At 37.9% G+C, this 72,089-nt stretch overlaps 1 long non-coding RNA gene across 2 annotated transcripts; it reads left to right on the top strand.

The window, feature by feature from the left end:
- The first annotated feature begins 33,157 nt into the window (after positions 1-33,157).
- Positions 33,158-53,922, top strand: LOC147915329 (uncharacterized). Of its 2 annotated transcripts, XR_015554230.1 has the most exons (4): positions 33,158-33,840; positions 39,344-39,459; positions 53,509-53,597; positions 53,720-53,922. It is a non-coding gene; the product is annotated as an uncharacterized LOC147915329 (long non-coding RNA). The 2 variants fall into 2 exon arrangements; XR_015554231.1 differs by lacking the exon at positions 53,509-53,597.
- Positions 53,923-72,089: the final 18,167 nt, after the last annotated feature.

Below are 72,089 nucleotides of genomic sequence, written 5' to 3'. Positions count from 1 at the left end.
TATCCAATTTGAACAACAGAGAGAAAATACACTGAGGTAAAAAAATGAACAGAGCTTCAGAGACCTGTGGGACTATAAGAAAATACCTAACGTTTATGTCATTGGAAATGCAGAAAGAAGGGAGAAAGAGGATAGGGCTGAAAAAATGTTCAAAGAAATAACATCTGAAAACTCCCTCGGTTAGAATTCCATAAACTCTTTTCTTTTCCCTTATATGACAAATAACTGATTTGAGTAGATGATTCCAATTTCATTTGTTTCCTTTGAAGTTAACCTCAGCTTGTCTCAGTCAGAACATTCTCATGTGTTCTTTCTCATGTCTAACACTCCTTGATTCAAGATGAGCGATATTTGTGGAAGACATGCAGATAAGACAGTATAAGTCTATGGATAGACAATAATATATTAACAGAAATTTAAATGGATTTGGAAGCACAAGAAAAAAAAACTAAAATGAACAGAAAAGCCAAGCAGAGGTAACGATCTAGAAATTGTATACTCTGATGGCTAAGAAAAACACAAGTTGAAAAATTAGAATTGCAATAAAACAAATATGAGATTGTTATTTCTACAATATCAAATAAGTGTCTTTATGTATTTTTCAGTCTTTTGATGAGCTGGTTGGATGTTATATACAGTAACTCAGTGAAAGAGCCTGTTAAGAAAATAAGAACAAATCAATAACAACATCAATAATAATAGAAAGCATTTATTGAGCCTTTTCTATGACCGGGTACTGCTTTAAATACTTTACCCACATTAGTTCATTCAGTGTTTGCAACAACCCTGTGACATACTCTTATTATCCTATTTTATGGATGAATACAGTGAGGTAGAGGAAGGTTAGGAAACCTGCCCATGATCACAAAGCTAGTAAGTGCCAGGGCTGGTAACCTAGGCAGTCTGGCTCCAAAGACTGCAAATGTAACCAATAAGATATACGTGTCTTAAAAGAATCAAGGAACAAGGAACAACAAAGAGCATTTTTAAGAAGAACTCTTCTCACTAGTAACACACAAAAAAGGTTTTTAAAAACTACATCAGCTTTAAAGAATAACTAAAATATTAAGTTATTATGTGTTCATGCCCAAATAATTGAGAAACACATTACTGGATCTAACAGCCTAGAAATAACAGGTACAAAACTCTTAAGTATCAAGGAGGCGAACAAAGGCTTTTTTACTTTTGCCCCTCAGACCCTTGCTTATGAGAGCAGATACATTTCTATCCATCATTTTAGGTCAAACATGCTAGGAACATAGATGATAATAAAAAAAGTAACACTGAACGTAACAGCTCTCAGAATAATTGACAGTCATTTCCAAAGTAACTAGGGAAATTGAAAGAGGAAGTTTTTTCATAAAAGGCATTATTAATAATTATAGGGTTCATCTTACATGGTAGCTGCAACATTTTTTTACATGAAGAAAAATTACATGAAAATTTACACCAAGATTTTAGTATTCAGGGACACTGTATGTTGAAGAGATAGAAAACCACTATAATTTATTACTCTACAGAGATGCTCTTGACAGGATATGGCAGAGTATGATTATCTTCAAGAAAATAGTCTTTATCCAACCCCAGAGGAGTCTAGGATTTTCGTGTGTTCAAACCCTCCATGTGGAAGTTTTTTTTTCTATCTATTTCATACTAAAGTGTGCATGACTACTAGAAGTTGAATGTGTTACTTCTCTCAGATATAGCTTCTTTTTACTAGGATCAATTCTGAAAAAAAAAGCAACACACCTCTAGTTGAAATGATGACTATGCTAATAAGAAATGTAAGACACCAACCAGCAGGTAAAAGAAAAATTAGGGGATAGCCCCAGGAGCCCTCAAATCACAATGTCAGAGAGTTCGTGATTTTCTGTGTAAGGTTGATATTATGTATACCAGATACATTGAGCTAAAGGCATATTTTCCAAGAAAGATGAGGCAAGAATAAGAGTAAATCCTCAGAAAAAATGAACTATAATAAAGTTTACTGAATTAGAAAAGAATACCCAGAATAATTTTTGAGTTCTTTGTTGTGATTTGGTGAGTGATATATCTTGTGATTATGCAAATCATTGTTTTCTCCATGCATAATCTGAGAAATAAAATAATGATGGTAATGCTGACTTAGCAACAATGGATAATCTGGATGTCATCCACTTGTTCAGTAAAGATTTATTGTACACTTTCCTATGTGTTAATAAGCTCATGACCAAGAAGAAAAAAGCTAAGCAATTTTTTTTTTAATTTTATTTATTTATTTTTTCCCCCAAAGCCCCAGTAGATAGTTGTATGTCATAGCTGCACATCCTTCTAGTTGCTGTACATGGGACGCGGTCTCAGCATGGCCAGAGAATCCGTGCGTTAGTGCGCGCCCCGGATCCGAACCCGGGCCACCAGTAGCGGAGCGCGCGCACTTAACCACTAAGCCACGGGGCCGGCCCTTTTTTTTTTTTTAATTTTATTTATTTAAGCAATTTTTTTAAAATAGAAACTTTAATAATGTGATAATCTCTGCAGAAAAAAATGTATGTACGAAGTACCATGGGAATGCAAATAAAAAAGAAGTGAATTCTGCTGAGCTGTGGATTTAGACAAAACAATAATGACGATATGATATATGATGTGTGTCTTCTGGAAGTCCCCTAATTAGACAAACTATGGAAGAGAAGAGTTTTTCTGATGGATAGAAAACCTGTGGAATAGCACAAAGGTATTCAAGTCCTTGAAGTATTTTTATAATCACAAATGACAAACCAGCGTGACAAAAACACAGGGAGCATGAGAGTCAGGGGAAAAGGTTAGAGATGAGGATAGAATTATACGTTGTAGACACTTAGGCAATGAAGAGGCTAGCGTGCTCTGCTGAGCAATTCGAACTTGGTTCTTTCTGCAGTTGTTGGAAAGGTCATTCATGACAGCATAAAACAAGAGACAGAAAACCAGTCTGTGAGTCAAATCTGGCCCACCACCTGTCTTTCTGCAATGAGCTAAGAATAGTTTATATGCTTTTAAAGGGGTTTTAAAAAGAAGAATATTTCATGTCACATAATTAAAGTTTTATTGGAACACAGTCACGCCCATTTGTTTACATACTGTCTATATCTGCTTTCTTATTACAATGACACAGTTGAGTAGTTGTGACTGAGACTGGCCACAAAACCTGAGTTATGTGCCATCTGGCCCTGTAGAAAGATGATGTGAGACAGAGAAGAGACTGAAATCATGGAGGCAGTTGTAAGAAAGCTATTGTGATGGTCCTGGGAGTTAGAGCCTGTTCCAGGGCTGATGGCATGGTGGGTTGGAGGAAACGCATATCTGAGAGACTTCCAAGTAGCACAATCAACAGGACTTCTTGGCAGACTGGTCAAAAGAGATGAGGGAAAGGGATGAATCGAGGATGACAACAAGATGTATAGGTAAATATCATATAGACAGCAAATGGAGAGATAACAATGACACTATCCAAACTAAGGATAGCAGGAAGAAGTGTCGGTTAAGGAAAAGAAAAGGAAGAAAATGAATTTAATTTTGTACATGTTAAATACGGAGTATTTGTGGAGGCATCTTTCTTTACCTTTTATTCTTTGCATGTAAAGTGAATCAGGAATTGTTGCCCAAATTTGTCTATTCTCGCTCGTCCCTCCCTCAATTATAAGATTTTGTCACCTGCAGGATGGGCTTGGCCAGGCTCAAATGAGAGACCTAGGTCCATTCATTTATATAGGCTTCTTTCCTCCCTGGACTCTGTATACCCACTAAATCGAGGTGCCCATGTGCACAGAAAGCCACAGCTCCCATCCTGAGCGCTCTCTGCTATAGGCTGGCTTCAAGTAATTGGTTTTCTGTCCCCTCTCTATGAAGCTGGAGGAAGTCTAGAGATGAATGAACATTATGGGTGTGAATTCTGACCATATCCAACTTTGCACCCTATTTCATGCAAGGCCCTTCTTCTGGGTTGCACCACACCTGGGGCCTGCATTTCCCTGGAACAGCAATTCTTCTGCCAAATAACATAAAACACCAAGAATGCTCTATATAATCACTATCTCCTCAACTGCCAACTTTAAGTCTACATTGAAAGATGACTTTTTACTCAATTTCACCACTTGTTTCCTGTTTTGTTCAATTATTCATACTGAATAAGTATTTTTCCACTGATTATTATAGCTAACTAATTACATTTCAGCTTCAATTTGATTATAGAGCTCTGGAATCACTATTCCAAGAAACCTCTCTGACCCCGGCCTCATCTCCCCAGGCTGGGTTAAAAGCCCCACCCCTGTGCTCCCACAGTTCAGTCTACACCAGCAGAAGCGCCCCTCACCTCAGTGTATTTCTCTTTACTTGTCTGTCTCTCCCACTAGAGCGTGCACTCCTTTAAGATAAAGATTAGTTCTGGTCTGTCCTCAATACCCAAGAGGTTCTGACAATAGGCATTTTCTATTTTTTTCTTGAATTAATGACAACAACAATAGTAGCTAACATTTATAGACTGAGTGCTTACTATGGCCCTAACATCATGATAAGCACTTTGCATGTATACATTCACGCAATTCTAACAGCCTTATGATATGGGTACATTTATTATTTTCATTTTATATTTTGCATTTTATATACGGGGAAACTGAGGCACCAGAGCTTGCATCCTTAGGTAATATGCCTGAATGCCTCTCATGTTATACCACTCTGAATAAGAAATGGATGGATGGATGGACGGATGGATGGATGGATGGATGGATGGATGGGTGGATGGATGGATGGATGGGTGGATGGATGGATGGATGGGTGGATGGATGGATGGATGGATGGGTGGATGGATGGATGGATGGATGGATGGATGGATGGATGGATGGGTGGGTGGATGGGTGGGTGGATGGATGGATGGATGGGTGGATGGATGGATGGATGGGTGGATGGATGGATGGATGGATGGGTGGATGGATGGATGGATGGGTGGATGGATGGATGGATGGATGGGTGGATGGATGGATGGATGGATGGATGGATGGATGGATGGATGGATGGGTGGATGGATGGGTGGATGGATGGATGGATGGATGGGTGGATGGATGGATGGATGGGTGGATGGATGGATGGAAGGAAGGATGAACAAACAAGTAAACAGGTCTACCTGGGTACTTAACCACTGAAACATATATTATAGAATATGTGGAAAGTTATGGAATATGGATGAAATAGACAATGATGACAATACATTTTTACTCTTCTCAATGCACTTACATTATACTGGGGAACATGAAATGGACACAATCGTAATACAAGTTAAAAACTGATAAAACACATTAGAAAGGTAAATTTAAAATGCTATGGTCAAAGTAAAGCTACTTCCAACAAGAGCAGTTTGGAAAGGCTTGAAGATCACCATTTATTGCTTATTCATTCAGTTATTCATCAACAAACATGAATCTAGTGCATATGCTAGAGATAAAATGTAGCGAGTTATTCTGAACTTCTGATTATTAAAGAACAAGACAAAATTACTATTTTTTAAATGGCCAGAAAGCAATACATTTCTTGTGATTTCTAAGGTCAGAAAAACCTATTTCCCATTTGTTCTCAAGAGACCAGTCTAGTGAGCACTTCCAGTTTTGCAGCTAGTAGTCCCCTTTTTCTGCAGTTTTAAGGGAACCCTAAACACTGGTAAAAGAATCCAAATCTTCAGATAGATATGCTAATTCTTCTGAATAGTAATGTTTCTCTTCCCCATGTAAATTACTGGGGGTAGAGATGGCAGCAGATTTCTGAGAGATTATGTCAGCTGATTTTTTTTTTCTTCTTGTTTATTTGTTTCATCAATGGCCAGAAGAAGGAATAAGAGGTACTGGGGCTTGGGCTTTGAGAACCAAGGGCAGGATCGAGGGGGATTCCCATATGGAAAAGAAGAATAGGTCTCAGAGACACGAAGCCAATGGAAGATGGATGTGAGGAGACTGTGGCGAACACCCTGAGACAGGCACAGCTGATGGCCTCTGGGAGCGTGTGATCTGACACCCCACTTTGAATATTCCTCTTCTGTAGTGTTATGGTCATTAACGTGTGCTCATTCTCCACAGCCTCTTGTTGGGTAACTTGAGGCACTGGGCTAGAGGAAACCTACAGAGCAATCTAGAGTAGCAGACCAGAGGACAAGCCACAACCCAGACCACAGAGGCTCCCCCAGAACCCTCCGAGTTGAGACGAGGCCGGCCCCCTCAGTCCTGATGCTGGGGCTCTTGCTATTACATTTGCACATTAAAGGAAAGGATGGCCCCTATGCGCTGGAAAACCTGGAACTCTGCAGTTCTCACAAACAAATATGATGTGGTCTCTGCTCTCAAGGGACTCACACTCTTGGGCCTTGATGAATGAGTAGAATTCAAACTGTTCTGGGCAAGTGGGACAGAATGAGCAAAGGTAACAAAGTGGAAAATCCCAGAGCATACAGGCTTTTTTTTTCTTTTAATTGGGAGAAAAAAAGGGTTTTCTCTGTTCCAAAAAACTCACTTAAAATGTACTTTTGGAACCATATCCATTTATAAGCTTGGGACTTCCTGCACAAATTAGAAGAACAAAATGTACTAAGTCTTCACAGATGCATGGCCAGAAAGAGGTATTTCTACTTGAGAAACAAAAACATGAACAATTATTTTTGGTTCCTAATTTGCAATCAGGAATGAGGTAGCATATTTTAATTCCATAAAAATCCATCATCAAGCACCATTTATAGTCTTAATCCAGAAGTATATTTTAAAATGTTTGACTACAAATATCTTGTTTAAATGACTCATATGATTGCAGCAAGTCTTGCCTTTTCATTAATCTACAAATTTTCCAAGACTGTTTTAATGCTAACATTTGCCTAAAAGCAATGGAAACATAATAAGTATGATAATAACAACAAATATGTTGTATTTGCACAAATACAGCTTTTAACAATTTTTAAAACATTTGCATAGATAGAGTTCTTATAATGTTCACAGGTCTTTCTCATTATATTCTCTCAAAATCCTTTTAAGATAGATTAGACAAGAGACATCTCCATTTTTCAAAAGAGGAAACTAAGACACAGGGGTTAAAAGATTGGCTCAAGACTACAAAACCACTTACTGTTTTTTTTCTCCCAACTCCTAATCCAGAGCTCTTGGCAATATCTCAAAATGCCTCCCTTGTGTCTCTAATAGTTCCCAGGTTTAAAGGGTCCCCTGCATAAAAGTTAATGCCTAATAACGAATCAGATCACTTAAATTATGAATTTGAATTAACTATATTTTTTAAGAAATCAAACCTGTCTTTGATAGTGTTCACCTATCAATTCAAGCAGTGTAATAATTCTGGGAAACAAGCAGAGATTGGGGACAGACACACCCATAGTCTGGGAGAAATAATCTGTTGATATCTAACAAATATTTATTTATATTCCAAATTTAGTAGTGTTTGACATGCTTTGTTAGTTACATAAGGAAGTAACCACACATTTTAAAACATTGCCTTTAGCCAAAGCAAGAACGTCAGCCACAATTTTTTCAGTTACACTGGAACACAGGTGAAATCAATATCTCCTGAGGCTGATAATAAGAAATAAGGAAAAATGTAGGCTTCAATTGATTTAACAAATGAAAGGAATGTAATTATGATGATATGATAAATCCAAAATTGGGAAGAAACTTGTCAGATAAATTTTCTCATCATCATGCCAGTTTCATGCTCTAAGCAACACGACCTATACTCATTGGGGCCACTATTCAACAGCAGAGAAATACTGCTACATTTTTCTAAATGAGGAAATGATGTCAGATATAGCGAGTGAGTGGATCTACAAGATGAAAAACCGCAGTTGTAGAGGCCACATGTAAATATGCAGAATATGTGTATTTAGAAATAGTCATTTTTAGATTGAGAATATTCTCTATATGGAAGTGGTGATCTTGAGACAGAGAATTAACTGTAACACGTGCGTTTCCTAAGTGCAAGAGTCTGCTTGACAGGCACACAAGAGTACCATTCTCCAAGATAGAGGATGCGATAAGAAGTAAAAGATAGCAGACTTGCTTCTTCACAGACTGCTCACCCCCCACAGGCAGGAACAATGTCCACCCACCTCTGCACCACAAATGCCTGGCCTAAGAGTTGGGGATTTGGTAGGCACTTGGTAAACAAATTTGAATGCATGAAAGAAGTGTTCTGGTTAACTGAATTTCCTGACTCACGAAGATTTATATTACAAATCCTAGTGGATTGCAAATTTTCAAGGAATTAGGATACGTAAAACTGCATTTAGTCGCAAAGCATTTCTGCTCATTTTCTTTTATCATTTGAAATATTCATAAAAATATTCAGAGTCAGTGCATCAGGGCTGCTTTTAGGGACATCATTATTGTACAGTACTGATTTTTTTGTGTGTGGGGGGGGAGATGAGCCTGAGCTAACATCCATTGCCAATCCTCCTCTTTTTTGCTGAGGAAGATTGGCCCTGGACAACATCTGAGCCCATCTTCCTCTACTTTATGTGGGATGCCGCCACAGCATGGCTTGACAATTGGTGGGCTGGTCTGTGCCTGGATCTGAACCTGTGAACCCCAGGGTCACCCAAGCGGAGTGTGCAAACTTACCCACTACGCCATTGGGCCAGCCCCCTGAAAATTTTTTTTAACATTTGCGCTATCTACAAATTAAAAGTTCTTAGGCTAGATTTTTAAGTTATCTACAAGTTATAGGTTATCTATAAGTCAACTTGTATTTGAATAAATTGTTGGCTAGAGCATCATTTCTGAGCAAGGAGTGATTTATATTTGATATCTGACTTTAATCACTTTTCTCTCTTCTCAGGAACTTGACTCTTTTGATTTCATTTTCTTACATACAAAGAAACTACCTGAAGTGATTTATTCACTTAATAGATATATTTTTGTTGAGCCTGCCTTATGAGCTAGAGGTACAGCAGTGAACAAAAAACAGACACCCCCTGCCTTCATTGAGCTTACTTTCTGCTTAAAAGAAGATAAACAGTAAATAAATAAATCATCAAAATATGTAGTTTGCCAGAAAGGAAGCTACTTGATCTGACTTATGTTAGAAGAATTGCTCATGCTGCTGTTGAGGCAAGAAGGGAAGCAGCAATAATCCAGGCAAAAGATGAGTAACCAATTGTGAGACTAGAGAGTCAGGAACATGGAGATCAAAATATCCACATTATTGCTGGTTGAAACTCAGTTGGAGACAGTGAGGGCAACAGTGAGTTTCCTGATACTGAATCTGATATTTACCCATCCAGTCACAGGGAACACTGGTCCACCACAGGTCTAAGCTAAGCTTGCAGCGTAGGCAAGGGCAGAACAAAACACATGCTCTCCTCCAGCAGACACATCATAATGGGGAGGCAGAAATGGGCTGAGCCAGATTCCTTATCCCAATGATATAATTTACTCCTTTTCCTCTGGAGAAGTATAAGTGATGGTTAGAGAAAAGCCAGAAAGGTGTTGTAGTGGTGACCCCTCCACCTGGAATCAAGAGAAGGGATGAATATATCCCTCCCCACCCCATCTTGTTTTTGGTTCACTTAATGCATTGGGTTTAACCATTAAGCCTCTGATTAAGCAACAATATGGGTCATCTTGTTGGGTGAGAACGTTGGCAGCTTTCAGGGCAGTCATATTCCCACCTTCATGAGGCCACGCTCCCAATACCAACCACTGCTCCATTGTGGATCCATCAGAGACCACTGGTGAGCAGGGTAGATTTCACTCCCACAATGCTCTGCAGTTTCTATCAATTCAATCAGTTTAGGAGGTTCTTTCCCAACTCTGGACAGTCTGTTCTATTTATTCTCCCAAATTATATTTCTAGCCACATTGTCCAATAATCATCAGAATTTCTCAGTGAGATAAAATATTAATACAAAGATACCTCATATAGTAAATGACAACAAACTAAAGATGCCCCAAATTTGAGTATGAATCCCATTCTATCAAATTGCCATGGAAAAAATGAATCTAAAGATTAAATCTGTTTGCAAATTAAAGTTCAAAGATACGTAAATCCAAAAGATATAAAGTCTGAAATTAAATTATCTTGTTCTATGAGTTAAAAGTATAAGGAAATAAATACCTTTCTTAATGTCTTACCCAGTTCAATCTCAACAGAGGGGATTTTTGCAGCCCAAATGTACTGGGGCTTCTTTGAGCAGCTATGCCCTGAACTGTGTCTCCATGAAATGGGTTTCCTCAGGTCTTAGTGGTATTAGCTCAATATTAAGTCTCTCATAAACCTCACTTTTAATGAGTTCAAAGTATCAATAGTTCACTTAAGACTACCACAGGTTGTCCCCATCCCCTTAAAATCCCAGGTAAATCCATTTCCTGGAACTCTGTACTTAATGTTGACAAAAGCCACAATAGACATTCAGTGGAATCAGAGGGAAGGTGAAAAAACAGAGTAAATCTTCGTGATTCCCACCTTTCCAGGATGCCATTCAGTTTATGTTAATTGTCAAGGGCCCATGACAGAAGTAAAAATAGACAAATGGGACTACGTCAAACTAACAAGCTCTGCACAGCAAAGGAAACAATCAACAGAATGAAAAGGCCACCTACAGAATGGGAGAAAATATTTGCAAAACAATTATCTGATAAGGGGTTAGTATCCAAAATATATAAGGAACTCCTACAACTGAATAACAAAATAAACAAATAACCCCATTAAATAATGGACAAAAGACTTGAATAGATATTTCTCCAAAGACCATACAAATGGCCAACAGGTAAACAGAAAGATGCTCAACATCACTAATCATTAAGAAGATGCAAATCAAAATCACAATGATGTATTATCTCATACCTGTTAGAATGGCCATTATCAAAAAAACAAGGGATAACAAGCATTGCCAGGCTGTGGAGAAACTGGAAGCCTTGCACAGTGTTGCTGGGAATGTAAAATGGCACAGCTACTATGGAAAACAGTATGAAGGTTCCTCAAAAATTTCAAAATAGAACTACCATATGATCCAGCAATCCCACTTCTGGGTGTTTATCCAAGGAATTGAAACCTGGATCTCAAAGAGCTACCTACACTCCCATGCTCTTTGCAACATTATTCAGAATAGCCAAGATATGGAAACAACCTACCATCTGTCAAAGAAAATATGGTACATGTATACAATGGAATATTATCCAGCCTTCGAAAAGAAAGAAATCCTGCCCTCTGTGACAACATGGATCAACCTGGAGGGCATTATGCTAAGTGAAATAAGCCAGTCACAGAAAGACAAATACTGCATGGTTCCACTTATAAGAAATTCCTAAAATAATCAAACTTGTAGAAGCAGAGAGTAGAATGGTGGCTGTCAGAGACTGCGGGGAGGGAGATATGGGGAGTTGTTCAATGAGTATAAAGTTTTAGTTATGCAAGATGAATAAGTTCTAGAGATCTGCTGTTCAACATAGTGCCTATAGGTAAGAATACTGCATTGTGCACTTAAAAAATTTAAGAGAGTAGATCTCATGTTAAGTGTTATTATCACACAAACACAAAAAAAGGCACAAAGAAACTTTTGGAGGTGATAGATATATTTATTACCTTGATTGTGGGGATAGTTTCATGGATGTACGGATATGTCCAAACTCATCAAACTGTGAACATAAACACGTGAAGCTTTTTGTATATCAATTATACCTCAATAAAGCTGTTAAAAAAAATAGTCAGTGGTCCATGACTTGCATACTTAAACTCTTATAATGTAGTAGGAGGGAAGAAGAGGGTGAACGCAGGTGTAGGTAGGTACATATATTTGATATGGAGAATAAAATAGTTTCTGTCTGATGCCTTCTATTTTCTCTGAAAAGTAGAGTTAAGTAAAACTGCTAAGAATAAGGAGTAGGATGAATCATGGGACTTGCAATGTTCCAGAGAGGAAAGAAAGTTTGAAATAGTCCTTTTGGAAATTGGAGAATACGTTGAATAGTAATTTAATTGGGCTGTCAAGCAGTATGAAGAGCCCATTGGAAATCAGTAGAACCTTAATATATTGGAACCAATATTCTCTTTTATGTGACTTTCTCCAGAAGCATTCAGAAAATGACAACTGTGCTCAGGTACAAAAAAAATGAATAGATAAGTTTACCCATGATTAGAGCTTTGTCAAATGAGTGGGAAAAAAGACAGAAGGACTAGGCATTTAGGGTATCAACAGGAGTAATGTTGCAATTGTAGGTCATGGTTTCTAATTAGGTTAGGAAAGAAATGAAGAGGCAGCAGAGGAATTGGGAGGAATTAGGTCAATAGCATGATGGCTCAAAGAGACTAGAGGATGATTATAATGGGATTGTTTGGGCAAGAAAGTTGTAGAGACAGAGGCTGTGGTCAGGAGGCTGTGATCAGGAAGCAAAAGCCGATTGAATTAGTGACTTTGGAAGTGGAGCAATTACTGGTGATGACAAAATCCAAAGGTGTGACTATGGAACCGATGGTTCAAGTGAAGGATAAGGTGATTGCAGAAAAGATGAGAGATCCAGGCAACAAAGAAAAAGTAAACTTTCTCCTATCTTCTTGCTTTTACGACTAGAAGTAGGAAGATTACATTTCAAAATAACGATTTCCAGGTCCCTGAGAAAAACATTCCATGGCAAGAGGGTTTTAAGATTTATTCATCTGAAAGGGAGCAGAGAAAGAATTTATGTTTCCTAAATAAATGCTTTCAGAAAAGAGAAGGCAGGGGCCTACAGTCAAGAACAAATCTGTCTAAAACTTAGTCAAATGAAGGTACCATTAAGGCCGTCTTGGTCAGCTGATATCGAAGGACAATTTTAAAAGTACATCTTAGCCAAAGCGCACGAATTTATTTAAAAAGTAAAACTTTAGTGTTTGTTAAAATTTCTCCATGATCCTTATTGAAAAAAAATTAATCCTAAAATAATATTTACATAGATCGTTTTTTAAAGCAATTTTATATCTAACCATAGATCTTAGAAAGAAAGAAAATGTAAGAGCAACCAAAGAGAAGTCACATTTAGTTTTTGTTCTAAAGTTTTATAAATGATGCCTAGTGTGATAAGTAAAAATGACTCAGACTAGAAACATTTATCTAAGGGTCCACATAAATCAACAAAAAGAATTATGCTTTTTGGAGAAAGCACAGGCTTTTATAAGTAATATATTTCTGAAACTCAGTTACAGTTGAATATATGAAAGTTACAACAGATAAACAAGCTAAAAAAAGAGTTCCATTTCAAGATAGTTAAAACAAGACTGCAGTCAGTCTAACTCCTCACCCAGGTCTCTGGTTCACTGTAAAAGCACGCAAGCTTATGGTTCTTAGGCCTGGTTCAAGTACTTATCAACATTCCAAAGAGGGAAAAGGGGGAAGGAGGCAGGAAGAAAAAGTGGAGGACTGACAGAGACCGCAGGTTACAATTAAACCTTCCCATGGACTAACATCTTTCCCAATATTCCCCAAAAAAGAAGCTAACTACTAAATTGCTAGTGGCTGTCATCCCCTACAACACCTACTCTACTGTCTCACAAAGAAAGCCCTGCTAAAGAACATTCAAATGAAGACTCACATAGCCAGAAATTATTACTCATATACAAAGAGGAAGGACTTTAATGATAAACTTGTTATTAATCATTCCCAGTTGAAAATTTTCTAATTCAATTCCATCTCAAGAAGAGATATTTAACAAAACATTTTCCCATTCAGATCATCTTAAATAAATTTTGCTTGGGCATATTCATCATATTTCTTCAGTTAAGTTGGATGAAACTGATTCTGGCTCACCAATGGGCAAAGGGATGTTCGTGGAAAGATACTAATGGTGCTGACAGAGTAGTTAAACAATTAACTTTTGCAAGGATACACATCAGAGATGCTCGGGGCTCTCAGAAGGAGAACATGATGGACCTTCTCTCCCAAGCTGTCTTATGAAACAAGTCACCTCCAACCTCCAACTGCTTGTTCTTTCAGTGTAACTCTGAGAAAGTTTTCAAATTCCTGGAATGGAATCTGCTCAGCTCACCATGGGTTATAACAAGTGTCTCTATCATTAGATACATCATCCATGGCTAGATTAGTTTGCTAGGTAGTTTGCCATAACAAAATACCACAGATTGAGGGGCTTAAACAACAAAAATTTGTTTCTCACAGTTCTGGAGGCTAGAAGTCCAAGATCAAGGTGTCAGCAACCCAATTTTTTCTAGCTACAGTAATGTAATATCTTTAACATTGGTAAACTTCCAACAACCTCAACCATCCAGAAAATAGTTCTAACACAATAACTGAAAAGGAATGTGGACATTTAGAAAAAAATAGCTTCATCACAAAGCCCACACACATTATCCTCTAGGAAAATCATAAGTCAAGTTTCAGACAGACCTAGATTTATATCTTAAACCTCCCACTTGGGGGCTATGTGATCTTGAGTAAATTATTTAATGTTTTTGAGTTTGTTTCGGCAGTAAAAATTCTTGATAAAGATATTTACTCCCAAGAGTTGTCTTAAAGATACACATATTTATTGAAATTTACCTAAGTACTTGTTACATTTTATGAAGAAATGCACATTTTCCTTTGCTTTTATTTGAATTGTGTATAAAATTAAGACTAATGACATAAAACTTATTCTTATCCTAGCTCCAAGGCATTTTAAAGAGAAGGAATAAGGTCAGAGGCTTGCTCCTATCATGAAAAAAGAATATTATAAAGCTAAGATGATGTCATATTATACATGAACAAATAGACCAATAGTACAGAAGAGAGAGCCTAGAAACAGACCCACATCTCTATGGAAACTTGATGTGTAATGGAGATTGCGTCAAAGACTACTGATGAAAAAGTGGATTATTCAATAAATGATACTGGAATAACTGGGTAGCCTTATGAAAAAAATTAAAGTTGAATCCCTTCCTCACACTATACACAAAAATCTATTCCCATTGGATTAAAGATCTAAATACAAAAAGCAACTTTTTTACTCTTAAAAGTAAACACATCTTCCAGATAACTGAGAATAAAGGTTTTAAAAATTGTAATTGCAATTATATTTAGTAATTAATGACTTAAGCAAAATACAGGCTGTCATTCAGTACATCTCGTGTGCACAAGGAGCAGGTGGAGTGTGTGGGGCTCCTGCCATGGAGAGACTGGGTGCTTGGGGAGGTCGGGGCACTCACACGGGGCAGGACTGTGTTGACTGTGTGTGTGGACCTGTGGGCGGCAGGGCTTCTCAGCCGCAGAAGACTTGTACTTCTCAAAGACCCACATAGGAGGTTTGCTTCACCTTCCAAAACCTGAAACAATTGGGTGCTCCTGTGCCTGAGGGCAGCCCCACCCAGCTGCAATCCTCAGAGAGCTGACAAGAGACCTAATAGGCTAGAGGTTTACAGCAATTGTAAGGCCCTGAGCCTAACAACCTGCCATGCTGGGGGCCTACTCACTTAAAAGAAATACTGCAACACAAATGTGGTATTAGAACTTGCAGCCAACTGTGCTGGGGCTCCCCACACCTGATAAAGAGACTGAAGGGCCCACAACAACTACAAGCAGCTGAGCATTACAACAGCTGGCCAGGAGCATAACTCAGCCTCCCTGGGCGCCTATAGGGAGAGCTAACAGGCCACAATAGAAGGACACATGTAGCCCACATAGGGGCCACCCCTGGAACATTGAGAACTGAGGGAAGCACACTGGAAGCCTCCTAAGGCATCACTTACATAAGGTCACCTATCCAAGAGCAGGAGACGTAGCTGACCTACCTAATACGTAGACACAAGCACAGGAAAAGAGGCAAAATGAGGAGGCAAAAGAATACATTCCAAGTAAGGGAACAGGACAAAACCCCAGAAAAGGAACTAAGTGAAACAGAAATGAGCAACCTACCCGACAGAGAGTTCAAACTAAGAGTGTTAAGGATGCTCACTGATCTGGGGAGAAGGATAGATGAACTCAGTGAGAATGTCAACAAAGAAATGGAAGATATAAAAAAGAACCAATCAGAAATGAAGAATACGATACTGGAAATGAAAAATTCATTAGAGGGACTCAAAAGCAGAGTAGAGGATACAGAAGAACGGATCTGTGAGCTGGAAGAAAGACTAGAAGAAATTACCCAAGGTGAACAGGTAAAAGAGAAAAGAATTAAAAAGAGTGAGGACAGTCTAAGGGACCTCTGGGACAACATCAAGCACACTAACATCCGTGTTATAAGTGTCCCGGAAGGAGAAGAGCGAGACAAGGGGGCAGAGAATCTATTTCAAGAAATAATAGATGAAAACTTCCCTAACCTAAGGAAGGAAACAGACATCCAGGTACAGGAGGCACAGAGAGCCCCAAACAAGATAAACCCAAAGAGGCTCACACCAAGACACATCATAATCAAAATGTACAGAATTAAAGATAAAGAGAGAATCCTAAAAGCCGCAAGAGAATGTCAAGTTACATACAAAGGAAACCCCATAAGGCTATCAGCTGACTTCTCAGCAGAAACCTTACAGGCTAGAAGAGAATGGCACGATATATTTAAAGTGCTAAAAGGAAAAAACTTACAGCCAAGAATACTCTACCCAGCAAGGTTATCGTTCAAAATGGAAGGAGAGATCAAAATTTTCTCAGATAAGCAAAAATTAAAGGAGTTTGTCACCAAGAAACCAGTGTTACAAGAAATGTTAAAGGGACTGATTTAAGGGGAAAAGAGAAGACCACAAATAGGAAAAATTACCTATTTCCACAATTAGAACGTAATGGATACAAATGCACAAAAAAGAGGTTAGATATGATATCAAAAACATAAAAGGAGGGAGGAGGGGAGTTAAAGAGCACAGCTTTCAGACAGAGGTCAAACTAAAGTGACCATCAATTCTGTATAGAAGAAGTAAGGAACAGAGAAGGACTACTAAAACACTGAGGAAAAAAAAAAAAAGTTAAAAAATGGCAGTAAGTACATACTTATCAATAGCTACTTTAAACGTAAATGGACTAAATGCTCCAATTAAAAGGCATAGGGTGGCTGACTGGATAAAAAAAAAGACCCATATATATGCTGCATACAAGAGACACACTTCAGACCTAAAGACACTCACAAACTGAAAGTGAAGGGATGGAAAAAGATACTCCACGCAAATGGCAATGAAAAGAAAGCTGGGGTAGCAGTACTCATATCAGACAAAATAGACTTTAAAACAAAAACTGTAAAAAGAGACAAAGAAGGGCATTACATAATGATCAAGGGAACAATCCAACAAGAGGATATAACACTTGTAAATATCTACGCACCCAATGTAGGTGCACCTAAATATATAAAGCAATTATTAACAGATATAAAAACAGAAATAGACAGTAACACAATAATAGTAGGGGACTTTAACACTCCACTTACACCAACGGATACATCATCCAAACAGAAGATCAATAAGGAAACATTGGCCTTAAACGACACACTAGAACAGATGAACCTAGTAGATATATACAGAGCATTCCATCCAAAAACCGAAGAATACACGTTCTTTTCAAATGCACATGGAACATTCTCCAGGATTGATCACATATTAGGCCACAAAACAAGTCTCCATAAATTTTAGAAGATTGAAATAATACCAAGCATCTTTTCTGACCACAACGGTATGAAACTAGAAATCAACTATAGGAAGAAAATCAGAAAAGCCACAAATACATGGAGATTAAACAAAATGCTACTGAACAACGACTGGGTTAACGAAGAAATCAAAGAAGAAATCAAAAAATACCTGGAGACAAATGAAAATGAAAATACGACATGCCAGAATTTATGGGATACAGTAAAAGCGGTTCTAAGAGGGAAGTTTATAGCGATACAGGCCTATCTCAACAAACAAGAAAAATCTCAAATAAACAATCTAACAATGCACCTAAAGGAACTGGAAAAAGAAGAACAAACAAAGCCCAAAATCAGTAGAAGAAGGGAAATAATAAAAATCAGAGCAGAAATTAATGAAATAGAGACCAAAAAAAGCAATAGAAAAAATTAATAAAACCAAGAGCTGGTTCTTTGAAAAGATCAACAAAATAGACAAACCTTTAGCTAGACTCACCAAGAAAAAAAGAGAGAAGGCACAAATAAGTAAAATCAGAAATGGAAGGGGAGAGGTTACAACAGACACCTCAGAAATACAAAACATTATAAGAGAATACTATGAAAAGCTATATGCCAACCAATTCGACAATCTGGAAGAAATGGATAAATTCTTAGAATCATACAACCTTCCAAAACTGGATCAAGAAGAAGTAGAGAATTTGAATAGACCAATCACCAGTAAGGAGATCGAAACAGTAATCAAAAACCTCCCCAAAAATAAAAGTCCAGGACCAGACAGCTTCCCTGGTGAATTCTACCAAACATTCAAAGATTACCTAATACCTATCCTTCTCAAACTCTTCCAAAAAATTGAGGAGGGGGGGAAGCTCCCTAACTCATTCTATGAAGCTGACATTACCCTGATACCAAAACCAGACAAGGACAACACAAAAAAAGAAAATTACAGGCCAATAACACTGATGAACATCGATGCGAAAATCCTCAACAAAATACTAGCAAATCGCATACAACAATATGTTAAAAAGATTATACACCATGATCAAGTGGGATTTATTCCAGGGATGCAGGGATGGTTTAACATTCGCAAATCAATCAACGTAATACACCACATTAATAAAATGAAGAACAAAAATCACATGATCATCTCAATAGATGCAGAGAAAGCATTTGACAAGATCCAGCATCCATTTATGATAAAAACTCTGAATAAAATGGGTATAGAAGGAAAGTACCTCAACATAATAAAGACCATATATGAGAAACCCACAGCTAATATCATCCTCAATGGTGAAAAACTGAAAGCTATCCCTCTAAGAACAGGAACCAGACAAGGATGCCCACTGTCACCACTCCTATTTAACATAGTATTGGAAGTCCTAGCCAGAGCAATCAGGCAAGAGAAAGAAATAAAAGGGATCCAAATTGGAAAGGAAGAAGTGAAACTGTCACTATTTGCAGATGACATGATTTTATATATAGAAAACCCTAAAGAATCCACCAGAAAACTTTTAGAAGTAATAAACGAATATGGTAAAGTTGCTGGATACAAAATCAACATACAAAAATCAGTTGCATTTCTGTACACTAACAACGAAGTAGCAGAAAGAGAAATTAAGAATACCATCCCATTTACAATTGCAACAAAAAGAATAAAATACCTAGGAATAAACTTAACCAAAGAGGTGAAAGATCTGTACACCGAAAACTATAAAACATTTCTGAAAGAAATTGAAGAAGACTCAAAGAAATGGAAAGATATTCTGTGTTCTTGGATTGGAAGAATTAACATAGTTAAGATGTCCATACTTCCTAAAGCCATCTATAGATTCAACGCAATCCCTATCAAAGTTCCAACAACATTTTTCACAGAAATAGAACAAAGAATCCTAAAATTTATATGGAACAACAAAAGTCCCCGAATAGCTAAAGGAATCCTGAGAAAAAAGAACAAAGCTGGAGGTATCACACTCCCTGATTTCAAAATATACTACAAAGCTATAGTAACCAAAACAGCACGGTACTGGCACAAAAACAGACACACAGATCAATGGAATAGAATCGAAAGCCCAGAAATAAACCCACACATCTATGGACAGCTAATCTTTGACAAAGGAGCCAAGAACATACAATGGGGAAAAGAAAGTCTCTTCAACAAATGGTGTTGGGAAAACTGGATAGCCATATGCAAAAAAATGAAAGTAGACCCTTACCTTACACCATACACAAAAATTAACTCCAAATGGATTAAAGACTTGAATGTAAGACCTGAAACTGTGAAAGTTCTAGAAGAAAACATAGGCAGTACGCTCTTCGACATCAGTGTTAGCAACATCTTTTCAAACAGCACGTCTGACCGGGCAAGAGAAACAATAGAAAAAATAAACAAATGGGACTACATCAAACTAAAAAGCTTCTGCACAGCAAAGGAAACCATCAACAAAACGAAAAGACATCCTAACAATTGGGAGAAGATATTTGTAAACCATACTTCTGATAAGGGCTTAATCTCCAAAATATATAAAGAACTCATGCATCTCAACAACAAAAAAACTACCAACCCAATTAAAAAATGGGCAAAAGACCTGAACAGACATTTCTCCAAAGAAGATATACAGATGGCCAACAGACACATGAAAAGATGTTCAAAATCACTAACTATTAGGGAAATGCAAATCAAAACTACAATGAGATATCACCTCACACCCGTCAGAATGGCTATAATTAACAAGACAGGAAACAACATGTGTTGGAGAGGATGTGGAGAGAAGGGAACTCTCATACACTGCTGGTGGGAGTGCAAACTGGTGCAGCCGCTATGGAAAACAGTATGGAGATTCCTCAAAAAATCAACGATAGAACTACCATATGATCCAGCTATTCCACTGTTGGGTGTTTATCCAAAGAACTTGAAAACACCAATTTGCAAAGGTACATGCACCCCTGTGTTCATTGCAGCCTTATTCACGATAGCCAAGACTTGGAAGCAACCTAAGTGCCCATCAAGGGACGAATGGATAAAGAAGCTGTGGTATATATACACAATGGAATACTACTCAGCCACAAGAAACGACGAAATCCAGCCATTTGTGACAACATGGGTGGACATTGAGGGTATAATGCAAAGGGAAATAAGTCAGAGGGAGAAGGTCAAATACCATATGATTTCCTTCATTAAGTAGTAGATAATAACAACAATAAACAAACATAGGGACAGAGATTGGATTGGTGGTTACCAGAGGGGAAGGGGGGAGGGAGGAGGGTGAAAGGGATAATTCGGTACATGTGTGTGGTGATGGGTTGTAGTTGGTATTTTGGTGGTGAACATGATGTAGTCCATGCAGAAATAGAAGTACAGTGATGTACACCTGAAATTTTTACAATGTTATAAACCAATGTTACTGCAATAAACAAAAACAAACAAACAAAAAAATAAATTATATCTCAATAAAGCTGTTTAAAAATAAAAAAAAAAAAGTAAACACATCTTCCAGATAACTGAGAATAAAGGTTTTAAAAATTGTAATTGCAATTATATTTAGTAATTAATGACTTAAGCAAAATACAGGCTGTCATTCAGTACATCTCAAATGTACTTAGATTGTTAATTCATCTCAAGAAGTGTGGATCAGAATAACAAATTAAATTTAAATAAAGAAAACAATTCATATCCATAAAAAAAGTAAACACAAAAATATATACTTTATATCAGGTAGTAAATTTTTTCACACATAAGATACAAAAAGCACAATTCGTAAAAAATTTTGATAAATTTAACCATATACAAATTCAACCTCCTGTGCCTAAGAGAATAAAAAGTATAATCAACAACAATTATAGGTATATAGATAGATATAGATATAAATCCGGAATATATAATGGACTCCTACAAATCAATAAGAAAAAGAGAAAAAAAAATAGAAGAATATTTTAGTCGGAGTTCTCCAGAGAATCAAAACCAATAGATAATGTAAGAGGACGTCAACAGCTATATGTAAGAGGAGGTTTATTATAGGAATTGGCTCACGTGGTTATGGAGGCCGAGAAGTCTATATGCCCTCTGCAAGCTAGGGAACCAGGAAAGCCAGTGGTGTAATTCAGTCCAAGTCCAAATGCCTGAGAATCAGGACCTGATGGCGTTAAGTCCCAATCTGAGTCCTGAAGCCCAAGACTCAGGAGCACTGATGTCTGAGGGCAGGAAATGATGGATGTCTCAGCTCAAGCACAGAGGGAATCCGCCCTTCTTCCACGTTTTTGTTCTATCCGGGCTCTCAACAGATTGGATGATGCCCACTCACATTGGGGAGGGCCATCTGCTTTACTCAGCTCACCAAATCAAATGTTAATTTCTTTCACAGATACACCCAAAAATAATGTTTACCTGCAACCTGGGCATCCCTTAGCCTAGTCAAGTTGACACATAAAATTAGCCATTGCAAAGAGCAATTTAAAAAAATAGCCATTCACAGAAGAGAGATTGCAAATGACTGATAAAAGCAAGTAAAAATGTTTTTAATTCATCAGCAATCTGAGAAATGCAAATTAAACCACTAGTTGATCCTACTGAACACACACAAGTCATATAAAATCATGAATTGAAGAGGCTGTGGAGCAAAGGGTATTCTTATATATTGCTGGCCACTGTAAATTGATAGTCATATTGGTGAGCAGTTACGCAGTGTCTCGAGAAGTTGAAGATATAAATACTCCACGACCCAGAAATTCCACTCATGTGTATATAGACTAACAAAACTCATACATGAGTACAAAGAGATAAGCAAAGTATGTCCATAGCTGCAATTTTGTAATTAAAAAAAGTCTGAAAATAACCTAATCGGCTATCAACTGAATAATGGTAAACTTATAATAGCAGTGAAAATAAATGAACTGGAGATACGTGTATCAACACAGATGAATCTCACTAAACTAACATTGAGCAGGAAAAAAAGTAGCATAAGGTACAACAAAATATATTATTTACTTAATGTTTAAAAACATGCAAATCTAAACTGCGTGTATTACTTAGGAATGCAAACATGAGTAGTAAAAGTATAATATTTAATCAAGAATACATGACATGATAAATTTCAGATAGTGGAAAGGGACAGGAGCATGAAAGAGAAAGAAAATGCATGGAGCTTCAACTAATTGGTAATATTTTATTTCCTGAGCTGTAGAGTATAACAACGATATTCACTGTATCCTAGTTTAAACCTTTCTCGTATGTATTGAACTTATCATAGTATTTTTTAAAAGATTCTTACCTTCACTCATAACTACAGAAATGCAAATATTACAGAGGATTAATTACCTAGAAAATATATTTATGTAGAAATTTTCATTCTCTGAAACATTTCTTTCCCCAGCCTGATGAAGTAAATCAATGTCTGTACTTCATAAAGCTTTTGACACACAGAATTCTAATTTGTAAAGATTAATTTGGCATAAATGAAAAAAGAACAATTAATTCTCTTCTTGGAGGTAATTATTCAAATGCAATGAGCTTTGCTAACCTGTGATAAGCACACAGCATGGATTTGTACAACTTTTTCAGTAAATTTACATATGTAATTTAATGTGACAATGATACATTCAATTGATTCACTAAAACAACATTTCTAATATGTATTATGCTAAAATGTAGTAAAATTTCCACAGATCAATATTTCAGTGCCTATATTGTATAGCCTAGATATTTGAGTTCAAACTAACCAGATATTATTGATATGTATTTTTTTAAAAATAGTTCTAATGAGATATTAAAAAAAAAACCTTAGGTTAAACTGAGAGAACAAAATAGGTTTATTCATATGAGTAAATCACTTGTTTTCTAACATTTAATGGATGGCAAAAAGAAGGTAAACCAACATCACTGGGAACAGAATAGGCATAAGAAATAGGTATTATTCCTCCTACCTTATAAATAAAACTGAGGATTGGAGAGGTCAGATAATTTATGTAATACCAAACAGCCCAGAAAGTAGCCAAACTAGGGTATAAATTTCATTCTTCTTCATTCTAAATCCCATGCCATCCTGCCTGGGAAACAGCTAGCAAATAAGTAGAAAATGATAAAAATATTACAGTTTCTCTTGTCCATATTTATGGCATTTTTCAGACTCGATATTAGAGAAATGTGTTTTTGTGTGTGTATTTAGAACTATACAATTATAAAATTGATTTTTTGTGTGTGTGTGAGGAAGACTGGCCCTGAGCTAACATCTGTGCCCATCTTCCTCTACTTTATATGGGACGCCGCCACAGCATGGCTTGACAAGCAGTGCGTCGGTGCGCGCCCGGGATCTGAACTGGCGAACCTCGGGTCTCCGCAGAGGAGCGCGTGCACTTAACCACCTGCGTCACCAGGCTGGCCCCTAAAATTGATTTTTTAAAAACAGAGATAATATTCTTCTTCTTAAAAGATTATTGGTGGACCAGTAAATATACACAGGACTTTTAAAAATGGGCAACTTCCCAGCACACGTTTGGAAAAGCACCGGCTTATGTTGCAGAAGACCCATCCATTCTGGACTCTGCCACCACTCGGAGGAGAAGGAGAAGAAGAACAAGAAGAAAAAGGAGAAGAGGAAGAGGAGGAAGAGGAAAAAGAAGAAGAGAAGGTGGAGGAGGAAGAGGAGGAGAACATCTATTCAGACTCTTTATGAAAACATGAAAAAAATAGACCATTTATGTTGAATTACTCTGTAGGTGCAATCAATGTCTATACATAAAATTATGTCCTTTCATACAGTATTTTAGAGGTTACCAAGAATTCTGTTATAGATGGAATAGGCTACTTTCTTTTGAAACTCCAGCATCAGATATTTTGGGGGTTTGTTTGTTTTAGGATTACACTCGCTGAACTCAAAAATGCTTGTATTCATAGGAAATGTGTTATTTCTGAATTTCAGTTCTACTTTGTCTTTGGTACTGATATGTTTCCCTATTAGTTTGCAATGAGGTTTAAGTGAGGTCTGTGTACAAGAGATATTAAAGTAGAACATTTAGGATCTTATGTACTGAACAGAGGAAAGAAACAGGAATGAAAAGGGATATACCTAGCATTACTTCTAGAGTTGTGGCTTGGCTGACCGAATGAATGGTGCTGCTGTTAACCAGGATATGAAGTGGAGGGATGGAATCAGATTTTATGGAAAGATGACAAATTAAGTGTTGGATATGTTGAATTGGAAGTGCCTATGGACAAACTGATGTCCCTTGGATGTCCATTTCCCTAGACCTCAGTAGGAAGTAGGAGGCTGGGCACCAAAGTACCTCCATTATTCATTAACAAACATCTACTTTATCTGTCAAGCACAGAGCTAGATTCTGGTGACGCCAAGATGAATAAAATAGAGCCTCTACCGTCATAGGCTACCATATGAGAGAAGTTGTAGAAATAAATGATAATATATTGTGATATGTGCCATGATATGGGCCCATTAAAAGCATGAGGAAGCTGGGGCTGGCCTGGCGGCATAGCGGTTAAGTTTGCACGCTCCACTTCGGTGGCCCAGGTTTCGCTGGTTCGAATCCGGGTGCAGACGGACGCACCACTTCTCAGCCCATGCTGTGGCGGTGTCCCATATAAAGTAGAGGAAGATAGGCACAGATGTTAGCCCAGGGCGGATCTTCCTCAGCAAAAAGAGACAGATTGGCAACAGATGTTAGGTCAGGGCTAGTCTTCCTCACACACACACATACACACACACAAAAGAAAAAAGCATGAGGAAGCTAAAGAGAAGCCTGAATCTTCCTGAAGGCATCGAGGGTATTTCACAAAGTAATGACTGATCTCTATCTTGAAATGGGTGTTACACTTTCAAACCACAGATTTCAAAGGCTGGTTTTTGGATTAGTAGCATTATTTACAGGATTGCCAGATTTAGCAAATAAAAATGCTGGATTTGCGAATGTTGAACTATCCCTGCATACCTGGAAAAAATCCCACTTGATCATGGTGTATAATCTTTTTAACGTATTGTTGTATGCGATTTGCTAGTATTTTGTTGAGGATTTTTGCATCGATGTTCATCAGTGTTATTGGCCTGTAATTTTCTTTTTTTTGTGTTGTCCTTGTCTGGTTTTGGTATCAGAGTAATGTCAGCTTCGTAGAATGAGTTAGGGAGCTTCTCCCCCTCCTCAATTTTTTGGAAGAGTTTGAGAAGGATAGGTATTAAGTAATCTTTGAATGTTTGGTAGAATTCACCAGGGAAGCCATCTGGTCCTGGACTTTTATTTTTGGGGAGGTTTTTGATTACCATTTCGATCTCCTTACTGGTGATTGGTCTATTCAAATTCTCTACTTCTTCTTGATCCAGTTTTGGAAGGTTGTATGATTCTAAGAATTTATCCATTTCTTCCAGATTGTCGAATTGGTTGGCATATAGCTTTTCATAGTATTCTCTTATAATGTTTTGTATTTCTGAGGTGTCTGTTGTAACCTCTCCCCTTCCATTTCTGATTTTACTTATTTGTGCCTTCTCTCTTTTTTTCTTGGTGAGTCTAGCTAAAGGTTTGTCAATCTTTTCAAAGAACCAGTTCTTGGTTTTATTAATTTTTTCTATTTTTTTTTGGTCTCTATGTCATTTATGTCTGCTCTGATTTTTATTATTTCCCTTCTTCTACTGATTTTGGGCTTTGTTTGTTCTTCTTTTTCCAGTTCCTTTAGGTGCATTGTTAGATTGTTTATTTGAGATTTTTCTTGTTTGTTGAGATAGGCCTGTATTGCTATAAACTTCCCTCTTAGAACCGCTTTTGCTGTATCCCATAAATTCTGGCATGTCGTATTTTCATTTGCATTTGTCTCCAGGTATTTTTTGATTTCTTCTTTGATTTCTTCATTGACCCAGTCGTTGTTCAGTAGCATTTTGTTTAATCTCCATGTATTTGTGGCATTTCTGATTTTCTTCCTATAGTTGATTTCTAGTTTCATACCGTTGTGGTCAGAAAAGATGCTTGGTATTATTTCAATCTTCTAAAATTTATGGAGACTTGTTTTGTGGCCTAATATGTGATCAGTCCTGGAGAATGTCCCATGTGCATTTGAAAAGAACGTGTATTCTTCGGTTTTTGGATGGAATGCTCAGTATATACCTACTAGGTTCATCTGTTCTAGTGTGTCATTTAAGGCCAATGTTTCCTTATTGATCTTCTGTTTGGATGATGTATCCGTTGGTGTAAGTGGAGTGTTAAAGTCCCCTACTATTATTGTGTTACTGTCTATATCTGTTTTTATGTCTGTTAATAATTGCTTTATATATTTAGGTGCACCTACATTGGATGGGTAGATATTTACAAGTGTTATATCCTCTTGTTGGATTGTTCCCTTGATCATTATATAATGCCCTTCTTTGTCTCTTTTCACAGTTTTTGTTTTAAAGTCTATTTTGTCTGATATGAGTATTGCTACCCCAGCCTTCTTTTCATTGCCATTTGCGTGGAGTATCTTTTTCCATCCCTTCACTTTCAGTTTGTGAGTGTCTTTAGGTCTGAAGTGTGTCTCTTGTATGCAACATATATATGGGTCTTGTTTTTTAATCCAATCAGCCACCCTATGCCTTTTAATTGGAGAATTTAGTCCATTGATGTTTAAAGTAGCTATTGATAAGTATGTACTTACTGCCATTTTTTAACTTTTTTTTTCCTCAGTGTTTTAGTAGTCCTTCTCTGTTCCTTTCTTCTTCTATACAGAATTGATGGTCTCTTTAGTTTGACCTCTGTCTGAAAGTTCTACTCTTTAACTCCCCTCCTCCCTCTTTTTATGATTTTGATATCATATCTAACCTCTTTTTTGTGCATTTGTATCCATTACCCTCTTACCATGGAAATAGATAATTTTTCCTATTTGTGGTCTTCTCTTTTCCCCTTAAATCAGTCCCTTTAACATTTCTTGTAGCACTGGTTTCTTGGTGACAAACTCCTTTAATTTTTGCTTGTCTGGGAAATTTTTGATCTCTCCTTCCATTTTGAATGATAACCTTGCTGGGTAGAGTATTCTTGGCTGTAAGTTTTTTCCTTTTAGCACTTTAAATATATCGTGCCATTCTCTTCTAGCCTGTAAGGTTTCTGCTGAGAAGTCAGCTGATAGCCTTATGGGGTTTCCTTTGTATGTAAATTGAATTTCTCTTGCAGCTTTTAGGATTCTCTCTTTGTCTTTAATTCTGGACATTTTGATTATGATGTGTCCTTGTATGCACCTCTTTGGGTTTATCTTGTTTGGGGTCCTCTGTGCTTCCTGTACCTGGATGTCTGTTTCCTTCCTTAGGTTAGGGAAGTTTTAATCTATTATTTCATGAAATAGATTCTCTGCCCCTTTGTCTCACTCTTCTCCTTCCGGGACACCTATAACACGGATGTTAATGCGCTTGATGTTGTCCCAGAGGTCCCTTAGACTGTCCTCACTCTTTTTAATTCTTTTCTCTTTTACCTGTTCAGCTTGGGTAATTTCTTCTAGTCTTTCTTCCAGCTCGCAGATCAGTTCTTCTGTATCCTCTACTCTGCTTTTGAGTTCTTCTAGTGAATTTTTCATTTCCAGTCTTGTATTCTTCGTTTCTGATTGGTTCTTTTTCATATCTTCCATTTCTTTGTTGACATTCTCACTGAGTTCATCTATCCTTCTCCCCAGATCAGTGAGCATCCTTAACACTCTTAGTTTGAACTCTCTGTTGGGTAGGTTGCTCATTTCTGTTTCACTTAGTTCCTTTTCTGGGGTTTTGTCCTGTTCCCTTAGTTGGAATGTATTCTTTTGCCTCCTCATTTGGCCTCTTTCCCTGTGCTTGTGTCTACGTATTAAGTAGGTCAGCTACGTCTCCTGTTCTTGGATAGGTAGCCTTATGTAAGTGATGCCTTAGGCTGGCTGCAGTGTGCTTCCCTCAGTTCTCAATGTTCCAGGGGTGACCCCTATGAGGGCTACGTGTGTCCTTCTGTTGTGGCCTGTTTGCTCTCCCTGTAGGCGCCCAGGGAGGCCCAGTTATGCTCCTGGCTAGCTGTTGTAATGCTCAGCTGCTTGTAGTTGTTGTGGGCCCTTCAATCTCTTTATCAGGTATGCGGATCCCCAGCACAGTTGGCTGCAAGTTCTAATACCACATTTGTGTTGCAGTATATCTTTTAAGTGAGTAGGCCCCCAGCATGGCAGGTTGTTAGGCTCAGGGCCTTACAATTGCTATAAGCCTCCAGCCTTTAGGTCTCTTCTCAGCTCTCTGAGGATTGCAGCTGTGTGGGGCTGGCCTCAGGCACGGGAGCACCCAATTGTTTCAGGCTTTGGAAGGTGGGGCAAACCCCCTATGTGGGTCTTTGAGAAGCACAAGTCTTCTGCAGCTGACAAACCCTGCCGCCCACAGGTCCACACACAGTCAAGACAGTCCTGCCCCGTGTTCGTGCCCCAACCTCCCAATGCGGACCCAGTCTCTCCACGGTGGGAGCCCCACACACTCCACCACTGCCCCACACTCTCCACCTGCTCCTTGTGCACGCCCTGCCCCACTGAAGTCGGGTCAGTTGCCAGGCTGCAGAGAATCCAGTCACCAATCTATGCAGGCCCACAAGTTGCCTGAGGGCTTGTTGTTGGGTGGGGCCAGTCTCTAGGGTGGGCTGCCTGCCCTGGCTGAGCTGGATTAAATCGGTGCTCTAGCAGGTGGGGCAGACCCTGGGCTAGCAGGCCTCAGGGAGAACTCCAATGGCGTCTGTGTCAGCACGCCCACACCAGGCCACAACAGTGGCTGCCGCCAATGTCCCAGTCCCTGGAGAGGTCTCACCTCTCACCGAGATGCACTCAGGCCTATTAGGTGAGTCTCTTTTCACCAAAGCACTGTGCACCTTTCTTTCTGGTGATTTTAGGATGCTTTCTGAAACAGGTGAGTTTGCACGCGGGCCCTTTAAGAGCCGGTTATAATGTCTTTGTGAACCGGGTTTTCTGGGGGTGCTCCCCAATGTTTTAGTAGCAGGCAAAGTCAGATATTCTGCCACTCATCTGGATTGTGCTGGGTCCACAAAATGCCCACAGCGGGGGCTGCTCCCCGGCTCAGGGCCCCACTCTTCCAGGGAGGCTGCGTACCTGTGGGCTGCTCCTGGGCGGCCGTGAAGCTGGCGGCTTGTGAAGGCGGCGCTTTTCCTCTCCGGAAGGGAGTCTCTGCCTCTTCCACCCCAGTTAGGATTGTCCGTTGTTGCAGGAGTTCCTCTTATCCAGTTTTCAGTTCTGTCTCAGGGGTAATTTTGCCACGAGTAGTTGAAAATTGGCTGTGTCCGCGGGAGGAGGGGAGTTCAGAGTCTGCCTACGCCGCCATCTTGACTTCTCTCCACCATGATCATTTTAAAAATCGCATTTTAACTGTTAACTTTAGCATATCTCACCTTCAGATATTTCGAGTGGCCAACAAGTCAAACAACCACTCTGGAACTTTATTGCCCTAGCAATGAAATGAGATGGTTGAAATAAATCATCTCTAAACTCTGGAAATTCGTACTTCTATGAATCTTTTTTTTTTAAATATAAGCTTGAAGTCATTTAGCAACAAAAATAGCAAATCAAATAAACAGAGAACAGTACTCAAAATAAGAATGAAAGTAAAATTGTTTCTATAAAATCTTCTTAGTCCACTTAGTAATTTTTATTACTACGTGACACATCAAACACATGACTAGAGATAATCAAGTCAGTAATTTTTTTGATATTATTTCTGTCATCGCATTATTGAAAAATTAATAAAAATGTCTCTAAAATCTCAAAAGTTTATATCAAACTTAATCAGTATACAGTAGATTCTATAGAATAAAATAAAGCAAATACATTTGATTTTAACAAATATTCACATAATACTTAATATGTGCCAGGAACTATTCTTAGCATTCTATTCTTAACACTAACTCATTAACTCTTTGTTTGTGATACCAATAGGAAAACAGTGGCCAAGAGAGATCCTCCGTGATCAAATAACGTAGAACACGGCAAGACCAGAATTAGAATTCAGACAGGCTGGCTCCAGAATAAGCCTCCTGATCATAATTGTAGCCTGGCTCTCCTTCACCAAAATATTGATAGTATTGATTTGCAGTTGTATTCAAATAAATCAACTACGTGCCAACCATGTAGCAGACACTTTACCTAAGTTATCTCAAATCGTTGGCACATCACTGAGAGGCAGTTTTTATCATCCCTAGGTCATTGGCAAAGCCCCAGAGAGGTTGAGACTTGAGATCATAGTAGGAAGAGACTGCCAGACCAGAGGTTTCAACCAAGGTCTCGATGGCTTCAAAACCCAAGTACTTTCTGTTCTCCAAGACTGCTTCCTTATGATGATGTGGAGTAGTTACTGCGATCTCAGCTTCTAAGAAATCTTTTTCTCTAGGATATATTTGTTTTGAAAAAAAATGCTACAATAATATTCATAATTAAACAAGACAGACAAAACACACGCACACGTGCACACACACACACAATCACCCACAGCTTGATCTGTAGAAATAGGTTCCTCAGCTGAGCGTTCCTGGACAGGAGGAGCTGTAGTTGATTCATCCTTGCATTCTCAGAGTTTGAGACAGTGCTTGGAATAAAGCTGGTGCTCGGTAAATGCTGGATGAAGTCATGAATGAAGACATCTCCGCATTCCTTTTAGTTAGGAATTTTTACTAGAGGTAAATTTCAGGAAACACATGAATAGAATCTACTTCATAGCTGTTCCCAGGACTAGGGAACCATTGATAGCTTTGTTACTCAAGTCAGGTTCTGATAAAAACCACAACTCCTACCACCACCTTCTCTCAACCCCGAAATCAAAGCTGCATTTCTTCAAACCTATCTGTTAATAAATCCATCTTTGAACAACAGCAAACTGTTATCATTAGGAAAAGCTGCCATCTATATTTCACTCACTCTTACTCTGAGCTAAATATCCTCTTATCACTGCTCTAAAGTTTACTCCCTTCACGTTGCTATAGATGAAAGAATAAACGTATTTCCTAAAGGAACCCAAGAAAATTAAGAATATGTGTGGTAAAGTAAAAAATCAAAATAATATTTTAGTTTGAGAACAACTAGTTACTAAGCACTAGCTGTTTTGCTTCATATCTTTGCCAACATGAATATATGAATATAGACATTTTAGGAATAGGACATTTTTATTTGTAAAAAATGAAATACACACACACATATATACACTGTATTTATATATTTATATAGAATGCAGATTGACCATATTATGTCATGCCATATGTGTGTGTGTGTATACAATATGCTAAGGTGGCCCTCAACTTAAACATGATTTGTTCTATAAGTTTGTTTTTAGGTCAACTTTTGGAGTTTGGATCATACATTTCTTTGAAACTAACTTGATAATTTGGTACTGTGGGAATGGAAATATATAAGGCACAGTTTCTTTTCTCAAGGGAGATGATAATATATTCTTGTCATATAGTAGGAAAGACAAATATAGATAAATAGTATTAGGAAGAACACTGACTGGGAAAGGAAGAAAGCTTCTTAATGTGCACTGGGCATGAAACAAAACAGAACTCTGCTTTAAACTGGTTACTGGTCTTATAGTTCAATGGAGCAATTTAAAGCCCCATTGCAGCACAGTGATCAATATCACAGAATCCTCTGAGAGACTGAAAACAAGAGAGAAGGTCACACTGAGGGACCTCTCCAAGCCAACTCAGAGCAGCGATGCATTACACGGGTGATTTCATCAAAACACTGCATTTTCAATGAAGAGCATGAAAAACAATCCTCATAATTAAATAAAACAAAAACACACAAGTGCTTCATTCGTGGAAATGATTCTTATGCCAGTTAAATTTTCCAGTGGCTTCTCCCATCATTTTTAATTTCACTATTTGAAGACGTTTCCCTTCCCCCTCATGGAAAAAAAAAAAAAACAGAAATATGTAATCAAAGTAATCTGTAACCTTTCTAAAAGTAAATAATTAAACACTTGAAATCCCTATACCATCTTACTGGGCACAGCAGTAAGTATCTTCTATTTAAACAACAAGGTAGATTTGTGATACACGGTTAGTTGAGTCACTTTCAGCTCAAGTTCAACTTCCCCAAAGCTGCATCATGTCACCAATTTGAAAGTAGCTTGATGAAGAAATTTGTGTGTGTTTATGTGAGTGAATGTATGTGTAGTGCGAGACAAGTATGTGATCTTTAGGAAGAATCAAAGTTGAAGTCTTCGTCTTTAAGCCATATTTTCATAGAGATGATTCGTTTTCAGTAGCTTTTTATCCAACTTGCTTACCCTCAGTACTTGGTAGCAAGAATCCAATTCAGCTGCTTTTAAGGCTAGTTTTAAAGGATTTCCATTTGTGTGAAGTATTTATTCTATGTTTCAGCAAGCTATATCCCAAATCTCTTTTGTCCACTTAGATCTCTGCCAAGATAATATACATGTTGTTAATATTATGACAGCTGGTCATCAATATCATTAACAGAACCAAAGTGTGTTAAACTGTTGTACACATATGGTGTTCTTTTGGAGGCTGTGCAGAAGTGGAAACATATTACTTCTATGAGTAATCTAAAATAGGTAACATTATAATTGCAACGTGTGTGTGATGAATAAAAGCAATAGAATAGAAATTAAGAGATTTATATTTTAGTATCAGCTTTGTAACGGTAAGCTTTGTAAGTCACTATGAAACCATGGAAAATGCCCCTTTCTCTCTGCCTCGTTTTCTCTGAGGAAGAGAAGATTGTTCTAAGGGATCTCTATAATCCCTTCTATCGCTAACACTCTATGACTTTCAAAGGACATCATATATCATTACATGGAAAAAAACGATCCATGTACTTCTGTACCAAAAGCATTAATCATCTGGGTCAATGAATCATATAGATCCTACAGACATCAGTGCAAACACTTAATGTAATTGTTCGGCAGAGAGAGAACCATTTTTTAAACTAGCAGATCTAATATATCACTCCTTTATGCACTTAGTGTTACAGTTGTAAGCTGCAGAATGTGCAGCAAATTGCATCACTTCATATAGAGACTTTTCACTGCCAAACTTTAACACTCTAACAATCTTTTGAAAGGAATTATTCAGCCTCAGATGACACCATGATTCCTTTTATTATCTCAGCCTCCTGACCTGCATTCAGTGCTGTTTGCTCCATGCTGTTCCCTATGCCTTGAAAGTTCTTTGCTTTTCTCTTTGCTTAGCTAATTCCTTCTCATCTTCCAGATCTCAGCTCCAGCATCACTTTCTCAGGGAAACTTTGCTGGGACCATCTGGCAGTAATATGGAAGTGAACTTCTTCTTGGTAACAGGTGTCACAAGTACCACGGTAAACTTAAATTAATGCTGTTTCTCTCACGAGTCCGTCGACACTATGAAAGCAGAGATCAAGTCTGGTTTTGATTAACAACACCTAGCCCAGTGGCCGTCACAGGGTGGACCCTCAACAAGTATTTTTGAATGGAAGAATTATGGTCTTTAATACCGCCAGTATAATTACACAATATAACAAATGTTATAATCATATTGTTGTTAATATTATTTTTTATTTCTCCCCACAATCTCTTCCTAAAGCTTAGTAATGGACTAAAACTAAAACAAAGCCTTAAAATTCTATTTTTAGGAACTGTATATACCCATTGATCACTAAGGCTGCAGTTTTTATAGATACACTCAATTTTCAATTATATGACTCTCAAAATTCTTGACCTCTGGAGAGTTCTTGACCTTCACTCCTACCGGTAAGATGAAAGAACAAATATCACTGAACCTTATCAGCTTATACAGGTGATGAATTTAAAACTATATTGCTTAAAGTTGAGTCAGTTTCAAAAATACTCTTGAACAATAAAATGTCAGGTTAAAGTATGAAAGATCTTTTGTAGGGCAATTTTGACAGAGACATTAATAAGAAATATTTCCTTTTGACATAAAATAAAATAATTTTATAAATTACCAAATCCATTCTGTATTTTTGTTATCTTTTTTTTTTTTTTTTTTGGTGAGGAAGATCAGCCCTGAGCTAACATACGATGCCAATCTTCCTCTTTTTGTTGAGGAAGATTGGCCCTGGGGCAACATCTGTGCCCATCTTCCTCTACTTTATATGGGACCCCGCCACAGCATGGCTTGACAAGCAGTGTGTAGCTGCACGCCCCAGATTGCAACCTGCAAACTCCAGGCCGTCAGAGTGCGCACTTAACCACTGTGCCACCAGGCCGGCCCCTGTTATCTATTTTTAATGTTTTATACAACTGCAGACTAAATTTAAATGTCATCCATTCTTCCCCCACCCCACCCCACACGTACCTCAGTGATCTGGCTGGAGTGCACGCATGCTTCGGAATTTCAACCAGCAACAGCCAGCAACGCAGAACAGAGGTTGTAATGTTAATGACACAAAAATTTTCTATGTTCCTGCTCTATTTATGAGGAAGAATAGCTTTGTGCTCCTTTCTGTAAAGCTATTTCCCTTTTGACTTTCTTCCTCAGAAGTTTAAGTTGGTAAAGATACTTCAGAGAACGTAATAATGGAACATGTTTATCCGTTTAAAAACACTTAGCAATGTTTTGTAAAACTGAGAGAGTGGAATTGCAGTAAATTGAATAATTTATTTTATGTTATTTTCCTTCACATCTTAACATTTTGGTTTCAAGTACAACATTTATAATGTAACAAATTTAGAAGCTGCACATCACCTTAGAGTGTTATTATTAAGAATTCCGTATGAAATGGGAATAAAAGAAATATAAAATCATTTCCATACATTGAAGAGAGAAACTGTATAAACTCCTTACTTTAGGGAACAATGTTAAGGGAACAAAGGAACTTTCTGCAATTGGTATCCTATTATTTTTCTAGTAAGATTTTTCACATTGCTGTAGAAAATTATTCTATAATCCATATAGTTCAGGTGGAGGTTGCCGATCATAATACCTTCCACGCCATAGAGAATAGATGATTGAAGATGTGCTGATCATAGACCTCCAGCCCTGTCACAGAGTTTGGTCCAGTATCACAATAATAGAACAGTAATAAAAATTCTCAAATGCTATTATGGGACAAGCACTGTTTTAATAAGTATAAACTCATGTTATCCCTAACTTTTTGGGAGTCTCAGGCAAGAGTGAAGATGGAGGCTGCTTTTTTAATATCTCATTTTAATGTTTAAATAAAGCTTATGCCCAAGGTAGAAGGACTCACCCAAACCCAAGTCTAGGACTGAACAGGTCCGCAGGGAACAGGGGTACACAGGTTCTCCTCTCTTACATCCCACATTTCCCATTTGGGATTTCCGGACCATCCTAAGAGTCTCTCATAACCATATTACTGTGGCAGAAGTGTAGAAGGAGGTAGTGCTGTCATCTGGGGAACCCAGTCTGCCAGCCACCCACTTTGGGGCATCCCGTACTGTAAGGCAAGAGTAGCCATTCTGGCTGTTCAGGGCAGAGGCTGTATGCGTTCCTGCCCAGAGTGCTTTACCCACTCTCCCCGGTGTTGGGGGTCTTCTCCCAGGATCCCTAATTAGCCAGTTGGTTATTGATGCTTCAAAATTTTTCACATGAGACTGAAAAGAAGGGAAAAAAAATCTCAAAGTGTTTCAAAGTTTGGTCTATGCTAAGCCCTTGTATTAGTTTGCTCAGGCTGCCATGTCAAAATATCACAGACTAGATGGCTTAAGCAATAGAAATTTATTTTCTCACAGCTCTAGAGGCCAGATGCCTGAGATCAATGTGTCAACAGGGTTGATTTTTTTTCTGAAGCCTCTCTTCTTGGTTTATAGGCTGCCGCCTTCTCACTGTTTCCTCAAATGGTCTTTCCTCTGTGCCCTTGCACCCCTGGTATCTTTTTCTGGGTCCAAATTTCCTCCTTTTATAAGGGCATTAGTCAAATTGGATTAGAGCAACCCTAACGGCCTTACTTCTTTAAAAATCCTGTCTCCAAATACAGTCACATTCTAAAAACTGAGGGTTAAGGTTTCAATATACGAATTTGGAGGGGACATAATTCAGCCCATAACAGCCCTCTTCAGTGTGAGACCCAACAAGGAACCTCTCTTTCCCAGGTCTATAGGCAATATTCACCTCATTTTAAAAGATTATGATTACCCCCATTTTACAGATAGGGAGATTGAGGTGCAGAGTTGTTAAGTAACATTGCCAAGATCACAGAGTTCGTGAGCAGGCAGTCTAGCTCCAGAGACTGTGCTTTTAGCCACAACCCTGTATTTCTTTATAAAAGAGGGTCCCATGACCCAAGCCAAGCCAATGAGAGTTTCTTCCCAGGAGTCTTGGACTCTGAGCTGGGGAAGGACAGCCCTTTCCTCTCTGATCCCAGAATTGTAAGCTAATGAGGCTTCTCCTGGCCATTTCCACTACCACCTGGAAAAACTTACTTAAAAGAACCAAATTCTCACAGGAAGATATACAGAAAGGAGACATGGCAAATCACAACGGTGCTGGAGATGTTGGTCCTGGTTGGCCTTGCCCCTTTTGAGGCTTAATCAGTTCTCGCTTTGAATATATGGACTGATCAGCATCCTACTAGGAAATCTTTTTGTTTATGCTTTTTTTTAGCCAGAGTCAGTATCTGTTGCCTATAACCAAAATAATCTTGGCTAACACCCAGGCAACAAAGGAACCATTATATCAAATTCAATTTGCTTTGGTGATGACCTCTCTTCATTCTTTAGATGCAACAGAAATCCTTAAAACAAATTAACCTAAAAAGTTGCCTCATTTAAATCAGTTCTTTTGTTGGAAAACCTTACTTTGCTGGTCTCCATGTTAGGGTGTTCAGCTAAAGAACAAGAAGCTTTTTCCAATGAGTAGCATGGAACTATTTTAGAAACCAGCTCTGTTCTCTCTAACTCTCAAATGTTCACTCTTACTATTATTTTCTTTTGTCAGTATAGCATGTCACACTGAGACTTTAAGGAGGGATCATTAAGCTGTAATATATCATTTGGCAAGAAAGAGTGAAAACCATTCTATGAAATTCATCAGTCCTGCAAATGACTTGTAAGACACAATGAGTGATGGAAAAAGCAAACTGCGGGTAGTTTATTTTTAAGATCCCCATTATCAGTTGGGGAAGGAGACATGATAGCAGTAAAAAGCAATGAGTAGTTGAGATATAAGTCTTGGTGAGACATCATGCAAAGTCCAGAAAATAATTCTAAATTAAAAGGCCACCAACTGTGGTTACACATTATTAACTGGAATCAGTCAATTTAGGCAGAACTATCAACCTGGCTAGAGTGAGGACACAGCCTTAATCGAAATACTTCAATGCGCCTGAAAACTCATTACCATAGTCACGCTGAACAAATGGTTGGAAATTTTTAAAAAGCTAATGGTTTGATTTCTGTTTACTTTAGCTCTTTATTAGAATTAATATAGTATTGTATGTTCATTGTATTCCTACTACTGTGCTCTCCATGGCTGGGAATATAAATCAGTAGAAGGTACCATTCTTGCACTAAAAGAGGGAAGAAAACTACATGGTAAAAGAAAAGTGGTGAATAATTTTTGCAGCTCCCAACAAAACAGAAAATATTTTACTCTTCTGAGCATCCAGCATAGCTATAAATACATATTAGTTTCTCAATAACTAAATGTTGATTGATGATGAATTTTATGTGAGAGTATACGTTATAGATCAAAGTTTTCTAAAGTAATTTGACTGCAGTGCATGGTAAAAATTTCACTATGCTGATTGAAAAGGAGTTCATGATAGTAAACAGGAGAAAAAGCTTAATAAAAAAGCAAATACTAATTCATAAGACAATATATATAACATTGATAAGTATTATCAAATATGGGAATACATCATCTCAAAGGTTATACAATCAACACAGCCTCTGCATCGATTCTCAACTTCCAGTCTAACACCATTCATTCACATTTGACAGGTTGATTTCCCAAACCACTCACTGGGATTTGAGGGTAGGGTGGGGGACAAACAACACCATTTCTTAATGGCAGATGGATAATCGTGGTGCCACAACAACAATCAAGACAAACTAATTTTTAAAATACATTTTAGAAGAAAACATATCCATAGTCATAATTTTTTTTCTCCAGCAAACCCCTATGAACACTTTATTGAAACATAATGGCGCAGAGCATGGGCTCTGTAGAGATTCAGTTCATTCCTAGCTCTGCCACATAATAGCCATATAAGCGTGGACAAGTGAGGTAATATCTCTGGGCCTAAATAGCTTCAGATAGTGATAGTAATGGAGACAAATGATAATAATGACAATACTGATACCTACCTCATGGGGTTCTTTAAGGGATTAGGTGAAATAATCTACCTTAATGTTGGAACAATGCCTGGCATATGGTAAGAGTTGAACAAATGCAACACTTTTTAAGAATGGTGGTGCAAACAGCAAGAACCACAATATAATTCAGAGGGTGGGGCCATAATCATCAGATGGCACGGGGGCTTAAGCTAAGCATTGAAGGAGATGTATTGGTCATACCATGTGACCTCAGGTTCTATTTAAACCGTACCCAATGTGCCTGGTAAAGAGTAAACATTTAACAAATGTGGAATTAACAACATGGGAATTAAAGAGTGGTCCTTATTGACCAAATCTGGAGTATTAAAATTGCCTCAGAACTGAAAATTGGCAAATTTTTAAGATTCTAGGCCGGTAAGCAGATTTCCTATTAGCAGCAGACCAATGCTCTCTGTCAGTACCTAACAATGACAAAAAAAAAATGGATTATTAAGAAAGTCCTGATTGCCGTATATTGTGATCTGATAAACCGAATCCCTTATTTCTCCTCCTTTACTTTATTTGATTCTAATCTTTATATAGCAAATCCAAAAGCAGCCTATTTGGCCCTCGACCTCCACGATTCTGCCACCCAGTGAGTCCTGGCACGACAGACAGGCAGATGCAAAGCTACGTTTATCTTTCTGAAAGCAGTTCCTGTAAGTAGAACAACGTTACTTTTTCTGTTATCATATATTTCTGTTTACTTGAAGCATTTGGGAAACGTTTATATCCCTAATTCTGATGAGGTTTGCCAATTTCTATTCTTTTAAAGCATCAAGCCTCTTTCTGAAACAGAGGCAGGAAGAAATCCTCTGGGGTTCCTGACCAGTCTGGAAGTTTCTTATAGGCAGGATGGCCCCAGGCGGGAAGATTAATGCCGCAAGGTTTGCTTTATGGAGGCCACAAATTCCCATAACACATGCCTTCTCTACACCACTCCCATGGACAATTAAAGATTCATAGATTAAAACCTGCTTCAGGAAAGGATCAAATATCTTCCTTCACTCTAAGGTACAAACGGCTAACAAAGCCCATTTTATCATTAGGCCCATGAGCGTCAGATGCTTGACAGATTTCAAGGAAGGGAGATGTATGAGTTGTATGTATGTGCAGGGGTTGGGGAGTGGGGAAATAGTCCTTCTTATGGTAATTACAAATATCAGAAGTGGTACCTGCACAGGCTAATCTTAGGGTTAGAGATGCTAATATTAATCCTAATATTCAAATAGTCTCTGTCTAAGGACATGTAGACAAGTCCTTCCCACCCAGGATGTCAGAACATGCCAGGCCATTAAAACTGGCTGCTCATGATTGGACTTTTCCCTACAGCGTGGTCTCTAATTCTTCACCTTTCTGTGTTGCCATTATGACCGTTTCTCCCCCCGTCTCCTGTCCTCAAACACTTCCTCCTTCTCTCGTTAGTAATACGTGCCCAGCCTAACCTCACTTCAAATTGTTAAAGGACAATCCTGCTGCAGCATGATTTTGTTTTACTTTGGCAGCAAAATCAAAACAAATGAAACACCTTATATTGCAAAATTTACATCACATGCCTTGGCAAATAAAATGATGCATAATTCAGGGTCTCCATCTGCAAGAAAACTTGAAGTCAAATGGTGGGGGCGCGGGGGGGCCAAAGGTCTAAACATGATACAAAACCTAGAGCTAATTCATCAGCTGATCAGAATGAAAACTCGAAAACACATCGATAGAGGGATGGTTAGAAACACAAACAAGCAAAAGAACTCTAGGATTCCATTCTTTCCGAAGGTTAGATGCTAAATGATGAGGGATGCCTCCCAGCAGAAGTGCTTACAAAAATTCTTAAAACAGGGACAGTAGGCTGTGGACATGTTTGATGGTCTAATGCATCATGAACAATTGTCAAATTCCATCTGCTACAAAAGGTGATTGTGCTTCTAGTCTGCGTTAGTAGTGGGACAAGGGCCCAATCAAAGGACCTAACAGAATCACTTTATGCTGCACTAAAACACTTGGAGTATTTTGGTTGTTGTCTCATGTTTATTTCACATATATTTCATATTTTAGAAAAAACTGGCAAAGTAAACTGTAGGTTGCTAGAAGGAATTCAGCAGTATAATGAAAAGTCTTTGTCATGTTTGTTACAACTGACAATCTTTGAATATTTGACCTTAAAAAGATTAGGAGCCATTATGGGAACAATTACACCCGACTTACTGAGGAAATAAGAAGCCCGTGCTACAAGTGGAAACACAGAAACTGGACTTCCACCTCTAAAGTATTTGTGGAGAAGATTCATGCCTCGAATAGGAGTCAGATTAGATATATTCTAGGTGACTTTAAACCTCAAGATTTCACGTGCCTTTGGAATCCAATAAACAGAGCTGGAGATAAATATTTGGGAAATCCAAATAGAAGGGACAACTGAACTAAACCGAGTGGTGGAACTCTACACAATGGAAAAGCACAGAGTATCCAAGTATAAATCCAGCCAAGCAAGCATTACCCTCTTTTCTTGCCCTCCTCTGTGTTATTATGGAGCTCTTCACCTGAGCGCTGCTCAATCTATGTGTTCACTGTACTATGCTTACTCTAGACGAGACTCTCTACGTCACAATGTTTAGGTGTGCCTCTATTTAGAAAGAAAAATTATAAATTAAAGATCCTATTTGCACAGAGGTAGCCCAAATAGCTGTCTTCTTCTAGAGAGCTAATTCACTTGCCAATACGTATATCTATCAGGGGCCTCCAATGTGGCATGCATGTGTTCACACCAGAATTTGCCAAGATGACCCATTGGGGGATAGGGAAAGACTATTACTTTATTTGTATACTTATCTAAAATTAAAGAAGAAAGTAAGCTTTACTAACATTTATGTATGAATTGCCATATGTCATACAGTCAAGCATCAAGGACAGAGAAAGCTCAGGGTGGAGTGGGAGTTCTACCAGAAGGGGGCGCTGAAGGTGAGGCCTTAACTCCCTATTTGTCGTCAGAGTATTGCAAGATGGGCTTCTGGTTAACTGTGGTTATAGAATATATTATTTCAGCTATTTTTTTTTTTTTTTTTTGTGAGAAAGATCAGCCCTGAGCTAACATCCATGCCAGTCCTCCTCTTTTTGCTGAGGAAGACCGGCTCTGAGCTAACATCTATTGCCAATCCTCCTCCTTTTTTCCCCCAAGGCCCCAGCAGATAGTTGTATGTCATAGTTGCACATCCTTCTAGTTGCTGTATGTGGGACGGGGCCTCAGCATGGCCAGAGAAGCGGTGCGTCTGTGCGCGCCCAGGATCCGAACCCGGGCCGCCAGTAGCGGAGCGCGTGCACTTAACCGCTAAGCCACGGGGCCGGCCCCCTATTTCAGCTATTTTAACTCGAATAAACCTCACACTATGGACATGTGGCTTAAAAATACACTGTCAAAGAAACCATAGGTGACCAGTAATATTTACCATGAAAGTACAGAAGAATAACAAGAAAATGTCAGAACTGACACTTTCTATTACAAAAATAAGCTGCTCACTAGCTCCATTTCAGGGTAAAAATAATAATGACCTAATGAGATCAGACAAGATCCCCAAACTGAAATTATTAAGAAGACTATTTAAAATATGAATTTTCGTCCAGTATAACTACTGATAAGCCTCACTTTAAGTACATATTCTGCCTTCAGCTAATGGTCTATGGTGATATGAGGTTATCACCATGAGCAAGACATTTAAAAAGACCAAAATACCATTAAAACACCAAAACACCATTAAAAACACGATTAATGAGAGTTTAGTGGGAGAAAAATAATGTTCTACCATAAATGAATAAAAAAGAAGTTAAATACTAGGTTTTTATTTTTATCTTATACTATTCAAATGCCTATATTTGCATATGTTTTAAAAGACTTATTCACATAGTAGAACATGTATATAATTTGTATGTGTACATGTAATATGTATATCCATATTGTACATACATATAATATATATATGCATATTATATATACATACTAAAGATAGAGATATGTTGGGAGTTCAAAATATCAACTGATAAGAAAGATATACATCACATACATACATATAAAATATATATTTGTGTGTATATTTGTGTGTGTGTAATAACTATTTTATTTAGGAACCAGTGGTTTACCTATAAATGCTGGGTCATTACAGGACTCTGAAAGACTAGTTAGCCCCTGAGACATTTACATGTTTTCTTATTTATTTATGTACAGTCAGATAACCCGTTGCATTGTTTACCTAGTTTTTCAGGTTATCGTCTCCTCAAATTCCATGAAAACATGGCCTAGATTTTATAAAACAGTAAAAAACACTTTTTTCACAAACTTAATTTTCAGATAATACATTTTTCTACAATAGTTTGTATTTACAAATACAGGAAAAGTAAACCAGACAGTTTGTATTCTAGACTCTCAATGATTATGTTTCTTTCAATCAAGTCTCTGAAGTCTGAGACATTAATTTTATGCTGATGCAGTTCTAACGACTATTTCTACCGGATGAATACCTCTAGGCCAAGGCAACAATCTCGTCCGTATTCATTATTGTCCTAAATTACAGATATTAAATATACATAAACCATGAAGCCAAGTGGTGATATTTCTATGTAACACTTCCCGACTGACTCAAATAGGTTGTGTTTATACATCTGATTAGAGGATTGAAAAAATAAAAAAACAAACAGCACCTGAAAGCAATAAAGAGATGACACAACTGTATTTTTATGTATCATGATTTATTCATCTTTCATGTTTAGATAGATATAAGTAAGGCAAACTTTAAAATAACTGCTGTCAATGTCTTTGACAGTGGTAAAATAAACAATGAGACCACTTTTATTTTTGTTAGTTCTTGCACTGTTTAAAGCAATTTCAAAATAATTCGACAGCAAACGAAGTCCTTCTATATTAGTTGGGTTTTACGTTTTTGTTTTGAGTATTGTATTTGTTTGATTTTTTCATATATATCATTCTGTACCTATACTAGTTACTTCTATTTTCTTAATAAACTTTATTTTTTTTAGAGCAGTTTTAGTTTCACAGCAAAATTGAGCAGAAGGTGGATTTCCCATACACCCCCTACCTCCACTAACGCATTGTCTCCTCCATTATCAACATTCCCCACCAAAATGGTACATTTGTTATGACTGATAGACCTACATTGACACATCATAATCATCCAAAGTCCATAGTCTACATTACAGTTCACTCTTGGTGTTGTATATTTTATTGGTTTAGACAAATTTACAATGACATGTATCTACCATTTTATTATCATACAGGGTAATTTAATTGCCCTAAATATCCTCTGTGCTTTGCCTATTCATCTCTCCCTCCCTCCTAATTTCTAGAAACCGCTGATATTTTTACTGTCTTCATAATTTTGCCTTTTCCAGAATGTCAAATAGCTTGAATTACACAGTATGTAGCCTTTTCAGACTGGTTTCTTTCACTTAGTAATACGCATTTAAGTTTTCTCCATGTCTTTTCATGACCTGACAGCTCATTTCTTTTTAGCACTGAATAATATTCCATTGTCTGGTTGTACCACAGTTTATTTATCCATTCACCTACTGAAGGACATCTTGGTTGCTTCCAAGTTTTGGCAATTATGAGTAAAGCTGCTATAAATATCCATGTACAGGTTTTTGTATGGAAATAAGTTTTCAACGCCTTCAGGTAAATACAAGGAATGTGATTGCTGGATTGTATGGTAGAATACAGTTAGTTTTAAAATAAACTGCCAAACTGTCTTCCAAAGTGGCTGTACCATTTTACACTTCCATCAGCAATGAATGAGAGTTCCTGTTGCCCCACATCCTCAACAGCGTTTGGTGTTGTCACTGGTCCAGATTTTGGAGATTCTAATAGATGTATAGTGACATCTCATGGTTTTAATTTGCGCATCTTTGCTCACATACGATATGGAGCATTTTTTCATATCCTTATTTGCCAACTGTATATCTTCTTTGGTGAGGCTTTTAGTTTTTAAAGAAAACTCTTGAAAATTTTGTTAAGTTTCAGTTAAAAAGGTTAAAATAAAGTATTTAAGATCCACAGAATAACAGCCATATGTAGTATGTATCAGGGAGCTTTCTGCCCCTAAGCTGTGCAGGAAATCCCCCTATAAAATTTATTAGCAGGTTTTCTAATCAGCTCAGCCTTAACATTCAAACTTTAGTATAAACACTTATCCAAACTCAGGAGAAGCAGCCTCTTCCCCCATATCAGCGTCAGTTTGCTTATTTTCCCATCTTTCTCTTCTTCTCCTCCAGTACATCTTCTTTTACCCCAGTATTAATTCTAATGGCTCAATAAAAATAGCTTGAATTAAAACATACTCAGTTTAATTAAATTTTGATGATATTGAAGACTTGCTCTTGAAATTGTCTATCTAGTTACCAGAAGAAAAAAATCAAATTAATTAACGCTTTTAAAATACAGATGTAAAACCCCTGTACAATCAAGCATTTGATCTAGATTTAGACACCGAAGTGCTGTTTAGAGTAAAATGTCAAGTAGAAAGAGATATTTTTAAAAATCCACATTTGTAAGAAAATATGTGGCAAATTTCTCACGTCGGTAACCAAATGAGCACTTATTGTGTTTCTCAGAGAAAAAAAGATCATGGATTTTAAAAAGGAGAGAAAGAGAAATCTGTTTTCAGATTCTGACTTTCTCATTCAGTAGCTATATAAATGTGGCAGGCCATCTAATCTCCGTTTCTGCATGTGTATTTGGAGATAGCAGTGCATATTCATGTTGTCACCCTGAGAATTCAGGAAGATGACGCTGGTCAAGAACCCAGCACAGTGCCTGGCACACAGCAGGAGCTTCGGAAATGAGAGGGTCTATTCACTTCATAATTTATAAAAAAGGAGCTGGGGGGAGAAAGAAAGAGAGAAAAAGAGAAAGGAAGGAAGGACGGGAGGGAGGGAGGGAGGGAGGGAGGAAGGAAGGAAGGGAGAGAGAGAGAAAGAAAGAGAGAAAGAAAGGAAGAGAGAAAGAAAGAGAGAGAGAAAGAAACGAAGGAAGGAAGGAAGGCGGGAGGGAGAGAGGAAGGAAAGGAAGGGAGGGAGGAAGGAAGGAAGAAAAAATCCCACACACAAAACGAAACAAAACAAAATGCCATTGCAGTGAGAGGCTCTTAAGTGCTATTTTAAATATAAACAGAATTTTCAATTTCCCGTAAAAACTAAACACTAAGCAAAATAAGCCAGTCACAGAAAGACGATTACAGACTGCATGATCCCACTTACATATGGTATTTAAAATAGTCAAATTTATAGAATCAAAGAATGGAATGGTTGTTGGCAGGGGCCGGGGGGAGGAAGAAATGGAGAGTTACTAATCAATGGGCATGAACTTTCAGTTAAGCAAGATGAATAAGCTCTGTAGATTTGCTGTACAACGTTGTACTATAGTCAACAATAGGGTATTGTATGCTTAAAATTTTGTTAAAGAGGGTAAATCTCATTTTAAGTGTGCTTACTACAAAATAAATAAATAAATAAATAAACAAACAAATAATCAGAACAATATCTAGGCCATTCTGAGAACTCACTCTAGTTCCATAATAAATAAAATGCATTTCTCTTTCAAAAAAAAAAAAAAAAAAACAACAACTAAACAGCCCAAAGTCAAGTCTTTCAAGTCCCCTTAATTCCATTCTCAGAAAAATATCAAAACCACCAGCTCCTATTCCCTGTGTTCAAGCCAAGGGCTCCCACGTAAGCAGAGGATGCGTTGGCCTAGACAAAGTGCCCTTGCCCAAATGACAGCATGGTGCCTAAAATCCCACGAACCTGATATTTATTCCTCTCCACGCTTTATGTTCTAAAATTTAAATAGCTCTAGAGGGTTGATTAATATGATCTCATCAACAAAGTACTTCCTCCAAAGCTTTGTTAGAACTCCAAATCTTTATGTATTGTTTTTCTAATTAATTGCCACTAGATTGTGACAGTCGACTAAGCAAATAGGTAGTCATTCTTTCATCAGGGCCTAACATCCCAGAGATGTTCGTTCAAGTAAGCTAATGTTGCCTTTCCTGGAAAACTCACCTCCTTCTTAAAATGGCAGTATAAACTTTAACCAAAACTTAAGCTAATGAAAAGGAAATGAGATGCTAAATATTTGTTGAATTGAAATCAAATGAATACTGTTTCTATTAGCAAGGCTGTATACTAAGAGATATGAGGATACAGAGAAAGGTATAGAAATCAGCCTTAAAACAGCTTCGATCTCATCAGGGGAGTGAATAGGAATAAGAGAAATATACAAATGACTAGGCTTCATGGCAGAATTGAAAAAGGACCATAGGCAAGGCCCTTCAGAAAGCCATAGGGAGGTGAATGTAAGAACTAAGAAGATATTTCTGGCTTGGGATCTGCATCAAAGAAAGATGTGAAGGATGAGTAGACTCTGGCCAGGAGGGAAGAGCCTTCAGGCAAGAGAAAAGGATGTTTTCACAGAAGCAAGAAAGCGCTAGGTCCTGTCAGGGAAGAGGGGCAGGATTTGGTAGTATCCTCGGTACAAAAGGAAGTGTTGGGGTATGAGACCTGAAACTCCAGCAGTTACCATTGTGTTTGCCTGCAGGTTACAGAAAACCTCAATATAGTGCTTAAAGCAAACAAAAGTTTATTTTTTTATATCAAAAAGTCTGGAAATAGATAGTTGTCTGCATTGGTTCAGTACTCGAGATTTTCGTGGCCAATATCTTTGCATCTTGGCCCTTCCTTATGGTTTCCAGATATCATACACCTTCACATATATCTCATTGGCAAGAGCCGTGTTGAAGGACATTCCTAACTTCAAGCGAGACTGGAAAAGCAAAAGGTTAGCCTTTCCAGCCTTGACAGTAGATACAAGCCAGGGAGAAGGAGGTTGAGACTGAGGGTTGGATGGGCCACAAAAGTCATCTACAGGTGCACAAAGGCTTGTCATATGAAAGAGAACTTGGCAGGATTTTCACAAAAGCAGTAGTATCCAGCTAAGGGCTAGAAAACAAAAGAATGGTCTCAATCAAACACTGGTGAACAACTATCTTAGAAACATTCAAAAGAAAGGTGAATGACTTCTTGTGAGAAGTAATACACAAGGTATTCCCAGACAGAAGACAGGATTGAACTACAATGAAAGCAAAGACAACACCAGCTCCCTGTATCACAGTCCACAGAGCTCTTCTCATCCTTTGTGCTTTTCCTTCATCTGTGGGGGCACACTTGCTTGTGCCAACAACTTCCGGCATCAGTGCTGTCCCAACTCCTCCACTGTTGGTTCCAATAGCTTCGGCTTCTAGTTCCGTCTCTCTCACTCCTTTGAATCCTTCAGGCTGAATGGCAGGTCTGAAAAGGTTTATACGGTATTCAAGCTTGCACCGTCTCACACCAAGTGCTGAAGTTCCCTGGAAGATCAGAAAGCTAGCACCTAAAGAGAAGAATTTTCTATCTCCCCAATACTCCTGGTTCCAAACCAAGTCAAACTTCCTCCTAAACATAGCTCATGTCATGTGTCCCTCAGTTGCTGCTCTATTAAACCTGAACAACTGGTTTGTATTTATTGCATTAGTGCTTTGGAGTCCCCTAGAGTTAGCCACGTCCTCTTCTCTATTGTGTTTAAAGATGATCCACCTCAACCTCTAGTTTCTGCACCCAAAAAAGCAGGACAAATTACAGTTTTGATATATCGCCAGCCCTATTTTCTTACTGACTGAAGCCACTTTTGAAAACAGCGTTGTTTTTCTGATTATAAAAATGTAAAAAATATGCAAAATGCAGGGAAAAAATGTATTATGAACACTAAAAGCCTAAAAGATAACCACTGCTAAAGCTTGATACCTGTCCTTTCAGTTTTTGTCTCAGTAAAAATACACAAGAATTAATAAACATATGTGCATATTTGTATATGTGTGGGCAGGTAGGGAGGTTTAGTTTGGAATCATACTGTGCATGCTGTTTTACACACCTGATTTATCGTCATGTAAATGTGTCACTAGAAGCTACTTTTTATGATTTTAAATATTCTTCAACCAGTAAAGTAACAGTTATAAAACAGACACAGTCATATAACTTTCTCTAGAAAGAAAGTATATTAAATTGCTAAAGTGTATTTTCTCTGGAAAAGTGGTCCCAGGTTACTTTTGGGGTATAACTAGCCTCAGGGAGAGGAGTAGCTGAAATAAACTTAAGAAAGGCAAAGTAGGCCGTGAGTATCGTCTTTCCTTATTTAGCCTTTGCCTTGGGCTGTTTTCATATGTCATAAACACCCACAGAGCTACCTAAGGAGCTTCTGAGGAAGCTCTATTCCCACTGGGATGACTGATGACTGTGAATTAGGGGACATTTCAAGATGCCCAACAGTCTTGGGGTAAGAGAGTTGATACTCTAAATAAGGTCAACTTCAAGCCTCTTGTGGGTGATACTGGAGGAAGGAGGATTACGTAAATTACCTTGTTTTGGATGAAGTCATCCCACAGATATTGTGACAAGGGTTACCTTTTACTTCAGATCTATCACAGCCAACTTTAGGCTACTTGGGATTTCTGGGGAGGACCTGTCATCATTTCCGTTCTCATCTTCCCACTCACTTTTCTCCTCCCTCCACACCAAGGATTCACTAAATCTCTGTGGCAAGCCTGTAATGTAACATCTTTCTATAGTGATTGTGAATTAATGTGGGTTTCTCATGTCTATCTTTTTGCCAAATACTCCCAGGTTCTTAGTGGCATCTAGTCAACACATACTTAGTAAGCATTTACTCAACGCCTTGTGTTACTGGGGATTGGGAGGTGGGGGGAGTAAGATACAATTATTAGCATCAAGGCAGTGATAATTTAGTTCTGAGTGCAAGACAAACATGAACCCAAGACAACGAAATGTGACAATATAATTATATGATAAATTTAAATGATGTGATCCTGGCCACACGTATTGTAAGAGTTCAAAGAAGGAGGTCAATGAGGATTAGAAGAGTCGGGGAAGACATCAAGGAAAAGACATAAGGTGAGCTGGGACTTGGGGAGAATATTTATGCTGAAGAACAATCTGCGCAAATTGCCGAAATCATGGAACGATAACTGGGGACACTTTCAGTTATCCTGTGCCCATTGGCACAACATCTATTCTGTTTACCGAACATTTATTGAACAATTCTCTCTCTCAAGCCCTATGCTAGGCTTCAGAAATGCATGGTGAACAGGAGAGACAAAATCTCTACCTCAGTGAGCCTGCATTGTCTTTTACACATGCTTGTAATTAACGATCAGGCAGTGCAGCTCACCTAGTGTCCTGAGTACTGACATTTTTGTTGCTCCTCCAGGGCATTCAATCATTGGCTTTATGTTCAATAAATCATAATATTTCTTGACCAAACAGTAGCAAGTTTGCTGAAGATGACTTCTGACATCTGAGAAAATTGTACAAATATAATTTTTTAATATAAATGTTTATCCTCTCATCACAGCCTCTGGCTTATATATAATTAACAAAGCTCATTGTTTTTGCTCAACTCATTTTTAAAAATATATTTGCTATTGCTCATTTTTTGCAGAGTGTTTTATCCTATTTCTGGCCACCACCAGCTGGTTTTTTCCCCCTCTCAATAAATCTTCTAACACTAAGACCTTTGAACTTTAGGAACCCTAGCAGATTTCCTGAATATTTTCAAAGAATTACTTTAGGAAATAGAACATGGCACAACTCACTATCAATCACCAACCAGTATAACATGTTAAATACACCAAGCTGAGATGACAATTGGCGGAATTATGCAATCACACGTCACCTACTTCAACCAACACGTACGCTGGGCAAAGCTCAACTCCGGAATCCCTAATTGTCTTCCAGACACTTTATAAATGTTTCTGATAAAGGAGTGCCCACTCCTTCTAAGATACCTAGTCCTTCCCAATTGCTTTTTATTCCTTTTAAAAAATATTGAGCCTAAGTTATTTCTTTCTATTAAACTTGAAACTATTGATTCCTGCTCAGCTTTCTAAAGCAGTCTGTAATAATTTGGTGCCCTCCAAATTATTAATTATTACATGATAGCCTTTCAGAGACTATCTTGCTCCAGAATAAAATCTTGCTCCGTATTTTTCTCTTTTAAAGGTTGATCATACTTAGGGACTCTCCATAAGATGTATTTTTAAAACTTTCTCATGAAATATACAAATGGAATAATATGGCTACCCACAACTCTAAGAAAGCTAATAAAATGTACTTAAAATGACCAAAAACCAAAGTTGTAAAGCTATTAATAATAGTGGGAATAGTAAAGAATGTTTTGGTTTTTTTTTTGGTGAGAAGATTGACCCTGAGCTATCTGTTGCCAATCTTCCTCTTTTTGCTGAGGAAGATTGGCCCTTAGCTAACATCTGTGCCCATCTTCCTCTATTTTGTGTGAGGGATGCTGCCACAGCATGTCTTGATGAGCGGTGTGTCGGTCCATGCCAGGGATTTGAACCTGTGAATACCTGGGGCCACCAGAGTGGAGCTCATGAACTTAACCACTACACCACCAGGCTGGCCCCAAGAATGCGTTTATTGTAGGACTAGACTGGCTTCTGTAAAATACATGAATAAATTTTCAGGAAGCTTTGTATCACAGCAGAATTTCCAGGAATAGTAAATATTGCAGCTTCCTCTCCTATCACTTCAAAATAAGCAATACTAACTGTCTAGATGATGACTGTCCTAACACATAATTCAGTGGATAGTTGTTGATGTAGAGTCTTTCAACCAGTGTGGTTACAGGTGTGCTGAGATGTTAATCTTCTTCACCTACCATGCATCTGAGGAGGGCTATGGTGGCCAGAACCCCAGGCTGGTTGCTTCTATCCATGGGCAGCGTCACCTGATTATACCATTGTTATATACAAATAGTGTCATTTTCTGTTGGTGCCATGACATATACATGTTTGGGGGAAAGTGGTTTATTTCATGTAATTAGAAGTTCACTTTCCATGGAAAAAACAAAAAACTAGCTCATCCCACTAGATATTCCCACCACTAGATATTCTCTTGGGTTAGGTGTTGAAGACTTTTTTGAAGTTACATGTATTATCTGTAAGTACTTACAGTTTGAGCAGTTATACCAGTTTCTTAGGAATATCAAACAAACTTTTGTAAAGATTTTGGGAAATTAGAAAATAAAATGATGGCTAAAGGATAAGACCAAAAGTGCGTGAGGTTACCAAAAGCATAAAGTGGATGAGCAGGATGATTTGACAGGTCAATGTGCAGCATGAGCAGAACTTTTGAAATTCTGGAGGAAAAGAAAAGAATAGAACAGAGGCTGAGAAGAATATTCCCAAAAGGAAGAAAGAGACAGCCACCAGGATCTCATGATAGGTCTTCCACCCTGAGTGGAAGTGGTCTGTGGGCACTATTTCAAGGACCCTGGGAAAGGAGCGAACTCAATACAACATTCCTTGTAAATAGCTTTAAAGAAAGCTCAAGTTGTAGGCAGCATATAAGATGGAATAGGACTCCAGGAGAATCTTTCGTTCCTATATCAATTTGTCCCATCCCACCACCTCCTATCTTTTATTCTCCCTAAGAATCTAGAAAAGTTATTTTAAAAGTCCCAAGCTGTCTTATTTGAGCTTAAAAGAAATATGAGGAAAACGTTCCCATCTGAACACCTGCTGATGGGAAGCATGTGATTCCCTTGGGGTCACAGAGGTGGTGTCAGAGGTCAATGAAATAAAGAAAAGTAAACACCAAGCCCTGGCTTTACCTAAAAATTCTCTTTCTTGCACTAAACATTAGAGGTTCTAGATTTTGTTATTTCACATATTCTAGTCAAAGTTTAGCAGACTCAGTCTGTTAAGAAGAAATTGTGAGGCTTTATCCTAGCCCAGTATAGATGTAAATGAACCAGTGCAGTGTAACAGGGGGCAGTGCTCGGATGACAGGATTTATAAACATGGCCTTTGCCTGGCACGACTCAGCGTGGCTCAAGATAGCATCTGCAAACTGCTCTCACCTTGACAGTCATAAAAATCACCTGGAGATTCTGATTCAGTAGGTCTTCCCCAAATATCTGTGTTTCTAAGAAATGCCAATTGATGTTCACAACCAGGTATGTAGTAGAAACATTGGTCTAGTTCTAGGATTATAGATCAACAAATTACTTTACAGTTAAGTTTGAAATATCTAATTAAAGTACATAACACACCCTTAAGCTTAGCAATTTTTCACTTTACGAATGAGTCAGCAGGATTGAAAACCTGTAAAACTTCAGTACACAACCAAGTCAAATGTTTTGATTTTGAACATCAGCACAGAATGGAGTACAGATCTGCATGAGCTCAGCAAGCTGTTAAACCTACCTTCGCCGTGGTTGCCGTTTCTGTAATGTGGGAATATTCATCTCTTCCTCATATGGTGGTTGTGAGGCTGAAATAAGATATTTGAAGTTACCAGCAAGCGCCCAGTGTAGAGCAAAACCCTAAATGTTGATTCTCTCCTACCTCCCTTGAAAGCTAAATATGTGAGAAAATACATGGAGAATGCCTCAGAAGGTTGAAAAATCCATGAAGATGCACTTGTTAACATATGCTATGAATTAATAAAAGGAATGAAAAAGAATAGGCAAGATATAAAACATGAATATTTCAAGCCACGGTAGGGAATATTTCAGGTCAAGTACAGTCTGGAATCGTAAACTTCCTCTACACTTAGCTGTCACCTTTGTTATTTTATCACAGCTACTCCTGTGATCAGCATTATGACCATCATAACATTTTATCTTCTCATCCCTGGGTCTGCGGTTCAGGGATTTTACACTCCTTATCAGGTAAACCTTACAGTATCTATATCGTGAGTGTGTTTATTTATTTTGCTCGCTTTCCCTGGATTCTTAATTTGAATGGAAACCTCTGTTTAATGGACTAAAAGATGCTTTCTCTCTTGTTTCAGCATTGGTTCGGGTTCATATGGCCAGCCATGTTAAGGAAAAGAGCAAACTGAAACCAGAAGGGAGACATCAGAAGTATGGGAAAACCACAAGATTCACTCTGCCCTCTTTACATACAGATAAAAAATCTTTTGGCAGGATAATTTATTGACATATTGATTCATTGAAATATTAAATTGAAATGACAATTCATTTAATATTAATGAATTAATTATTTTTCCCCTCATACTCCTACTCATTTCAAGGTAGCTTGGGTCTTTAATTTCTTGTGTCCAGACTTTTGCAATGCACAGGTTTTTTTGAATCTAAGTCCTTTGAAAAGTTCTTTTTAAAGTCTAAGTCCTTTGGAGAGGAGAGCGATGGTGCCTCTGAGGCACTGGGAGAAGTGAAGAGATGTTCCTGGGGGCTCCAAAGAAATCCACATCTGAGGCTCCAAAGACAGTGGAAGTCTATGAGTTGGAGAGCAGTGTAGGACTGTGCTGTCTCCCACCATGCCCCCCACGGGTGGTCAAACTTCAGTGGTGTGGGTCTGTGGGGCACCTCTTGAGAATCAGCACTGGGCACCTAGGTTTCTAGACATGCCAAAGATGACAGTGTGTTCCGAGATATGCCGGGCCACAGAACCCAAAGAGACCCAACAGGTAGGAAAATGTGGGTGTCTTGTCCATGATGAGTAGGACTCCAAGACTCTTCCCTGAAGTTGTGGCCCTTCCTAAGCCCCAGGACCATAGAGTGTCCCTGTGAAAAGGAACTGATGCCAATGGGGGCCAAAAGTTAGAATTAGGTTATTTAAAGAACATTTTAACACATGCTTTTTCAACTGAACTTGTGAATTGAGATTTGTACCCACCATAACTCTATAATTATGACCTCCTAATAGCTTTTCTGTAGTTTAATTTTATAGTGATGTGTATATTTTTCAAAAATACACTCCTAGCTAAAAGATCCTAGAAGCTGAATCAGAACTTCAAAGTTAAAAAGTAATGATAATAAGGTATATAAACTTGCCAGGAGAGAGCCAAAGGCTGCCTTTATGTGACATTCCCATCCCCTTTTTCCTCTAATAATTAATTTTTATTTTAATAATATTTAGCTTTGATGGATGGTTGAGTTATTTGAAACAATGAAGGGTTAAGAAAAGTAAACACTGTCGCTTGGTGCAAGACATAGACTATGAGAGGCTCCATCTCAGTTAAGGTCGCCATGAACTAAAATAATAATAAACAGTCCATAGTTGCTACCTGGACAGCGCCTAGAAAAAGAATTTATTGCCCAGAATTATTCATTATAAAAAATTTATTGTAACTCCTCACAGAAGTTAAAGTTTGGTCATTCCACACAATATGAAAATAATAAATGCTTGCTAATCATATAATATGAAAAGAGTTTTACATAAATAAATGTTAGCTGTCTGCAAGCCTTTGCAAACATTCACAATTATACCATTCCTAAGTATCAGATTAATGGACTCAATATCCTTTAGTAGAAAAAGAAATGGACAAAAAAAGAACAGCACTTGTCCTATAAGAATTTATTTTTTATTAGCATTTTCTCTTTATTAAGACAGTCCATATTACCAAGGAGCTAGATAGTAAGGGGAGGGCAAAAATGAATTGTTATATCATTTTACCACAGTAACAAAATTGTTTTTAAAGGAAAAGCAATGAAGTGAATAGCGTCTTGCTGAGTCAATGGCTATTCTATCCTAATAATTGTCTCGAAGATGCTACTCCATTTCATCTTGTCCTTTGCGTGTCTTTTTACCCTGTTTTATTTCTTCTCTAATTTTTAAATTGGGGAACCAGGCCCATATTCTAATTGTCATGTTGCTATGCAAAAGCACAGACTGTTTTGGCTTGAGTTTTCCTCCTGCCCTTAGCAATAGTTAAATAAGTAAATTGACTTTGCAGCTCATAATAGCCCTGCTGTTCCTCATTCTTCCCCTTGCAAATTAGCCCCTTGGGAAGACACTGATATTTGGACTTAGAAATGGTAGTGGAAAACTACTCAGACTCTTAGAGATAAATCGAGAAAGATTTCTAAATGAAGTATTATATTCATTCATTCATTTAAAAAGTAATTCTTTCACACGTAGGGGTTATGGGTTTATGAACCACTGGTAGATCTTTGAGAGGTGAAAGAAAACTAGGATAGCAACATGTAAATGAAAATTTATGTTTGCTGTTAAATTGGTTCAAGAAAATTTAATTTTTGTTTCAATAATACTCTCATATATAGGAATACAAATTGAATATAAATCCACTATGAATAAATGCTTTGAGTATGAATATGAATTTAAACAGTTAAGTAAATGTGTGCATACGTGTACCTATCTAAACACGTTTACTCACTCATATAGAAAAATCTCTGTCAGGCTGAAAAAGGAATGATGGGTCAGATCAATCGTGTTGATCCTTGGTAGTCTATTAAATCAAGTAATCAATCCCCAAACAGCAAAAGGAAGAGAACAACGGAGAGAGAACATCAAATCGAATGGTTTTATTGCGATAATTCCAACTTTAGGTGCTGAGAGCTTACATAACGGTGATGGCAGAGAGCACCTCCCCCAAGAGAGATGCCGTGTCACATTTACATGTGCATCCTTACACCTTGGCAGGGCCTAATACACCACAGTCACTAATACATGTCTGTTATAGGGATAAATTCAGAGAAATTTGGGGCATAACAAGAGCATTCAATGAATTATGTCACATAGAGTCTTAAATCAAGAATTCTCAAATTTTATTTATTTATTTATTTATTTTATTTATTTATTTTTTTTTTTTGAAATGTACAAAATGGATAGAGTTGGTTCCTGAGGAAAATTTGTTGGTGTCTGTGATGGTCAGTTTTATGTGTCACCTTGGCTAGGCTAGAGTACCCATTGAGTCAATCAAACACTAATCTAGGTGTTGCTGTGAAGGTATTTTGTAGATGTGGTTAACATCTACAATCACTAGACTTTAGGTAAAGTAGTTTATTCTTTGTAATGTGGGTGGGCCTCATCTGATCAGTCAAGGTCTTAAAAGCAAAACTAAGGTTTCTCTGAGAAGGAAGACATTCTGCCTCAAGACTGCAGCATCACCTCCTATCAAAATTTCCAGCCTACCCTACAGATTTGGACTTGCCAGCCCCTACAATCACATATTGCACAAACCAATTCCTTGAAATAAATCTTTGAAAAAAATAAGATATATATGTGTGTGTGTGTACATATATATACACACACATACATATATATATGTATGTATGTGTGTGTATATATATACACGCAAAGGTAGCTCAGGTATAGGTAACTCCAAAGTCCTTTAAAATAATAACATGGCCACTTCCAATTTTCAAATTTAGCTTTGACACCTAGACTCAAACCACTGCATTATAATCAAGTTGCAATAGTCAGCTTTATATTTAAGGCATTCAAGCTTCCACTACTCTAGGAAACAGTCTGAAGACTAAAGAGACACCATCTCATTATAAGGTGGTATTTGCTTGAAAATGTCAACCCCAAAAGGACATTGTCACAAGAATTCTTACTAAGACACTGTATCAGTCAGAGCTCTCCAGAACTTCCTTAATTCAACTAGCTCGGGCATGTTGATTTTTGACACCATCTGTATGGAGGTTGCTGTAGGCACTGGAAGCTCCAAGACTGAGCTGAGAGTTAGACATCAGGGCTGATGATATCTGGGAAGAGGTCTGGGAATTATTGACAGGAATGATGATATTTGAAGCACGGAAGGAATCTTTCAGAGGACACTAATATCTCATTCATTGAGTGCTTGCTATGTGTCAGGCCCTGTGCCCAGCACTCCATACACAGGATATGATTTAAGCCTTACAACTACCCTCTCCTACAGATATTACTGTACTTTTTTTTACAGATGGAAACTAAGACTGGAGAGGTCAAATAACTTGCCCAAGGTCAAAGATCCAGGATTCAAATGTCATCTCTCTGATGGTCTTTAGTACAAAGCTATTGCATGACCTGTCTTATTATCATAAAAGAGGACACTGAAGTAGCCAGAGTTAGGGGGTGGGGAGAAAAGGAGGAAAAAGAAAAGTTGTCAAATCAAAAATAACACCAGAGATGAAGAGAGACATTAGATAATGTTTTAAGTATTCAAAGAAGTGACAAGAAAATTAGTCCTCAAAGAAATAAGAAGGGGGTGATAATCATTGCTGTATGCCAAATAAATGTAAAGAGTAAGAAGAATGGGGAGACAGGCTTTTGATTTGTCTAGAGTCACTGAAGCAGGAACAGTGAGAAAAATAAAGGAGGTGGTGGTAACAAAATTCAGAAATTAAAAAGATACAAAAGAAATTATAGTTAAAAGGCAAATAAAAGCTAACAGTCTTCTGTCAAATGGTTAAAAGGAGACACATGAAAGCAATTTGCCTCAGAAAGTGGGGAAGAATATCTAGAATACAGGTGAAGGGGAGAGCTTGGGGAAAATAGATAGATGATAGCTAGACAGCTAGATAGCTGGATATAGATAGAGAGAGAGATAGGTAAGTAGATAGAGATAGATAATAGATTAGATAGATAGATGATAGATAGATAGGCAGGCAGACAGATGATTGATAGATGGATGGATGGATAGATAGATAGATAGATATAGATATAGATAGGTAGATAGATAGATGATAAATGAAAGAGAGAGGGAGGGAGGGAGAAAGACAGGAAAGGAAGGAAAGAAGGAAGGAAGGGAGGGAGGGAGGGAGGAGAGAGAAAAAGAAAGGAATGAGGAAAGAGAAAGAAAGAGAAAAATGAAAATACACATTCTTCAGAGTTCAATATTTAGTTGGCATCATAAGATTGCCAGGAGGTCAGCTGTTAGGAAATTGATGGACAATTTCCTACAGAAATGATGGTCCTGGTGTTAGTGGTAGGTATGTGACAATCTCACACAGATCCACGTTAAGACATAAGGTAGAAAAACAGCTGTGATCCTTGCTTACTGATACTTCACAAATGAATGCAAACAAGCCTTTTTAAGGAAGATGAGCAGGTTTTTGCTGTAGTGCAATACCCAAAACAAACCTTACAAAAAAATACAATTGAATGAGTTTCTTATTAAATATAAATGCTGATGCCAGAGGAAAACCCAGTTTAAAGGAAAAAGAGAGAGCTGATAGAGATATTTGTGAAGATGCTTAAAGAAACTTCTGAGCACCTTCAAAGGCTTTAGAGATTGAGTCAAGTTTTTGTTGTTTAATTTTCTTTCAGTAGTGACATTCCTTTCCCTTGATCCTGGCATCATTATTTCCTTTAGACACAGGAAAGGGATGCGGTCTTTGACACACAAATGAAACAAATGTACACTGATTTTTTTCGTTAAATCAGAAAATTAGAGAACTTACAGAGATTTCAGAGCCACAAACGCAACATGTCAGCTACATGGTCTCTCCCTCAATAGTTGCATGGGCCCAGGGCCGCCTAATGGCCTCTCTGTGACTCTTTCAGAAACTTCAAAACCAAGAGATAGAAGTGTGTGCAGAGTTAGGCTTGACTGCTATTCAGTGTGAAAGGGTGTAAAAAGCTAAATCGAATGAAATGCAGCCTATTTTAAACAATGACATGGAAAAACAGTATGTTTTAATGTTCCCTAATTCAGCTATCTCTGATGTTTCATTTCGGCAGCAAAATTATGCTCAGAGACTAAGACTGTCTTTGCTGATAGTTTGTCACAATTTCACTGCAGGAATTAAAATGATTTCACAAGCCAGTACCATACAGAATAATAGCTCTTAATAAGCCAATAAAGAAATAACATACTTGAAACCCACGATAGATTAATCACACTATTGTTCCAGGCAAGGGGAGATGAAAAGAAAAAAGTCCAAATTTAGCTCGAGGTGTACTTTATTATAGAGTTGGTACTCGGGAGAGGCGAGGTGTACATTTACGTGAGTTGGTGCTCTGAAGAGGCCACTTAGCCAACTGAGAGCTGACATCCAGCTGCCAATGCAAACGAAAGTACCTTGTTGCTACAGCGTGTTGCTAGGGAAGGACGCCAGTGTGGAAGGGCAAGGTGATCTTGCACAGCATTCACCCCTGCCGATAAAAGAATCACCCTTACCACGCAGGAGCTGAATGCCCCAAGGTCTTCAGAGAGCTACTTAGGGCAGCAAAGTCACCTCGCCCAGACCGAAACTCTCAAATAGTCCTCGCAAACTTTCCGTGTTTATAGTCTAAATGTCCCCTTGCCATAGTTGTTTCTCTACGTATTCCTGCTGATAAGCCCCCCAGCAGTGTTCATCATCAGCTGAGCTACTGAGTGCTTGTCAGTGACGCCAGATGAGATCACATCCTGACACAGCTTACATCACTCTTATATCAAGAACAACTTTACCTCTAAAAGCAACCTTTTTTCTCTTTGTCTTAAGTGGATTTGAAAGCATATCAAACCAATACACAACATCTAACTACCAAATTGAACACTTTGCACATAAGTACTTAAAAAGTGGAACGAGTCCTATTTACTGGTGTAGTGAACACAGGAAGAATTGGTCCCATTCTCTGCCCTGGGCCCAGGGCACAGCTGTCCAGGAGTCCTGGCATTCTGTCCCTTGGACGGATGTAGTTCTCTGTAAATGCCACATTAACGGCTCGTTTGAGACCCCCAGGTCTTCAGTCAAAGTTTTTATTCAGAGGCAGGTGGAGGAAGAATATTCAGGCCATCATCTGAAAGGGAGTGTTTATAGAAACAATTGCAGCCACCCCAGCACGTCCCCACCATCTCTGCTCTCCACCCTCCTGAAGCTCTGGTCCACGGGAGCAGAGCCAGCTCCCAGCTGTGTCATCTCCTCCAAAGGCGGTTATATCAGAACTGAGATCTGCCTTTCATTGATTCCTAAGACGTGGTCAGATAAACATTATCATCAGTTTAAATAGTTTATCTTACTCAAGGAGAAGTAGAGTCAACTAAGATTTAGAAATCAAGTCTTCTTGTAGCCAAGACTTGCTGGCCAGCACAATATCATTTCTCATTTTTTTAACATTTAAAAGTAAAGTATTCTCAATAGCTAATCCTAAACTAGTCATTTCTTTATATAAAAATATCCGTGGAGGGCCGGCCCCGTGGCTTAGCGGTTAAGTGCACGCGCTCCGCTACTGGCGGCCCGAGTTCGGATCCCAGGCGCGCACCGACTCACCGCTTCTCCGGCCATGCTGAGGCCGCGTCCCACATACAGCAACTAGAAGGATGTGCAACTATGACATACAACTATCTACTGGGGGTTTGGGGAAGAAAAAAAAAAAAAAAAGAGGAGGATTGGCAATGATGTTAGCTCAGAGCCGATCTTCCTCAGCAAAAAGAGGAGGATTAGCATGGATGTTAGCTCAGGGCTGATCTCCCTCACCAAAAAAAAAAAAAATCAGTGGAATTTTCCTTATGCAGGCTGACAGGCACTTTTGTTTTCCATATCCCCTAAACCCAATGTGAAATCATCGCAATGAGAAATTTAAGAATTTTCCCATGGACTCAAAACAAGGAAGCACAGGCAGGCCTCTAACCTGGGCAGCTGGGGCACTATTGAAAAAGTCAAGCTGGCTAAGCCATCACCAGCCTGAGGGGACACCAGTGCTGTTCTCCGAGGGCAGAGAGAGAATGCAGGGGCTGGGTGAATCCCAGAGGCTACTTTTTCTATATCCTTTTTATTTCCAGAAAAAAAGAATTTAAGGTAGTTCCCCCAATGACTAGTCAGGCTGCTAGCCTGCTCCCCTTCTGAGAAAACTGGCTAGAAATAAAGCAGACAGGAGGAATGAGACTGACTCAGTGACAAATTAACGATGACCCATTTATAAAAACAAGGAAGAGAAAGGATGCTAGTAGTTACCGAACTGTTACGCCCAAGATTCTGAGCAAGGTACCAAATGCAGAGCATCTCATTTCCTCATCTGAACAATCCTATTAGGTAAAAAGTTATGCTCGTTTTACATATGAGGAAACTGAGGCTCAGAGAAACTAATCAACCTGAGTCACCCATCTAATAATCATCAAAGCCAGACTTTGCTAAGCATGTGTAATGCCAAATTCCATGCTTTCTCCATTGATACAATAATATCCCTAAAAAACAATGAAACAATCTAATATTTGTGAAGCTCTTTATAATTATATTGTGATTTTACATGAATGGCATTGAATTTCCATGATTAACCATTGAGGTGTTTGTACACTGGGAACTGTATTTACTCTCTGTGTTTATGATCATCTCCTACTTGTTCATATGTGCATGCTTTATATCCTCAGCAAGAATATAAGATATAAACTACTTGATTTGGGAGAGGGGCAGTGGAATAGAAATTACCCTCTTCACTTTTAAATCTCCTACATGTGACTAGCATCGTTTTTGATGCCCAATAGGGAAACATTATACGTTCATTGACTTGATTGAAAAACTGTCATTTTTAAAAATCCTTGTCTAGTGACTGACTCTAGCACCTGTACTCCTCGATGGCTACCACAACAAGAAGTGAAGCCACTTTGCCACAGCTGTTTAATGTATTCACCACAGTTGGTCAAACATATCAAACTGTTACACTGAGATGCTCTTATGATAGGAAAACCATCATTGAAGTGTACTTAGCTGAAACCACATATTCTTCAAACAAAATCGCCACATCACTGTGTGGAAATACTAAAATTGTTTTTTTTTTTTTTTTTGCTCAGCTGGGGGCTGCCCAGGAAGCACGTGGCCTCAGCTCAAAAGCTGTATCTGGGAGGCATCCACAGCTCACTGAACTTCCTGCAGCAAGAGCTTTCTTTCATTTTTTTTTTTTAAGTGATCCGATTTTTTTTATTGACATCATAATAGTTTATAACATTGTGAACTTTTAGTTGTACATTATTGTTTGTCAGTCACCATATAAATGACTCCCTTCACCCCTTGTGCACACCCCCAACCCCCTTCCCCCTGGTAACACCAAACTGTTCTCTCTGTCCATGTATTAGTTTATATTCCACATACGAGTGAAGTCATACAGTGTTTGTTTTTCTCTGTCTGGCTTGTTTCTATTATGTTTAACATAATACCCTCCAGGTCCACCCATGTTGTTGCAAATGGGACGATTTTGTCATTTTTTATGGCTGAGTAGTGTTCCATGGTGTATATATATATACCACACCTTCTTTTTTTTTTTTTTTTTAGTTTCTTTCACTTAGGTTTTTTTTTTTTATTGATGTTTTAATTGTTTCTAACATTGTGAAATTTGGGGTTGTACATTTTTGTTTGTCCATCACCCTGTATGTCTCCCTTCACCCCTTGTCCCCACGCCCCACCCCCATTGCCCCTAGTAACCACAATACAGTTTTCTCTGTCCATGTGTTGGTTTATATTCCAACACTGTATATATACAATATTTGTCTTTCTCTTTCTGGCTTACTTCACTTAACATAATACCCTCCAGCCCCATCCATGTTGTTGCAAATGGGACGATTTTGTCTTTTTTTATGGCTGAGTAGTATTCCATTGTATATATATACCACATTTTCTTGATCCAATCGTCAGTCGAGGGACACTTAGGTTGCTTCCACTTCTTGGCTATAGTGAAGAATGCTGCAATGAACATAGGGGTGCATAAGCCTCTTTGGATTATTGATTTCAGGTTTGTTGGATAGAGTCCCAGTAGTGGGATGGCTGGATCATAGGGCATCTCTATTTTTAATTCTTTGAGGAATCTCCATACCTTTTTCCATAGAGGCTGCACCAGTTTGCATTCCCACCAGCTGTGTATGAGGGTTCCTGTTTCTCCACATCCTCTCCAACATTTGTTGTATTTGTCTTGGTGATTATAGGCATTCTAACGGGCGTGAGGTGATATCTTAGTGTTGTTTTGATTTGCATTTCCCTGATGATTAATGATGTTGAACATCTTTTCATGTGCCTACTGGCCATCTGTATATCTTCTTTGGAGAAGTGTCTGTTCATTTCCCCTGTCCATTTTTTTATCGGGTTGTTTGTTTTTTTGTTTTTCAGTTGTGTGAGTTCTTTATATATTATGGAGATCAACCCCTTGTCAGATGTATGTTTTGCGAATATTCTCTCCCAGCTGGTGGGTCATCTGTTCATCTTGATTCTGGTTTCGTTTGTCTTGTAGAAGCTCTTTAATCTGATAAAGTCTCACTTGCTTATTTTTTGTTTAGTTTCCCTAGTCTGGGTAGGCATGTCATCCAAAAAGATTCCTTTATGACCAATGTCAAATAGTGTGTTGCCTATATTTTCTTCTATGACTTTTATAGTTTCAGGTCTCATCTTCAGGTCTTTGATCCATTTTGAGTTAATTTTTGTGAATGACGATAGCAGATGGTCCACTTTCATTCTTTTGCATGTGGCTGTCCTGTTTTCCCAACACCATTTATTGAAGAGACTTTCCTTTCTCCATTGTATGTTCTTAGCTCCTTTGTCAAAAATTAGCTGTCCGTATATGTGTGGTTTTATTTCTGGGCTTTCAATTCTGTTCCATTGATCTATGTGTCTGTTTTTGTACCAGTACCATGCTGTTTTGATTACTATTGCTTTGTAGTATGTTTTGAAGTCAGGGATTGTGATGCCTCCTGCTTTGTTCTTTTTTCTTAGGATTGCTTTAGCTATTCGGGGTCTTTTGTTGCCCCATATGAATTTTAGTATTCTTTTTTCTATTTCTGTGAAGAATGTCATTGGGATTCTGATTGGGATTGGGTTGAATCTGTAGATTGCTTTAGGTAATATAGACATTTTAAATATATTTATTCTCCCAATCCACGTGCATGGGCTATCTTTCCATTTCTTTATATCATCATCGATTTCTTTCAATAATGTCTTGTAGTTCTCATTGTATAGGTCTTTCACCTCCTTTGTAAGATTTATTCCTAGGTATTTTATTCTTTTTGATGCAATTGTAAATGGTATTACCTTTTTGAGCTCTCTTTCTGTTAGTTCGTTATTAGCACACAGAAATGCAACTGATTTTTGTAGATTGATTTTTTACCCTGCAACTTTGCTGTAGTTGTTGATTATTTCTAATAGTTTTCCAACGGATTCTTTAGGGTTTTCTATATATAAAATCATGTCATCTGCAAATAGTGAGAGTTTCACTTCTTCATTACCTATTTGGATTCCTTTTATTCCTTTTTCTTGCCTAATTGCTCTGACCAAAACCTCCAGTACTATGTTGAACAGGAGTGGTGAGAGTGGGCAGCCCTGTCTCGTTCCTGTTCTCAGAGGAATGGTTTTCAATCTTTCTCCGTTGAGTATGATGTTGGCTGTGGGTTTGTCATAAATAGCCTTTATTATCTTGAGGTATTTTCCTTCTATTCCCATTTTGTTGAGAGTTTTTATCATAAACGGATGTTGTATCTTGTCAAATGCCTCCTATGCGTCTATTGAGATGACCATGTGGTTTTTATTCTTTGTTTTGTTGATGTGATGTATCATGTTGATTGATTTGCGGATGTTGAACCATCCCTGCGTCCCTGGTATAAATCCCACTTGATCATGGTGTATGATCTTTTTAATGTATTGTTGTATTCGGTTTGCCAATATTTTGTTGAGGATTTTTGCATCTATGTTCATCAGTGATATTAGCCTGTAATTTTCCTTCTTTTTATTGTCTTTGTCTGGCTTTGGTATCAAGGTGATGTTGACCTCATAGAATGATTTAGGAAGTGTTCCATCTTCCTCTATTTTTTGGAATAGTTTGAGAAGGATGGGTATTAAATCTTCTTTGAATGTTTGGTAAAATTCACCATAGAAACCATCTGGTCCTGGACTTTTATTTTTTTGGGAGGTTTTTGATTACTATTTCAATCTCTTTACTTGTGATTGGTCTATTCAGATTCTCCATTTCTTCTTGGTTCAGTTTTGGGAGGTTGTATGAGTCTAAGAATTTATCCATTTCCTCTAGATTGTCCAATTTGTTGGCATATAATTTCTCATAGTATTCTCTTATAATCCTCTGTATTTCCATGGTATCCATTGTAATTTCTCCTCTTTCATTTCTAATTTTATTTAACTTGAGCCTTTTCTCTTTTTTTTCTTAGTAAGCCTGGCTAAGGGTTTGTCGATTTTGTTTACCTTCTCAAAGAACCAACTCTTTATTTCATTAATCCTTTCAACTGTTTTTTTGGTCTCAATTTCATTTATTTCTGCTCTGATTTTTATTATTTCTCTCCTTCTGCTTACTTTGGGCTTTGTTTGTTCTTATTTTTCTAGTTCTGTTAGGTGTAATTTAAGGTTGCTTATTTGGGCTTTTTCTTGTTTGTTAAGGTGGGCTTGTATCGCTATGAGTTTCCCTCTCAGGACCGCTTTTGCTGCATCCCATATGGTTTGGTATGGCATATTTTCATTTTCGTTTGTTTCCAGATAGTTTTTGATTTCTCCTTATTTTCATCAGTGATCCATTGGTTGTTCAGTAGCATGTTCTTTAATCTCCACATTTTTGTCACTTTCCCAGTTTTTTTTTCATGGTTCATTTCCAGTTTCATAGCATTATGATCTGAAAAGATGCTTGTTATGATTTCAATCTTCTTAAATTTATTGAGGCTTGCTTTGTTTCCCAACATATGGTCTATCCTTGAGAATGTTCCATGCGTGCTTGAGAAGAATGTGTAGTCAGCTGTTTTTGGATGGAGTGCTCTGTATACGTCTAGTAGGTCCATCTCATCCAGTTTTGCATTTAAGTCTACTATTTCTTTATTGACTTTTTGTCTGGATGATCTATCCATTGATGTAAGTGGGGTATTAAGATCCCCTACTATTATTGTGTTGTTGTTAATGTCTCCTTTTAGGTTTGTTAATAGCTGCTTTATGTACATTGGTGCTCCTATGTTGGGTGCATATATATTTATAAGTGATATGTCTTCTTGGTGGAGTGTCCCTTTTATCATTATATATTTCCCTTCTTTGTCTCTCTTAACCTGTTTTATCTTGAAGTCTACTTTGTCTGATATGAGTATGGCAACACCTGCTTTCTTTTGTTTCCCATTAGCTTGGAGTATTGTCTTCCATCCTTTCACTCTGAGCCTGTGCTTGTCTTTAGAGCTGAGATGTGTTTCCTGGAGGCAGTGTATTGTTGGGTCTTTCTTTTTAATCCATCCTGCCACTCTGTATCTTTTGATTGGAGAGTTCAATCTATTTACATTTAGGGTAATTATTGATATATGAGAGCTTAATGTTGCTGTTTTGTCACTTATTTTCAGGTTCTTTTGCATTTCCTTTGTTTTTTCTCCCATTTGTTTCGGACTGCCAATTCAGTTTGGTTGTTCTGTCTTATGACTCTTCTAGTTTTCTCTTTGTTTATCATATGTGATTTTGTTTTGATTATTTGTTTAGGGGTTATCTTTAGGTTTGTATAAAAAATCTTGTGTATGAGATAGTCTATTATCTGACGGCCTCTTATTTCCTTATACTAAGTCAATTCAATCTCTTTCCTCTTCCCCTTCTAAGTCATTTTTATTATACCTTATTCTATCTTGTGTTGTGGGTGTGTGTTTACAGTGATGAGGTTAAATATATTTTTTTTGGATTCCTTCCTTTGATCTTTGTTTTGGTATTTAAGTGGTTGCTAACCTATTCTGGTAAAGATCTACTATTTTTCTGAGTTTGTCTACCTATTTTTCTGCTTGCTCCAAGCTTTGTATTCCCTTTCTCTTCTTTTTTTAAGGCCTGAGGGCCTTCTTGAGTATTTCTTGTAGTGGGTGTCTCATGGCCATGAACTCCCTTAGCTTTTGTTTACCTGGGAAAGTTACTATTTCTCCATCATATTTGAAGGATATTTTTTGCTGGATAGAGTATTCTTGACTAAAAGTTTTTGTCTTTCAGTATTTTGAATATATCATTCCAGTCTCTCCTAGCCTGTAAAGTTTCTGTTGAGAAATCCACTGAGAGCCTGATGGGAGTTCATTTGTACGTTATTTTTTGTTTTTGTCTAGCTGCCCTTAATATCGTTTCTTTGTCATTGACTTTGGCCAGCCTTACCACTAGATGTCATGGAGTGGGCCTTTGCCTGTTGACATATTTAGGTGATCTGTTGGCTTCGCTTATTGGTATTTCCTACTCCTTCCCCAGATTTGGGAAATTCTCAGCTATTATTTCCTTGAATACGCTCTCTGCTCCTCTTTCCCTCTCTTCTCCCTCAGGAATACCTATAATTCTTATGTTACATTTCCTAACAGAGTCAGATATTTCTCAGAGACTTTCTTCATTTCTTTTTAGTCTTAGTTCTCTCTCCTCTTCCATCTGGAGCATATCTGTATTCCTATCCTCTAAAATGCTAATTCTTTCCTCCTTATTGTCAGCTCTGTTCTTTAAAGATTCCAGATTCTCCTTTATCTCCTCCACTGTGTTCTTCATCTCCATCAGTACTGATTGGTTTTTCTTTATGATTTCAATCTCTTTTATGAAGAAACTCCTAATCTCATTGAATTGTTTGTGTTGTCTCGTATTTCATTGAGTGTTTTTATGATAGCTATTTTGAAATCTCTGTCATTTAGGTTATGGATTTCTGTGTCTTCAGGGTTGGTTTCTGGGTGCTTGTCATTTTCCTTCTGGTCTAGTGATTTCATGTACCTTTGCATTGTATTGGCTTTGTTTTTCCTCATCCTGGAAATATCTGGTTGCAATTTCCACCCGCCACCACTGTGTGGGGGTAAAGGGCTGTGTAATCTGAGCCCCCTGAGCTCTGCCTGGGCTATTCACTGCCATCCGCTGGTTGCTTGGTCTGGTCTGGTTGGCTGAGCTGCAGGGTCCAGTTCGCTGGGAGGGGGGCTCTCTCTTTTGCCCCCTGGGTCCTTGGAGTGGGGGGCTTCTCATTTGCCCCTCATTATCAGCTCTCTGGGGTGCTCAGATGTTGATGGTACCCCATAGCAGTTCTGAGTCCTCTGTATGGGAGTTTCCCACTGTCTGAGAGAGCCCGAAGAGCTACGGTTTCCCTGCAGAGGGCCACCTCTCCCCCCTCTCTGGGAGCAGTCGGGACCGGGATCACTGATCTGATGGGGAGGGAGAGGAGTTCTCCTTACCTCTCCCCACTTCCTCCAGGGGCCCAGCACATTCCACTCTCAGATGTGTGGCAGTGTGGATCTTTCCAATCTTGCTTTTCACTTATTGGTCTGTGACTGTTCCTTTTGTTGTATCTTATTGGGGCAAGAGTTTACGCGAAAGCTCACTCCACCATGATGCTGAAGTCACCCCTAAAATATTTTTTAAAAAGCCTAGCCTATTCTAAAAATAATGAAAATCCTACACCATATTATTTTTTCTAATTTGGCCTGCCCTGTTTTTATTTGATTTTTTTCTCATTACACAAATATTTTATGTATCATGAGTAAATAAATGTATTATTTAAGGGTAAAAGAAAATCACTAAATTTTTTTTTTAATTTTTTGTTTATTGCAGTAACATTGGTTTATAACATTGTATAAATTTCAGGTGTACATCATATACTTCTATTTCTACATAGATTACATCATGTTCACCACCAAAATACTAATTACAACTCATCACCACACACACGTGCCGAATTATCCCTTTTGCCCTCCTCCCTCCCCCCTTCCCCTCTGGTAACCACCAATCCAATCTCTGTCTCTATGTGTTTGTTTATTGTTGTTATTATCTACTACTTAATGAAGGAAATCATACAGTATTTGACCTTTTCCCTCTGACTTATTTCACTTTGTATAATACCCTCAATGTCCATCCATGTTGTCACAAATGGCTGGATTTCATCGTTTCTTATGGCTGAGTAGTATTCCATTGTGTATATGTACCACATCTTCTTTTTCCATTTGTCCCTTGATGGGCACTTAGGTTGCTTCCAAGTCTTGGCTATTGTGAATAATGTTGCAATGAACACAGGGGTGCATGTATCTTTATGCATTGATGTTTTCAAGTTCTTTGGATAAATACCCAGCAGTGGAATAGCTGGATCATATGGTAGACTGCACCTAAGTTTAAATATTGTGACCATTGCATTTTAAATTGTATTAATAATCATTAATCTGTGTAAAAAAAGAGTTTTTGACATCAATTTTAAACTCTTATTTGCTATTAGGGCACACTTAGTGCTTACTAGAAGCCAATATCACTGTTATTCTTTAAAAAAAATTAATTTGCCTTGATAACAAAGTTAAATCTACATCAGAGACAAAATGCTTAACAATATATCTCCATTTACTACACAATAATTTGTTCTATGACTTAAATAGTCGAAACAAATTTTCTGCAGTTAACTTATTATTTGGTGAATATTCTGATATTGTTCACACTCTAACTACAAGAAATGAGTTTATTTTTGGTTTTGTTTTCTTTATAACTAAACTATAGAATTTATTTTGATTTCATCAGTTTTTCCAGTAATGTGCTTTTTATGTTCCAGGATCCAACCTATGGTACCACGTTGTTTTTACAAGTCATAGTTCCTTAGTTTCCAACTGCACATGAAAGTACTGGTTGCCATGCTTAGTGTATGTGTATGTTTATAAGAAATTGACAAAGTATTTTCCAAAGGTCAGAGAGTTTAGAGCATTCTTTATATAATCTGGATACAAGTCCTTTATCACACATGGGATTTGCAAGTATTTTCTCAAGTATGTATTTTGCCTTTTCATTCTCTTAACAATATCTTTCACAAAACACAGATTTTAATTTTTATGGTTTAATTTATCAATTTTTAAAAATAGATTGTGCTTTTAATGGCATATCTAAAAACTCTCTCCCTTTGACAAACACAGGGTCATGTAAATTTTCTCATGTATTTTCTTCTAGAAGTTTTAGAGTTTTATGTTTTACATCTAGGCCTGTGATCAATTTTGAGTTAATTTTTGTATAAGGTTTGAGGTATGCATCAGTTTTTTGTGGGTTTGTTTTTTGTTTTGTTTTGTTATTTTTGCATATAGATGTACATGATGGGTTCCAGCACCATTTGTTGAAAAGACTATCCCTTTTCCATTGAATTGACATTGCATATTTGTCAAAAATCTGTTGACTATGAGGCTTGCCTGGTTGCATAGTGGTTAGGTTTGCACTCTCTGCCTCGGTGGCCCAGGGTTTGTGGCACCTGGGTTTGGAACCTGGGTGTGGACATACATGCTGCTCATCAAGCCATGCTTTAGTGGCATTCCGCATGCAAAATAGAGGAAGATGGGCACAGATGTTAGCTCAAGGCTAATCTTCCTCAGCAAAAAGAGGAGGATTGGCAATGGATGTTAGCTCAGAGCCAGTCCTCACCAAAAAAAAAAAATCAGTTGACTACATTTATATGAGTCCAGTTCTGAACTCTCTATTCTATTCCATTGATATATGTGTCTATCCTTTTGCCAGTATTACAGTGTCTTGATTAATGTAGCTTTAGAGTAAGTCTTGAATTCAGGTGGGATGAATCTTCCAACTTTGTTTTATTTCTTTTCAAATTGTTTTGACTATTTTAATTACTTTACCTTCCCATTTAAAATTTGTGTGTGTGTGAGGAAGATCAGCCCTGAGCTAACATCTGATGCCAATCCCCCTCTTTTTTTTGCTAAGGAAGATTGGCCCTGGGCTGACATCTGTGCCCATCTTCCTCTACTTTATATGAGATGCCACCACAGCATGGCTTGACAAGCGGTGCATCGGTGCGTGCCCAGGATCCGAACCTGCGAACCCTGGGCCACCAAAGCGGAGTGCACACACTTAACCGCTGCGCCACTGGGCTGGCCCCCCATTTAAATTTTAGAACTGGTTTGGCAATATCTATAAACAAGGTTGCAAGGATTTTGATTGTGACTGCATTGAATCTATGGAGCAAATTGGGAGAATCAACATTTTAAGCATACTGAGTCTTCCAATCCATGAACACAGCTTATCTCTCCATTTATTTAGGCCTTCTTTGATTTCTTTCATCAGCGTATTGCCGTTTCAACATGTAGATGTTGCACGTATGTTGTTAGATTTATAAATAAGTATTTTTTTCATGCTATTGTAAATGGTATTTCTTAAATCTCAAATTCTAATTGTTCATTGCTACCATATAGAAATATGGTTGACTTTTCTATAATAACCTTGTATCTTGTGACCCTGCTAAGCTCACTTATGGTTCTAGGAGCTTCCTTTTTTATATGCTTTGGGATTTTCTAGATAGTCAATCATATTAGAGACAATTTATTTCTTTTTTTCTGATTTGAATGCTTTTTATTCTTTTTCTTGCCGAATTACATTGGCTATTATGTTTTTAGAAGACTGCATTTTCAATATTTTTAGAAAGAAAATTTAACTTAAAGTCACTGTTAATAGTTTTCAGGTACCTTTTCTTATACATCCCATTTTTAATGAATAAAATATTATTTTTGAGTGAGGTAGCAGCCGTGTAAAGAGAAGAGCTCTTAGTCTGGCTGTCAAAGAGCTGTGAGATATTAAGCAAGT

This window comes from Ceratotherium simum, chromosome 14 (genome assembly GCF_057802395.1).
Source record: "Ceratotherium simum simum isolate JZ-2026a chromosome 14, ASM5780239v1, whole genome shotgun sequence".
Classification (NCBI taxonomy): Eukaryota; Metazoa; Chordata; class Mammalia; order Perissodactyla; family Rhinocerotidae; genus Ceratotherium; species Ceratotherium simum.
Note: the sequence above shows the minus strand (reverse complement) of the source record. Positions and strands in the feature narration are given on the sequence as shown.